Raw genomic sequence first — 72,089 nt, 5'->3', positions numbered from 1 at the left:
CTATTTATAATACGTTTCTTATTTTATATTTGAGAAAGTGGCTTGGAGAAAGTCATTTAGTTCCCCCTCACAGAAGTACGAATTGATAAGATAAAAGATTGATTGAAGAGCCTGACTGATACATGGACCGAGAGATGTTTGATGTGGTTCATATCAAATGGAAGTATACTATAAAACCAATCTCACTTGGGAGCTAGAAGAAGAGATTATGAAACGATACCATCATCCATGTGTAGCGCCAGTCATTCCAAGGATGAAATCATCCTAGCGAGGAGATAAATGTAAAACCCATATTTTGGGGATAAATTAATTTTTTAATTAAAATAAAAAATTTAATTAATTATAAAAAATTATTTGGAAGGTTAATATTGAACATTTAGAGTTTTATGTTAGAAGTTATCTTTTCACAAATTAGAGTTGAGGTATGTAACTTTGATTAATCTTATTAACTTGTCTAGGACCTTGAATGTAAAACTAATTAATACTTTGGTTCAAATAGAAGTATGGAACTTGAATGGTTAAGAAAATCCTATATATGGTATATTTTGTAAAAATATAAGATTTAGGAACTATGTAACACCTGTGTTCCAGATTGGTTAAGTTTACTTTTATCGGGGAACAAATATGAAGTTTTGGAGGAAATTATGTGCCATATTGGCACAATGATGCCCACGACATGGCAATTGTTTAGAGGATCACGTGTGCTTTGGGGTCGCCACGGCATGGCCAAAGATAGCCATGACATGGCAGTTGTTTTGGCTCAAGTCCATGATTCTTTTAGGGTTCCCTTTGTATTTAAACCCTTCTAATTCATTTTTAGGGTTCCTTATCAGTCTCCATCACCCTCAAGTTTCAGAAACCCTAACCCTAATTTCTCCTTGTGAGTTGTGAGTCCATTTTGGTGACTTTGGTTGCTTGTGAAGAAATAACAGTCATTCGAAAGGATTGTGGTGCTTCTTGGCTGAAGTGAATATCTCTTTAGGTCTCTATTGAACTTTGTAAGTGTCCAAGTTCCTTGCTTTATGGCTTAAAGTTGTTAAATCTAGAATGTTGGATCATTTTCATTGTTACTTGAAACAAAATAGATAAAGGAATGTGTATATATAACATGGCTTTCAAAATTCACTTGATATTTACTCACTTGAAGATCTGCAAACACTTCAAATGGAATGTTGGATCATTTTCATTGTTACATAAATTATGCTTTGTAGAATTACTTGTGCACATGACAAGTTAGCACATGAAATTTGTAAATTTCCGGGCTAGTTTGCACTCTTGTACTAAGCTAAACTTTTGTGCTTGGAATTAAGTTAAGCCCTTGGTAAGGATGAAAATAGACTTCCATACCTGATTATAGGCTTTTACCTCATGGCATTTGGAGCCTTTATGAATTTATTATGAATTTTCGAAGTTGATTGATGCAAACAGTGGGCTGCATGGACCAGTTTGCAAAGATTGGTACTTATACCCTTAAAGAAATTGGAATTAGGAAAAGTGGTCCAAAGTTAAGTGAAACTAGATACACTAACCTTTCCAGAAAACTATACTTCATGATTTTTGGACAATCTGATGGCCTTGTATGATTTTTATAAGATAAGGACAGATTGCAGCAACGTGCTGAAACATTTCATGACAGCATCAAACAAAATGGGATAAACAACTCACATAAACTTAGAATCAGGATAGGAAAACAAAGAAAAAATGTAGTAGACATTCATACCTTTCCACAATGAAAACCCCATTAAAATTCTCAACCTAACACCATTGCCCTTTCTATGGCATGAATTACCATTCTGCCCTTCTCTTCTTCCTCATTTTCAGCTGCATTTTCAGAAAGAAAAAAAAATGTGTGGTAATGATGGTGAAAATCATGGTACTTAAGTGCTTCAGAAAATGATGCAAGAAAAATCACTCTAACAGAATACCAATTGAGAGTCATTCCATTCCATCAAAATCCTTTAAAAATAATGTTTGTTGGGATTTCTGCAATATTTCTGTAACTGCTTCATTCAAATATTCCCTAAAAATCATGTAGCTAATATCAAGACATCCTCTGGAAACAAGTCATCTTGTTCAAAGCTGTGAACTTCTTCAATCTCTAACTTTCCTATAGAGGAAAATAAGATGATAAAAACATTTGGTGGATATAATCAGCAAAAATGGACATGTGAAAGATAGATGATGGTTTATGGTTTTGAAACCTTTATTGCTTATTACTTCAAACAAGTGAGGTTCATGGATGATTTCCTGTGTTACTTTGCTACTTGAGTAGCTTTGTTTTCCACCAAGTGCAAGCCAAAAAGCCAAGCTCTCTTTTCCTTCTCTAGAGAATTTTACAGGTACTCCAGACTAAAGATATAAGAAAAAAGAGTTGAATAAATTATCAAGGATTGGAAAGGGGTATAAAAGTAAATAAAGATGTAAGATCAATAATATTTCAAAACTAAATTTATATATAATCAGCAGTGCAACAAGTAAAAAAAGCTATTATATTTATGGTACCTGAACAGGTTTGCATTTCATAGAGTTGAACATTGAAGTAGTTTGTTGAACAGCTGTTTTTTGGTCCTCCTGTGATCAGACAACATAACAAGTCTTCATCCCAAATACACAATTAAAGATTTTTTTTTCTTAAAAAAAAAAAAGAAAAGAAATAATATGGTTTTAGTTTACCTGGATGCTATCCTTCCCAATCCAACAGCACAGGTAGTGATCTTCTTTCTTTTCATCAGAATGGTAGGAGTAAAGACAAATATAGCAATCTCCACTGTAAAATTTTCCAATATCCTCCTTGGGTAATTCCGTCTTTTCTTCACCATCAATACGCCATACCTAAAGCGCCCACAATTATTTTATCTTTCTACATTAAATCTAAATGTAGCAACAAGTTTATGATCTGAAACCTCAATTTTTCCATTTTCTCCAAGCAAAGGTGGAACTTCCTCCTCTACAGGAGCCGTTTTTGTCTGACCTTTGACAAAAGCACCTTGTTGCTTCAGCAGAGCTAGTCATTAGAACAAGAGTAGAACTTAGGGTAAGTTTTAGAAAAAGTCAAAAATAGCCCTAGAAAACTCAAACACCCATGTCCCATGTAACAAAAATATATATAAGATATAGAATGAATCTACCTGCTACTTTTCCTCTAGTTTCCTCAGGAGGTCAACTTAGGGTTCAAGAATGAATCTAAGCCCATAGAGTAAATAATCCAACTGACTTGTAGAAAATATTTGTAAACTTGAAGCCTCAAAAACCTGATAGTAATAAGATAAATATTAGCTTAAAAAAATTATTTTGTATATTTTCTAATTCCATAAACAATTTAGCAAATTAGAATGTTGGAAAAAGATGATGACCTGATTAAAGCCAGCTCTAAATGCTTCCAATTGCCTTGTGATACAGAGAATCAAACTTACTTCTTGTTTCTCCTCCCACGTTTAGGTCCCCATCCTTCAAGCTTTGCAACAGGGCAACCCACATATGAAGTTCATATGTGGTGGAACTTGTCAAATAAAAGAAAAAGAGAGAACTGAATGCGTTCATCTTAATCGGTCACTTCAATCAAGAATTAGTGCCCTAAATCTTCAACTACATATGTCTTAACAATTTCACATAAATAATTATAAAGGATTGTTACAATTATCTGAAATTTCAGATCTAGGGATGACGTACCTGGAGCCCTTGGTCGCTCAAAGATGATTTCCTCGGTAGAAACCATGGTGAGTTTGGCGCCGACGTCCTCTTGAACGGCATCACCGAACTTAGGCCAAGAACGCCTCTCCATGGCGCGATTGCTCAGCCGAGCATTAGCGATTTTATGGATGCGTGTGGTGGTGGTAATCTTAACCCGATTACCTTCGTCGTTGAATTTGTACTTTCAACCCGTGTTCATCGGGTCCAATAACCTGTTTCGGCGGCAACAAATAGTCATAGTCACTGCCATCAGCTTCTTCCTCCAATTCGCCCCATCTGGGTTTTTGATCCATGTCTGCGAAGCTGCTAGAATTGTTGCTGAGGGAAAATTAGGGTAGGAGATTCGAAGTGGTAATGTGAATAAGATGAAGATGTAATGAAGTCGGTTGTTGTGATTCTTTAGGCTTCAAAATTCATAGATTTTTTTTCGATTCTTTCAAGTTTGAATAAGAAAATGAGAAAGAGTTAGGGAAATCAAGAGTGCAATGCTCGTCCTTGTTAGGTTGAAGATGAAAGATAGATAGAAGATAGAAAAAAAAAGGCGGGTTTTCAAAATTTTGGGGATTTCATTTTCCCCCCTTGTCTACTAAAAGCGCGTTTCATTAAAATTATAAAGCGACAGGTACAGACGACGCGCGTTTAAGATAAAGCGCCCTCCGTGTTTTTAATTTTTTTTCTTGAGACACTAAATTAAGGGCACGCAATAAAGCGTGACGTAAATCCTTAAATTTTTTGGAGAGATGACACTATTTTAAGGGCACGTCCTTTTACGTATCGTTAATTATCGCGTGTCGTAAAAAGCGCGTCATTAAAGGTCTTTTTTCTAGTAGTGTGAAGAAAGAAGAGTCATTGGAAAGGATTGTGGTGCTTCTTAGGTGAAGTGAAGATCTCTTTGGGCCTCTCTAGATCTTTGTAAGTATCCAAGTTCCTTCCTTTATGTCTTAAAGTTGTTAGATCTAGAATATTGTCCCATGTTATTCATGTTTGAGCAAGTTGGAAGAAAGGAACTCATAAAGTTGTCAGCTTTAGAGCTCTTCAAATCGAGGGAAGCGGCTTAATCTAGTAAGCTACTGAAACCCAGTGCCCATGGCGTGACCATAGATCGCCACAATGTGGTGACTTGGAAATTACCGTATGTTTGGATGTATGAGGTCCACAACGTGGCCAAGTAAGGCTACAAAATGGCGGTTTACTAAGTCAACTTGGGTCATTGACTTTTTACATAGGTTGACTTTTGGTTAAATTTCTATTTTTAGAAGGTAGACTTAGGACTTTCCTTGTGTGGATTGATAGAAGGTGTTTAACACCCATCTTTTAGCGGTGAGATCTATTTATTGTGGTCGGTGCGACATTTAGCTGGGTTTTAGTTGGATTTGTGATTCAAGTGAGTCTCTTCACTATACTCGTGGGTCGAAGGCACCAATACCGGCTCACTGGATTATGTTTGTAGGATTCTAGGGTTCTATGTGATACTTGCATGTTTGGTATGTTGGTTGGGGCCCATTATACACGTTAGGCGAGACTCGTTATACTCATTAGACGGGGCTCGTCATACGAGTTAGGGCGAGGCTTGTTATACTCATTGGGCAGGGCTCGTTATGCGAGTTAGGGTGAGGCCTGTTATACTCATTGAGTGGGGCCCGTTACTTTTATGTTATGTGGTATTTTGAGGAACTCACTAAGCTTTGTGCTTACAATTTTATGGTTATGATTTTAGGTACTTCTGGTTCTAAAGAGAAAAGCCTGACGTGACTGCACTGCATCCCCCAACATTTTCCGCATTGGCTATTGATGATTATTACTCTGATATTTAAATAATATTATTTCTTTGATTGGTTTTGGAACAACTCATTTGTATGGTTTAAGTGGTATTAAAATGAAAATTTTACAATGAATTTCTGGGACGTTACAAACTAATTTTGTTAAATGAGGAAACTTTAGAATACTTAGCCTAAGTTTGTGTTTTCCCTTCCATTCAAGTTCTAACATTAATTTCAAGTATTGGAGCATTTTAGGTATCTCTTGCATCTATTTACATGCTTTGTTTTAGAGCTTTAAGTTCCTGGCAATTGTGGATCATCTCATGTATATATAATTGTTGATGAAATTCATAAATCTAATGTGTTTAGAGACAGATTCTAGTGTTCTATGTGTATTTAATTCAAGTTAATCCATTTACATGGTCCAATTTGAATTATAGAGCTTAGATGGGTGTTTTGAGCATGGAATTCCTCTTGATTTATCTTAGTCCAAATTTGACCATGGAAATAGTGATCTCATATGTTTTGGATATTGATTCAAGTGTTCTATATTCAATTCATCGAATGAAATCCAATATAATGTTCATTCATAGTGTTTTGAAGCTTGAATTGGTGAAGTGGCTGTTGATTTATCTAGTTGATGTAAAAATGTCGATTAATGATAATTATGATGTAGTTACTAGTTTATGTAAATTTATATATCATTTATAATCACCATAAGTCAATGGAATCTAAATCGGAAGTGTTATAGTTAAATTGAATTAGTTTTTGAATCAATTTTCAAAGTTTTTGCTTGTAATGGATTGAGTTGGGCAAACACATGACAATGTAAATTTTATTTGTTAATTAGCATTAGTCATGCAACAAGATGTCAAGTTTCACACAATTTTCATATCTTGAGCTTAAGGCATTGTGCGGTGATTTGTTGCTTCCATTGCTTTCTTATTCGTATATATTAAGTATCTAAGAGTTAAAATAAGTCAATTAAGCTTAGGAAAAACTAATTAGAAAGTTTGGAGGCTAATTACTACTTGGATTAATTATGGTTATATGTGTATGTGTAACTCTTTGTCTAAATGAACTTGTTGGTGAATGTCCTACATGTTTGAGGTGAGTAAATACCATATGAGCACATGTCCCATATGATGAAAATGTATGTATATATATATATATATATATATATATATATATATATATATATATATATATATATATATATAAGGCTTAGGGAATATGTGGCTGTCATGTACCTAAGATTATATATAGAACCCTGCAAACAATGTAGTTTTGATCCATTTATATCCAAACTAATAATGATATCTCTTTTACTATTCTTCCTTAATCATGTGACTTGCTAAATCGATCAAATTTATGTTCTTTTTCTTTATTGTGTCTCAGAACTTAAAGCATTAAAAATCGTGACCATTTAACTAACCATACTAAATTCTAAATGAAAACTAATAGGATAAAAGATAAAAGAATAACATGTGCTAACTCAATCCAACTTTTCACAAAATCATTGGATATAGTTTTTCAATTGAAAGACAAAATGCTTGAGTTATATTCGTTAAAAAATATTTGTTTTTTATTTTCTTTATAAACTTCAATAATTATTTGCAATAAAAATATATGTAATCGATCTTTTTAATTCCATGATTGACCTTAATTCAATGGTATTTTATTAAAACAAAACTAAGAGAAAATGAAATTGGATTTGTTTTGTTTAAACTATGTCGTTTAAAAGGTTCTATTCCTAAGCTTAAGTACATAAAAACCACATATTCACTTTTCCCATATATATATATATATATATATATATATATATATATATATATATATATATATATATATATATATATATATAGGGTTAGGTTATTTTGTTTTTAGTAACTATTGTGTGCCAGAATGCACAGATCTAGAGCATTGGATGGAATATAATCAAAAGTCATGATCTGAGGGTCTATGATAGTAGAATAGGATAACATATACCATATAATCACACAAATTTGAGCATAAGGGCATTCTAGTCAATTAACCTATATTAAAAAAGGAAATTTTTGGGTTTTTAGGGATAATTAATTCCTTTATTTTTAAAAATCTAAATATTTTAAATTAATTTAAAATTAAAAATCCGATTTTTATTCTGTCAGAATGATAGAATTTTAACTATAAAGTAGTAAACATATTTTTCGATTTTATTCTGTCAGAATGACAGAATGCCAACCATAAACTAGTAAATATATTCTGAAAGAATACACAAAATCGATTATTGAACTAATAATATACCAAATAATTATATTGTACGATTGTGATTCATTGAATTATAACAAACATTCTGAAAGAATAACAAATATATTTTTTTAAAAATAACAACATTCTGTCAGAATTGTATTGCATGAGAATGATTTTATACTAGGAGCTTTTCCCATCAGGTCTTCAAGTCAAGCCATTTCTATCACAAATTTATTGTCAAATACTTTGTAGTGATACACTTGTAACAACTGCACATTAAACATATAATTAATTAACTACAAATTCTATCAGAATAAAGCAATAATATTCTTATATAATAAACTATTCTTTCAGAATGGAAATAATATAAAAAGGTAAAGAAGGTCAAAGCTATGATCAGCCCATATGTCTGTTTGCTTCAACATCATAAACAGAATGATCGACATTAAGATGCATTAAAAAACCTAACAATCTAAATAAAAAAAACTATGAAATTGAAATAGCAGGATACATAGAATGATCAACATATATACTTATTTGTTGGTTAAAAAACTAATGTTTGTGTTCCAAAATCAAAATCAAAAAGCAATTTGATTAAAATTTCATAGATGAGGGTTCATTTTAATTAATAAAGTTTGCAAAGTAAATGAGTTACAAATTAGGGTATACCTCCTGTGTTTGGTTTCTAAGAGAATAAAAACTATAAAAAATATTCATATTCCATTCCAAAAGAATAGGAATTCGTGATTCCATTCTGATAGAATTGGAATTCAAGATTCAGTTACCGTATGCATTCTATTGGAAAAATATTCAAGTAAAAAATGCATAAATTAATAGAACAATGGAATCAAGCATCAGTTATAACTTCAAACCTAGAGTTCTACTTAATTCAATATTGACATATTTACCCTAATAGAAATGGCATCAAGCATCAGTTATAACTTCAAACTCCTGTGGCAATATTATGTTAAACAAAAGTTAGCAAACAAATCGTGTTACAGTAAATTATATACTTATTCATGCAACAATATGAAAAAGGAGATCGGGAAGTTGATCTTGACATAAGATACATGTAAGATATGCGATAAAAAATAAAAAAATTAGTAAATCTTGCAAAATTTCATTTAGTAACTACTTGTAATCTATTTGGTTAACAACTAAAGAACATTAACTTACACCTAGTACTTAAAACCCTTATCAGACATTTGTAAGCAAATACCATTTTATATGAAAATTTCCAAAGGAAAACTATTAGGCACAATCCTATGACAAACAGAAATTTAAACGACAAAAAAGCTAAGACACACTAACAGGACCATCATCCACAAGCATCCAAAACGAACAACAACAAACATCACAGAAAAATTTCTAGAAAAAGACTAAAATACCCCTCGATCATATTAACGCGACTTAAAGTTGTTCTTCCATATGCAAATATGGATTTCAATCAGATAAAAATGATGAAAGGGGATTTAAAAAAATCATTTTAACCAACAATAACAAAACATATTTCTAGAAAATCACAGCGTACCTTGGTGGGCTGGTCTTTCCCTCTCTCCTAATCGATCTATCATCCACAAACGGTGATGTGGTGACCATTAAATCGACATCACCTTCAAATCGTCTAGTATTGCAGGAATCAGAGAGAGGGTAGACACAACCATTGACTGAGTGGACACGCTCTAATTACCTGTTGCTTGAAGGAGGCATCTTCGTTGTTGCTGCTTCTCTTTTCCGTCTCTGGTCGAAATCAGCGACGTGGGGCGAGAGGGATAGAGAAAGGTGAAGATCGACAGGTAAATCAAAGGCAAATCGAACCTGCCCAAAAGGAACAATCGTGAAAAAATGAGAGGTGATAGGGGGAAACTACAAAAATCGATGGAAAAATGTGTGTGAATGGCAGCAATGGGATGGCCGGCAATTTGGTTAGGGTTATGAAGATGCAAAGGTAGAATTAGAGAAAGAGAGGGAGAAAAGATAATAAAGGGAAAAAATTGATGTCCACGTTTGTAAAAGAAATATACTAGGTATTTGTTTTGTTCCCTTAATTGTAGGGATTTATTTAAATGATCTCATTAATTGCTAGTGCAAAAAACCAGAAATACCCTTTTTTATTTAATTAATTATTTAATTATTTGCAATTTTCTGATTGGTGCATTTAGGCACACAATAGTTGTTAAAATGTTTGAATCTCTCTCTCTCTCTCTCTCTCTCTCTCTATCTATCTATATATATATATATATATATATATATATATATATATATATATATATATATATATATATATATATATATATATATATATATATATATATATATATATATATTCTTTGCCTACTATATATTTACATTGTGTTTTATTTATGAGATAAATTGTTTTGTTAATAATTCTGCAAGTTGGGGACATTATTTAAATGAACACTATTTTTTTTAAGATAGGCGTGAGTCCATACTTTTGGTGGGATTTGAGACTAGTGTGGTTTTGACACTTCAGATATTTTGATATCCAACATTTTGCAAGCTTAATTTGTGATTGCTCACATGTTCCCTAAATTATGATAATTGTGTCCTTTAAACATATTTTGTTCTTTATATTATTCTCAAGTTTATGTTTCGTGTAACCATCTTTTCCCTCGGGCTCACCTTTATAACTCCCTTAGAGACGAGGGACTTGGTTTATTGGTCATTTGTTACATATCATGCATTCTTCTTATTATATTGTTTCTTTTTAATGAGTTTAAAAAGTACGAGTTTATGGTGATATCTATAGGATACCTTTCATGATTTCAATGATTTGTCCAAAGTTGCGTTCTAATACGTTTTTATGAGTTTTTTAGGAGGCTGTGACATTTTATATGAAATTGTGTGCTATTTTATAATATTCTTATTTTATAACTCTCATTTTACTCAATAAGCTCCCCAATCCAAACATATTATTTTAACGTGTGCTTTGGGCCTAAAGATTATTCTACAAAATAATTAATTTAATAGAAGTGAAAATGAAATTTGATGATGTTGACGAGCTGTCCAAATATTGTCAAGTGTTAACCTGAAAATTTCCATTTACACACCTTGGATTACCGATTGTCAACAATATGTCAAGGATAGAAGGATTGAACCCAATTATTAGGACTCTTCATTATTTGGATAAAACTGAGTTGTCCAATTGGACAATTTTGATTGAACTATTTGGTTCGGATATTCGGATTTTTGGATTGGTTTTCAACAAAACCCAATTATTATTTTGGATTTCGGATTGGTTTTGGTTTATAAAATAAAAACCGAATAGTCCAAAAAAACCGAATAAACATTTATTATTTATTTATTTATAACATATATATCTATATTATTTATTAATTTTGTAATTTATTTTTTGAAATAGGTTCAAAACGTTTCATCTGATAAAAAACATTAATATGCATTTTCTCTCAAAAAAATTTTATTTATAAAATATTTAACTATAATATATCATCGTAGTAATTCTTTATAAATTTCAAATCACAAGTAAATAATTTGTTTTTGTTTCTTGTGTAAAGTTGATAATATTATAATTATTTGTCGTTTTAAAATGTTTCGGTTTTTCAAAACCGAATTATAAAAACTGATCCAACCAAATTGTAATTGGATTGGATCAGATCGGATTTGAATTTAGTTTGAACTATTCGGATCCATGTTTTGAAAACCGAAATCAATTTGGATTCACTTGATTGGATCGGATCAAACCGATCCATCCAAACGAACACCCCTACCAATTATCGATCGTTTTTAGTAAAATAAATAAATAAATAAAAACTTTCAAACTAGAAATTTAATAATTAACACTCTATTTGTTGGAGGAAAGGTAATTTGATTAAATCAGTTTTGGTGAGTCTAAATAAATAAATAAAAACTTTCAAGGATAGAAGGATTGAACCCGATTATCGATTGTTTTGGAGGATGTCCAAAATTTATTGGTATCCTTGAGATATGAATTCTTTTGGGGTGATTGAGCAGGGGAAAACAAGTCATGTTGGGAAGTTGAAGATCTTAACTCCAAAAATAAAAGGTAGTTTATGTATTTTTAGTCTTTATTATTTTAACCAAGCTCTCCTTTAAAAACGATGGTGAAGACTAATTTCAAAGAAATAATCCTGATAGGCCTCGATTATTCAAATTATTCATGGCTCTAGTATTGATTTCATTGTAGGTCATCAAGGAGTGAAAATTCAAGGGGTGTGGAGTAACATCTTTGTTTATATAACCATTTAAGAGCAAAATATGTTGATTGAATGTATATTTACAAAGAAGTGTCGGAAATGGTTTGTCTCATCAATTGTGGGAGGATATTTGGCTTTGAAATGTCAATTTTTATCAAAAAATATGCTACGGAATTCTTTTTTTTTTCTTGGAAAACAAAAGGGATTGCTTTTGTGGGAGATCAATTTTAAGAAGTTATTTGGGTTTTTTCTTTGTGTTTGAAGCCAGATGGTGGTTTAGAGGTAATTGTAATGGCTTGATCTTAAGACGGTTTGAGTATGTATATGCAACCCATCTTGTATGTAGCCCACATAGTTTGTATATAGTCCATTTATTGGCCTTATTGTAATCTGTATATATACGTTGTAACTCTCGTTGATATGGACAGAATAGTATTTAATTGTGATCTTCCTTTATATGGTATCACAACCTACCTTCTCTAATCCCATTCTAAATGTACCCAGTCATCACATAACTACTCGATCTCGCAATAGTTTACTCAAACCCATTGACCCCTTTAATCTCCACACATCGTCTATCACCCCTGTCCCACGGTCACACTTACAGATGTTTGGACTTCTCCTATTTCTAGTGTGGGTGCAGTCATATTTCTTGATCATTTTTCTCATTACCTTTGGGTTTACCCTTTAAAACGAAAATCGGATGTATTCTCCAAATTTGTTGAATTTGTCACCTTAATCAAAAATCAGTTTGGGATTACCATTAAATCCCTTCAATGTGATAATGGGGTGAATATAATAACACATAAAGTCATGAATATTTTTCTACACACGGTATTCAATTTCGCTTTTCATGTCCTCACATTTCACCTCAAATGGTAAATCAAAACAAATGATTTCGTATAATAAATAATATCATTCATACCCTTCTCTTTCAAGACCATATTTCACCCATTTTTTTTGGGTAGAAGCCCTTCATACGGCTACCCATTTACTTAACATACTTCCATAAACCTCCATCAAAAACAAAACTCCACACTTCCTTCTTCTCAAACAACACCCAACCTACACTCACCTTTGTGTTTTTGGAGGCCTATGCTTCCCTCACATTCAATACCCACATAAACCCCACTCCTCACATTGCAACCTCCTTGGTTACCCCTCACATTATTGTGGGTACTGTTGCCTTGATATGTCTTCCCGCAAAATTATCATTTCTCGTCATGTCATATTTGATAAGAACACATTCCTTTTCCGATCGGTCGCCCCAACCGAATCTTATACTTATACTTTTCTTGATGATGATTGTGATCTACCTCCCTCATCTCAATTTCATTCCCACATCGAAGTTATTATATTTCCATCAACTCCATCTTGATACCCTACTCCCACCACATCGATCTCTCCTGAAACCTTTCCCACCTCCAACTCTACCACAGACTCCTCATCTATTCCATACTATAACATCCTTCATAGCTTACTCCGATGCGGACTATGGGATGTCCTACTTCCCGACGTTCCACTTCAGGATACTTTGTATTTCTTGGAGACAACCTCATTTCATGGTCCTCCAAGCGTCAAGGTGTTGTTTCTCATTCCAGTGGAGGCGAAGTATCGTGGCGTGGCTAATGTTGTAGCCGAAACAGCTTGGCTTCGTAATCTTCTGCTAGAGCTCAGATGTCCCACCAGCAAATCAACCTTAATCTATTGTGACAATGTTAGTGTGGTATACATGTCATTTAACCTGGTTCAACACCAACGGACCAAGCATATAGAGATCGATATTCATTTTGTTAAAGACAATGTTGCTTACGTACACATACGGGTCCTACATGTCCCTTCCACAGCTCCGAATGTAGATATTTTTACCAAGAGGCTCCCATCTACTCTATTTATTAACTTTCATTCCAGTTTAAACGTTAACTCTACACCTCTCGATAAAACTAAGGGGTTAGTGTATGTATATGCAACCCATCTTGTATGCAGTCCATATAGTTTGTATATAGTATATGCAACCCATCTTGTATGCGGTCCATATAGTTTGTATATAGTATATGCAACCCATCTTGTATGTAGTCCATATAGTTTGTATATATTCCATTTATTAGCCTTGTTGTAATTTGTATATATACCTTGTAACTCTCGTTGATATAGACGAAATAATATTCAATTGTGATCTTCCTTTATAAAGACATTCCTTCGATATTGCATACAATATATTGAGAGCCAACAATATAGATGGAAATAGGAGTCAGACTCATCGGATTTTCTTCACAGTTGCCTCAGCTATAAAGTCCATTGATGTTCGACTTTGATGGTTGGGGAATGAGTTACTAAATGGAACAAATTAGTCATCAAGCTCAATATTTTGGCTTGATAGATACTCTTTTATGTCCTATTTGTGATTCTTATCTCGAGCCCAATACACATCCCTTATTCTTTTGCCATGGTGCTTCCTCCATTGAGAGTAGTATTGGTCGATGGTGTGTTTAATGAGTGTTTTAGTGGTGGTGTTCGTGATTGTTCTTTGTTGGATGGATCATTCGGTCTTAAACTTTTAAGTTTTAATGCCGATCAACCAAACATTTTTATGAGGACATTGTAATCATGTTTGGACTATTTGGAGTTAACGAAAAATATTTAAAGTAAACAAGCCAAGCAAATATACTCTCTTTGACACGATTGTTAATTGGATTAGTTGGTTACAAAATACAATCGATCCTTGCTATTTCTTTAAAGTTGTAATTTACCAACTACTTGCTAGTTTATAATCAAATTTGTGCCGTTAAAAAAGTATATTTAAGAGGTCTTTCAATCCGTTTCACTTGTGTTATAACAAGCACTGATGTGAAAGTTTATTGAGACCCTGGACATCCGAGTCCTCTTTTCATTCTCACCTGAAGGGAAGAAATTACACGAAACCTCTAGAAAATCCTTTAACGAAATTTATAGCATCACAAATCCAAAATACTGCGAATTCTATTTTATTATATACAATCAACTTATTTGCAAAAAGAAAAGAAAATACAATATCAAACAAAGGAACATGTATAAAGCGACTCACTTTTGTGCGATGCAATCAACATTATATTATAATATATGTTATGTCATAATGATGACCCTTTGAAATTTAGAAAGGATCGGCAGTTGGTCAAATTGGAGTTTACATGAAGGTAAATGTAACTAATTGTTGCGTTTGTTTTCATTTGGTCCATTTTTTTTACTCAACATACCATTGAACTTGTAATTTGTGTTCGTCATAACCCGTTTGACCGGATTTTGACCTGTGATAGCCGGTTAGAGGGTTATAGTGAACACAAACAACAATTTCGATAGTATATTGAGTACAATAAAAAGGAAAGTGACCAAATGAGAACAAATGCAACAGTTTGTTACCCTTCTGATATACTTTCCCTTAATCATTTACAACAAATCACACGTCATCTCCTGTTGATACTAATGACTTTATGAGATTCATTCTTGCTTCTCTTCAAAACATAACCCACGAAAGAACATTATTCATACATGTACAATTTTGTAATGCACTTGAATATTTTAGAGGAATCTTGACTAAGCAGGTGCATTTTATGACTACATTTACATTTCCAATCAAATGATTTACCGTATCATGGATTTTAGACAAGTCTACAAACGAGTGGAATCACAAGTGCTATGATTTTTTTAGTTTACTTAGCTTTAAGATCGAATTCATGGGATAAGATACAACATCAATATGTACAATATCATGCAGCTTTTGCAGACACATCACCATAATATACCTTGAGGTAAACGTTTATGCTGATAAATATACCTCGCATACATAGTCATATTCTTTTGCAGAGAGGTGTTGACAGCTAACCAAAGTAAGCATAACATAGACCATGTTTTAACGAAGTTACTCATCCGAAACGCTCTCCATATACGTTATGTCCAAAGAAGGTTGCAGTCTTTGATAATTTTGTAACTTTAATTTCATTTAACTTTTCGGGAAAAATGACTCAAGAGGGTAACCAACTGTTGAGTTTGTTCTCAGTTGGTCTCTTTTCTTTTTTGTACTCAATATACCACCGAACTTGTTGTTTGTGTTCACCATAACCCTTTGACCGGCTATCACAGGTCAAAAGGTTATGGTGAACACAAACAACAAGTTCGATGATATATTGAGTACAAAAAAAAGAAAATGACCAAATAAAAAAAAACGCAACAATTACTTACCCTCAAGAGTCATTTTCCATTTAAGATCACCAATTATACATATATGTATTGCTGTAATACAATAAAATCTACTTCTGAAGTGAGAATGTAGCATCCTCTGAAATCCCATATGATCTGGGAAAGAGAAAAAAACTGTGGAAAGTACGATTTTATAACAATTTTACGGTAAATGAAGGATTGAGTTAACTTCACCCTAAATACTTGTCGTTCAATTTGTTTATAAATAATTAGTATGTTAAATACTATTAAAAAAATATAGTATTCCCTATAATTTAATAAACCAAGAAAACCAATCATTTCATCCACCCTAAACTAAATATATAGTATACAACACATGTCATACACATACACCCCCACGTTCACCATAACTATTATGTCACAAATGAATGAAATAATGTATACCCAAATATACAACAACATAAAGTTTAATCAAATCATACAACAATATATATAATGTACAATCATACATCCATGGACACGTACATATCATGCAAATATCTGTTGGATAACCGTCTCCGTCTCCACATTTCCATTGTACTATGCTAACAAATATATGGCATCCAAAGCAAGAAACTCCTGCACCAATACAACAACAAAAAAAAAAAAAAAAAAAAAAAATTATCCAAGTGACACCGGTAACTGGTAACAGGTAAATGCTAACGGATAACCGATATCTAAGAACGGATAAATGTAGACAATAGATATTGGATAGAATTGTAGAAAATTTTGATAAATGGTAACTGTAGACGAAACTTGAGCGGGACTGTTGCTATCTTCGTGCGGATTAGAAATAGTGTCGGTCAACAGTGAGGAGTTGACTTCTTTCAAAACATCGATTCAGAAGACTGTTGAAGCGATCTTTACACATTTGAAGCAATGTTTTAAAAACCGGTTTGAACCGGTCGGTCGAACGGTTGGACCGGAAACCGGGAGAGGAAGCGGTTCAACTATCACCGGTTTTATATTGATTTCTAAACCGGATTGAACCGGCCGATTTTTAGAAAAACCCGGTTGAACCAGTTAAACCGAATAAAAAAACATGAAAAAGAACCGTTTACATAATAAACATTGGTGATTTTTTTCATATCTATTTAGTTTTCTTAAAATAAAAACATATGGTAAATGTGATAAATTTTTTTGATGTGTTTTTATTCATCCAAAACCATATTTAGTTTCAGTATTATACTTTATTTTCTTTTTGACGTATATGGATTGATGTAAACATTAAAACTTATGATTATGTGTTATTTTAATATATTTGGATTTATCTACAACTTATTTTTATATGTATTTTTAATGTTTGAACTTGTAAACATCAAATTTATGATTTATATATGTATGTATGTGTAGAAAAATAAGAAAAAACATAAAAAAAAAAATATAGAAACCGGTTCATTTAGCAGTCGAACCGGTTAAACCGGTTGAACCGGAAACCGGTCACCATACCGATTCAACTAAAAAACTGGTTTTTAAAACATTGATTTGAAGCTTAAACCATTCGTTATGTGTGTGATGGGTGGCTCTCATTAATTTCGTAAGTTGTGGTTCTTCAATTTTGAACCTCTTTCCTATTTCAACCAATTTACAATAAAAAAAATTCCATTATATTACAACACAAATCAAATAATTAAAAGAAGTGGTAAGATCATGAAAGGGAAAGCTTTCTGGAACAAACTTCTCGTTGGTGTAAGCAATGCAAATAATATGCCTTTTAAGGGCTTTAAGATAGTTGGATCTTTAGTTGCTAATGGTCCTAAATGGGAACAAGCAACTTTTAGTGCACGAGCATGGTCACTTGAGTTGAACAACTTCAAAAACTCAATCCGGAACATACAAAGGGTCAAAGGTAGTTTTGTCTTTTCACATCAAGGAAAAAATAAATAAATATATCACCTGCCCTTTTTAGTTGGAACGGAAGAATATGATTTTGTGTGAAAAAAGCAGCGTCCATGGCGTTTATTTCTTCTACAACCTCTGCGGCCATTCCTTTTGTTGTCAACTGCTTCATTGCCAACATAATCTCGTATTTGTCCTCGTTATTGACATTAACATCTATTGTAGATGATATTTCAGAAACCTCAAAGTCAAAGTCAATTTCAGTAACAATTAAGGAGTCTATTACTAAATTAGAGACTCGGTTACTAATGATGGATCGGGAGTTGTTACAGTATCAGGTTGAAGCTGAACACCTGGTACCTTTGTTTCTGATAATGACAATGGTTAACTACTTGAGGGAAAGAATCGTGGAGTTCTTGTCCTCCCATCCACTTCTTATGTTTATTTCTCTCTAAAATGCCACGTCTTGTTAGAAATAGGGTAGAAAATAGAATATGATCATTGGATTCTTCAAAGATCGTGTAGTTCACTTTCCGAATTGATATTTTTCTCCTATGTCTAGGTTAAGAGAAATTCAACCTAGGATAACCCTTACAGGAACAATCTATGTTCTAGGCATAGAAGATCGATCAAAAACTAGAGAGAATTTGGTATGTATGAATTCCGTATGTTTCAATCACCATAGAGAATGTTCAGAATATCTCTTAGAATTCAAAATTCAACCGAATTTGGATAAGGATGTTATCAGTTGATAACCACATGAAACATGTATATGAAAGATCTAGTATGCTCAAGAATCATGTTAAAGTGATAATGCTAATTAACATATGATACTAAAGGGTCACACTAACAATAACTTGATATAATTGATTATTTATTAGAATCTTATTTTAATAAATATTCAATAAACTCTTATAATCAAATTGGAAATTATTTATTTCTAGGAAATAATAATTTTTCATAGCAAGTAACATCATCTAATTCATATGGTATAAATTAATAAGTCATGCATAATATTTTGGACTAGATAACTTTTTTTATCTTTTACCAAAAGTTAAAGTTTATATTTTATAAACTTGGTTTATAAAATATAAAAGGATTTTGTCTTCTTTTGCCTTTATACGTTCAAAATATGGCTAGACAAAAGAGAGTATAGGCTCTTCATTTGTTTAATGAAAAGAACACTTCTCTAAAAAGACAAGCATGGACAATATGATTAAAATAAGGAGTGATGGTCTTTTGATTAATTTATTCAAAAGAAATATATGGCTTGAAGCATGGGGAACACATACATTTTATGGGCATGGGTTCTTAAAGTGTTAAGAACTTATGGACCAAAGATTTTCTATATAAAGTGAGGCTTTCATTCTCTTGTCTCAACCCATAAAAAAATTCGAAATTTGTTCTCTTCATCTCATTCTCTCTGGTTTTGTTAAGAACACATGAAGATTACTTGCTTCTTGATGCTCACTTTATGTTCTTATTTTGATAAGAACATAAAGCTTAAGAGTCTTAAGAGTTTTATATAAAAGAACTAGCATTCTACATCAAGTTGATATATTGTTGGTGTCTCTAAAGTTAATCATTCTCCATCAACTTCAAAGCCTCCCAAGAGGATCCAAAGAACTACAAATGTTGTAATTTTTTCCATCTTCTTCTATGGTGCTTGTTTTTCTTTCCAAACTTTGCAAGAAGATCCTTGGTAGGTTTAAACTTGTTTATGTTATTCAAAAATGATTAAGTCTTCCGTTGCCCAAATTTTTTGTTTTTTAAAACTAGTTTTTGAATAAAACCCCAACAGTATAAAATCTCATTACGTAAAATAAACCTATAACACTTTGCAGCGGGGAATTAGTCGGTGCGCGTAAGCTGGCCCGGAAACCCTCGTTTGGGAAGTTCCCTTTCCAAAAAAAATAAACCTATAACACTAAAATCACCAACATCTCTGTAACATCCACATATTTGGGCTAGTCAATTGGACTATTATAAACGTTAAAATTGACTTTTTGATAGAAGGTTATTTAGGATAAATAATCTCAATCAAAGTTATAGCATATATGACAAGGATTTAGTGCATATAAAGAACGTCTAAATCTGACTCCGCGAGAGGAAGTTATGATTTTTCTAATATTTCAGCGTAGCAGTATACGACTCAGAAACCGAAATTAAAATTGTTCGATTGTTAGGAAAAACAATCTAAACGGGAGTTGAAGATCTCGTCATTACCTATTCGTCGATATAAAGACATTTGAGAACGAGTACCATATGAGAGAGTTATGAATTTTAATGGACTTTAACAGTCTACACTTGTTAAGAATATAACTTTAAAAATAAAGACAAAATTAGCCGACAAAGTCTAAATGAAAGTTGTAGATCTCGCCGATAGCTACGCGTGGATATAATACTTGTTGAAACGGGGCTCATATAAAAAAGATATGAATTTTCTAAGAAACGAAAATTCCTCGTGTGCACCCGCACGTACAAACAGCTTGCGCGGCGTGAATTGTTACTTCACCCGGAATGCGACACGTGAATGAACGCCACATCATCATGTCCGACCCGAGGAACAGTGTGGATGAGGAATGGTGCGCGGTGCGCACCTTTTCAAACCTATATAAACCCTTGAAAATCAGCTCATTTCTCACACTTCTCACCAGAATCTCTCTGGAACTCTTTCTAGCTTTTAGCCCTTTTACTCTCGAGTTTCCAGCCACTTCTGTGAAGCTCTGCAATGTTAGATAGTCGGTGAATAAAATCTCCTAGATCAGACTTTTGCATGTATAATATTCGGTTTTCATCAGAAAGCTTTATAAGTTAAGATAAACTTATTTTATTCAAGTGTAACTTTTAATTATAGTTGTAATCGTTATTTTGAACTTATAATTAAGATTTACTAGTGATTCCAAGTCATTATTATGATTGATCTACTTATGTCTAGGCTGGATTTAGTGATGTGATTAAAGTGGGATTTCCAAATAATATACTCTGTATAGCAAATGGACCCTACCTCTGATATGATCCTCCATGGTTGTTGCTTACTTGATAGATCTTGATGTAGATATTGGGATTAGTAAGGAATCTAGACTATTATTAGTCGTCGGGAATGTAACACTAAGACTTAATGACATTCGTATCTAGGTCACGTCAGCAGAAAATTCAAGGAGTTTGGCGGAGCACTACCGATTTCTCTAGTCACCCACCTAAGTCAGGTGAGTGCATAGTTACTTTCATCTTACATATAAATAAATAAAAGTATTTAGATAATTAAGTGTTATATGTGTCTATTATCTGTAATTAGAACCTTCTGTGTTAGAAGAAATTATATGAGCCAGTTACATTTAACCATATATGTATTTTATATACTTATAATATATGGGGTAGTAAAGGGTAAAGAGAAATGAAAATAATGAAGAGAGGTCGAGACTTTTATAGTACTACCGAACTAGTAATGTAGTTACCTAGTAAGGTATTTATGATGACCACAAACTATTCTAGACAATTCAGGTCAAAAGATAGGCAGGCACACAACCTGTAGATGTTTATAAGCAATACACGAGTAGGTTTACCACCTGTAGGTGTTAGTATATCATACACAGGCAGGTTTACAACATGTAGGTGTTAATAAATCATTATGCGGGTAGGTCTACGACCTGTATGCATTGATGAATCGTATTCAAACTGGTCTACGACCAGTAGATGTTACTAAACTATACATAAGCATGTCCTCGACCTATAGATGTTAAGGAATTTCATACGGACATGATTTACGAACTTTAGGTACGAATGAATTATTCATGTGAGTATTTTGTTCACTCCATGATCATTTTATTAGCACATCTCACTAAGGAATCCCCAAGGTAGTATTATTCACTTAAATATCCTTTAGGATAGATCTTTTGAGATTATCAGTTAGGATTAGGGAGTGAAAATAACAGGAATAGGTAGTCGGGTTAATTGTTTGATACGAAGCATATGATTATAACAAAGTAAATATTATGGGTTGAAAACGTATATGTACTCCTTAGGTTTGCCAACCTGACCCACTCATTTTATTTGAATCACATGTAATTAAATAAAGATACATGGATAATGATGTACGTATCTGCTGAGATATTTGAGAAGATGTGTATCATTAGTATGTTGAGACTTTGTAAGTCTCCATATATGCTTATGTTTCTTGTATCAGTTATGGCATCCCCAACCTTAATATATCAGTGGAAACATTTCTTCGGAAATACTTTTATAGGACCAAATTCCGCATTAATGAATAAACTTTGTATTAAATAAGCATAAATAAAAAGTTCTAAATAACCTTGAAAATGGGGATGTCACAATGTGTATTTTTTTCTTTGAAGGACTTTAGAAGCTTTATGTTTATAGATTCCACTTATACTACAGCCTTCATGGTGGCTCAGTATCCCACATGAGTATCGTTCTTCAGTTCGAAGTGAATCCTTGTCAGCATCAACAAGCTTACTTCCGACTTCAAGAGAAAAGTTTGTAGATAAAGTGGATTTTGATGGTTCTTGTACTATCTTTATTTCTTGAGTTGAATCAAAAATAATGATTGAAAGTAAGCAATACAAGAAAAAGAGAGACAAAATGAGACAAAAAGGAACGGAATGTCATTCCAACAGGGTGAGGTGTTTTTTATCATTTGTTGAAGGTATCTATAACTCTTTGTTTGAATGATATTGTTGGAGAATTTCCTACACATTTGAGGGGATTAAATAGCATATGAGTGTATGTCCCATGTGATGACAATGTACTTTGAAGTTTTCCTTGTGTGAAGTGTTATATGTATATCTTTATTTTCTAGTATATTTACTTTGTGTTTCATTCATGCAATAAATTGTTTTCACAATAAGTTTTCAAGATATGAACGTCATTTAAATGTTCAACAATGTATTTTTAAGATATTTTTGCTTTACATCATTATCATTTGTTGTTGAAATTCGGAGTTGATATTTAAACAATCTGATAATTATTATTATGAACTAATAACGAATTATTTAACAATGCCAAAAGAACGAATGGATAGATAATATATGACTAAATATCCAAAACGTTTTGAGCAAACAGCCAATGATTAATATTAAGAATTAAATGTTGAGAATTTGCTAATAATAAATTCAATTCTTATTGCTAATATTGTTACCGAGTTTCATCCAGAAATCAGAATGATCTTTCACGATCAGATCTGAATATAATAAATGAGTAGAAACAGACTGTCTTATCATTGGAAGAATTTAAATGTGAAACAATGAAGTAAAACTAACTTGTTTGTAGTTGATCTCAATTGTAGAAACTTGCAAGGATCTTACTCTTACCCTTAAAGGTTTTTACTTCGCTTCTATCGAATGTAACCAATAGAGTAAAACCCCAGGCTTTAATGCACCATTATCATTTTTCCAACAACTATGGAAACGATAAACGCACAGTGAATACTCATAAATCGGAAGAAAGCTGCAATTACTTGAGAGATGCGAGATTTTCATGTGTTTTAAATGCACCTGGGGTGTCCTATTTATAGTGGACGAAAAACCATACAGGGCCCCAAAAAATTAGACTTGGTGACTAAGTCTGACCTCTCACAGGCAGACATGTGGCAGTTTGAATTTCGAATCTGATATCGATATCCGCTCTTGTCTAAATTCAAACATAAAGTCTATATGATCTTTCCAGATGATTCTAAAAGGTTTTGTGTCCTCGTCCACGAAGTCGTCAACTCTTTGACGGGTTCGATCATACCAACTTGACCTGAACTCATCAAAAATAAAAGTTCATCAGCTCCTAGCAACTGATGTGTCATGCCAAGTGTGTCTGTCGCACGTCATCGGCTAGGCTAGGCGCACACGTATGTGGGTTGTTGGTGATTTGTTTCACTAATGTGATTTAAGTGTAATGGGATTACTTTTGTTGACCAAAAGTGATCTTGATAAATATTAAACAAGTAAGGAAGGTGTGGGAGTGCACACTTGTTTAAGTTTATTCAATATTAAAAGTAGACTGTCATTTAGGGGCGAAGCCCCTGAATGAACGGGGGTCCGGGGGCAGCGCCCCTGGAAGCGGGGTCCAAGGGGCGGCAGCCCCTGGCGGGGTCCAAGGGGCAAAGCCCCTGGCTGGGATCGCGAAAATTTTTTATTTGGGTTATATTGCTGTATTGAAAATGCATCAGAAATCCAAATTTAGAATATTTGACCCGTTTTTGACTTGGTATTAATTCTTATAGAAAACCCAGATTTATGACAGTTTGTTAACTGTTGCCAAACTGTTTTATGACAGTTTTGACAGTTTTCAGACAAAGAAGGTATTTAACCGATTTTGGTCAGTTTTTTCTGGTACTTACGAAAATTCATATACTCATTCTCTGTTCTTTTCTCTTCTGATTCTTATCCAATCAAAGATTAGGGAGTACCACCCAATACTTTGATTTGATAGTGAAATCACAATTCTCAGAATTTCCAAGGCTATTTTTGTTGGATTAATGTCTAAGTCCATAACTATATTTGGTAAGACTTGACCCGACCCGGCATGGTCCATTTGGGTTGCATACCATCATGCACTTGGATAGACTATAATGAGAGAAATAAGACACTTATGGTTATTAATATATTATAAGTTCTAGTATATTAATAATAAGAATAATAAGATTATTTAATTAGTATTGATCAAGAATTAATCTAGGATTAATTAAGTGATCAAAAGAAGACTAATTAAATATATGGGTTGATTGTGTAAATCATCCATACTTGTATAGTGGGCTAATGCTCCATGGATAATCAAGTTGGGCAAAAACCCATAGGATGGTCCATGGATGCTCCATGGTGTATTTGTACCCATGGATCATGGAAATGAAAGGCCATGTCAATTAGGGTTTACATGGTGTAACCCTAACTATATAAGCATCTTATTCTTGACCAAAATCGGCCATTAGTGTGTGAAGTGAAAGGGCTAGCCGATTTCATGAGTTGTAGAATTCTCTCAAGTTATTCTAAGTGTTTTGGTGATTGTGATTCCATTTGAGGCTACCACACTATTGGGGCTAGGCACTCAAGCTTCATGAAGACTTTCTACATCAAAGAGGTATGTATTCTATCTTGTTACACTCATTGTTTTTGTATGCTAGATTAGGATAATACCTTGGATGTTCTTATTTGCATGTATAATAGAGAAAACATAGATCCAAGGTATTTATGGTTGCATGTACACTTAGGAGTGTTAGAATGCTCAAAACCCAACAATTTTATCCTTATTATCTTACAAAAATCAAAGTATTATGTGATCATGGCAAGTGGTGATTCTGTGAAGGAAATGACAAGTATGTTTGAAAAACTGAACAAGTTTGAAGGGTAAGATTTTCGTAGATGGCAGAAGAAGATGAAGTTTCTCCTTACCACTCTGAAAGTGGTGTATGTTCTGAGTACACCCATGCCAGTCTTACCAGAATCTGTTGAAGATGAACCTTTGGAGGCAACAAGAAGAAGATCAAAGTGGGAAAATGATGACTATATATGTCGTGGTCATATTCTCAATGGTATGTCTGACTCTCTTTTTGATATTTATCAAAATTTCGAATCTGCAAAAGAACTGTGGGATTCTCTTGAATCCAAGTACATGGCTGAAGATGCTTCTAGTAAGAAGTTTCTTGTTAGTAACTTTATGGGTTACAAGATGATTGACTCTAGGCCTGTTATGGAACAATTCCATGAAATGTTGAGGATTCTGGGACAGTTTGCTCAACACAATTTAAAAATGGATGAAGCCATTGTTGTAGCTGTGATAATTGACAAACTGCCCCCTTCCTGGAAGGACTTTAAACACAATCTGAAACATAACAAATAGGAATTGACTTTGACTCAACTTGGAAGCCATTTAAGGATTGAAGAGTCCATAAGGACTCAAGAACTTGATAACAATCCTAAAGGCAAAAACCAAGTTGGTTCCTCTTCTATGAACATGGTGGAAGGAGAAGTTCAAAGAATCCCAAGAAGTCTAAGGGAAAAAGAAAGTTTAAAGGAAAGGATGACCAGTCTTCCAACAAGAAGGCTAAGTTGGTTTGTTGGAATTGTAACAAACCTGGTCACTTCAAGAAAGATTGTCGTCTTCGCAAAGTGAACAAGGATGGTGATGGACCAAGTGGATCCAATGATCCAGAAAAGCAACAAGGTCAGATTTATGTGATTTCTGAAGCATTTTATGTGCTGGATGATAAAGTTGCATGGTGGGTTGATTCGGGAGCAACAAGTCATGTTTGCAAAGATCTATATTGGTTCAAGAACTTTCAACCAATTGAAGATGGATTTGTTGTGAAGATGGGAAATGTTGCAACTGAACCAATCAAGGGCATAGGATCTGTTTTACTTACTTTTACTTCTGAGAAATGTTTGTGTTTGAACAATGTTTTATATGTTCCAGGGATTCGTAAGAATCTCGTGTCTGAAATTGTATTAAATAATTGTGGTTACAAACAAGTGTTAGAAAGTGACAAGTATATCTTGTCAAGACATGGTTCTTTTATGGGATTTGGATATATATGTAATGGAATGATTAGGCTTAATATTAATTATCCTTCTAGTGATAATTCTATTTGCATGGCTTCTAGTAGTAGTAACAATAATTTTCATAAATCTGAATTATGGCATGCTAGATTAGGACACATTCATTACAAGAGATTAAAAGACATGTCTAAAATGAGTTTAATTCCTGCTTTTGATATACAAAATAATGAAAAATGTAAAACATGCATGCTAACTAAAATCACTAGACAACCTTTCAAAGATGTTGTTAGGGAAAGCAAGGTGTTGGATCTTATACATAGTGATTTATGTGATTTCCATGCAACACCTTCCCTTGGAAACAAGAAGTATGTTGTTACTTTTATTGATGATGCATCTAGATATTGTTATATCTATTTGCTACATTCTAAGGATGAAGCACTTGATAAATTTAAAATTTATAAACAACAAGTTGAGCTTCATAAAAATGAATTAATAAAAGTATTGCGTACTGATAGAGGTGGTGAGTATTATGATCCAAATTATTTTGAATCAACTGGAATAATACATCAAACCACAGCTCCATATACACCACAACAAAATGATGTAGCTGAAAGGAAGAATAGGACTTTGAAAGAAATGGTTAATTCCATGTTTTCATATTCTGGTTTAAGTGAAGGGTTTTGGGGTGAGGCAATGTTAACTGCATGTTACATCTTGAATAGAACTCCAAATAAAAGGAGTAAGAATACTCCTTATGAACTTTGGTGTAAAAAGGTACCAAATTTGAGTTATCTCAAAGTTTGGGGTTGTAGAGCAGTTGTAAGGCTCACTGAACCCAAAAGGAAAACATTAGGTGAGAGAGGTATAGATTGTATCTTTATTGGATATATTGAGCATTCCAAAGCATATAGATTCTATGTTTTAGAATCTAATGACTATGTGTCTGTAAACACAGTGATAGAGTCAAGAGATGCTATCTTTGATGAAGAAAGATTTACATCTATACCTAGACCAAGGGATATGATTCATCAATCTTCCAGCAAGAGTACTACTCAAGCTGAAGATGTTTCTGGTGGTGCAAGTTCTATACCTGAACCTAGGAAAAGCACCAGAGCTAGAAAAGCTAAGTATTTTGGATCTGATTTTCAACTATATTTAGTTGAAGGAACAAGGAATGAGACTATTTCTCAACATCAATATTGTTTTAATATTGAAGAGGATTCAAAGACTTTCAGTGAAGCTATGGCTTCTAGGGATGTTTATTTCTGGAAAGAGGCAATTCATGATGAGATTGATTCTATCATGCATAACAATACTTGGGTTTTGGCTGATTTACCTCCTGGTTGCAAGGCATTAGGATGTAAATGGATCCTCAAAAGAAAAATGAAGGTGGACGGCACAATTGATAAGTACAAAGCCAGATTAGTTATCCAAGGCTTTAGACAAAAGGAAGGCATTGATTTCTTTGATACTTATGCTCCTGTTGCCAGGATTTCTACTATTAGATTATTATTAGCTCTTGCAGCTATACATAATCTTGTGATTCACCAAATGAATGTGAAAACTGCATTCTTGAATGGTGACTTGGATGAGGAAATATACATGAAACAACCTGAAGGGTTTGTGATGCCTGGAAATGAACACAAAGTGTGCAAGTTGAAGAAATCATTATATGGTTTGAAACAAGCACCAAAACAATGGCATCAAAAGTTTGATGATGTTGTCTTGTCTAATGGTTTTGCATTAAACCAAGCTGACAAGTGTGTATATATCAAATTTGATACTTCTGGTAAAGGAGTCATGATTTGTTTATATGTAGATGATATGTTGATTTTTGGTACTGATTTAGAAGAAGTTGATAAAACCAAGAAATTCTTATCATCTAGTTTTGATATGAAAGACATGGGGGAGGCTGAGGTAATTCTTGGTATAAGAATTAGAAAAGGAAACAATGGGATTTCAATTTCTCAATCACATTATATTGAGAAGATATTGAAAAAGTTTAACTTTGAGAATTGTTCTCCTGTTAGCACTCCTATAGATCCTAGTCTTAAGCTTCTACCTAATAAAGGATCTCCAGTGTCTCAACTTGAATACTCAAGGGCTATTGGTTGTCTAATGTATGCCATGATTAGTACTAGGCCTGATATAGCGTATGCTGTGGGAAGGCTTAGTAGATATACTAGTAATCCTAGTTCACATCATTGGCAAGCTGTGAGTAGAGTGTTCAAGTACTTGAAAGGGACCATGAATTATGGTTTAACTTATAGTGGATATCCTTCTATTTTGGAAGGTTATTCAGATGCCAGGTGGATTAACAACTTAGAGGATCACTCCTCTACAAGTGGTTGGGTGTTTCTTCTTGGAGGAGGTGCCATTTCTTGGGCATCTAAGAAACAGACTTGTATTACTAACTTAACCATGGAGTCTGAGTTTGTTGCATTGTCTGCTGCTGGTATAGAAGCTGAGTGGCTAAGGAATTTGATTTATGAAATTCCATTATGTCCCAAACCAATATCTACAATTTCTATCAGATGTGATAGTGCTGCAACCTTGGCTAAGGCTTATAGTCAAATGTATAATGGAAAGTCTAGACATTTAGGTGTTAGACATAGCATGATTCGTGATCTCATCATGACTGGTTTGATATCTGTGGAGTTTGTAAGAACTCAATTGAATTTAGGCGATCATCTAACCAAAGGGTTAGCAAGAGATCTTGTGCACAAGGCGGCTGTAGGAATGGGTTTGAAGTCCACTTAAATCTTTTATATTGAGATACCCAATTCCCATCTAATGCAATATTAGATGTTGAATTCAATGTGGAAAGCTTGATATTTGAAGATTGGAACACATTTTATTATCGTCCCAAGGTATGTGTTCAGTACTGCAAGTTAAGGAGGTTGAAGTTTTATTTCTTAATAGTTCTTTGAAAAATTACATTTGCAGGTGCAAGAACAAAAGAACTACCTATATAAGCATGAAGTTTAGCTGCTTCAAGAAGTTGGGACTTGACTTTGATATGCTTATTGAAGGATGGGACACAAGCTAGTAAAATATAGTGTCAAGCTAGAACTTAGAGAATGTAAACTGTTGTGTATATTATCTTCATGTATTCACTTTGAATAGAAAGGGTTCAATCCTTAGTGACACCCTGATATTCAAATATTTGGAATGTATAATATATTAATGTGAAATTCAATCGTCACGATATTTCATTTATGCATCAGTTTGTTGTTATGTTTTTTGTTTTAAATTAATCAAGATTACACTTAAATGGGGGGGGGGGGGGGGGGGGGGGGAGGTTTGTTGGTGATTTGTTTCACTAATGTGATTTAAGTGTAATGGGATTACTTTTGTTGACCAAAAGTGATCTTGATAAATATTAAACAAGTAAGGAAGGTGCGGAGTGCACACTTGTTTAAGTTTATTCAAGATTAAAAGTAGACTGTCATTTAGGGGCGAAGCCCCTGAAAGAACGGGGGTCCGGGGGCAGCGCCCCTGGAAGCGGGGTCCAAGGGGCAGAGCCCCTGGCTGGGATCGCGAAATTTTTTTATTTGGGTTATATTGTTGTATTGAAAATGCATCAGAAATCCAAATTTAGAATATTTGACCCGTTTTTGACTTGGTATTAATTCTTATAGAAAACCCGGATTTATGACAGTTTGTTGACTGTTGCCAAACTGTTTTATGACAGTTTTGACAGTTTTCAGACAAAGAAGGTATTTAACCGATTTTGGTCAGTTTTTTCTGGTACTTACGAAAATTCATATACCCATTCTCTGTTCTTTTCTCTTCTGAGTCTTATCCAATCAAAGATTAGGGAGTACCACCCAATACTTTGATTTGATAGTGAAATCACAATTCTCAGAATTTCCAAGATTATTTTATCCTTATTATCTTACATGGGCTTGACTCATCTCTTGATCCACTTAAAGCCTTTAGAGGCCTATCAAAAAAAAAAAAAAAAAAAAAAAAAAAAAAAAAAAAAAAAAAAAACTAACTAACAAATTTTCTTCCCCCACCAATATGGGGTAAAGAAAAATAGTCACATGCTATTATGCCACAATAATTTCCAACATATGCATCCTTGATGGGATTTGAGACCAGTGTAGTTTTGACACTTCTAGATATTTTGATATCTATCATTTTACAAGCTTAATTTGTGATTGTGTCCTTTAAACATATGTTGTTCTTTGTACTATTCTCATGTTTATTATCTTTTCGCTCGGGCTTACCCTTATAACCCCCTTAGAGACAAGTGAGATGGTTTTTTTATCATTTGATCCATATCATGCATTCTTCTTATTGTAACGTTTCTTTTTAATGATTATGGGTTTATTGTGAAATCAATAGGATACTTTTCATGATTTCAATGATTTTCCCAAAGATGCTTTTATGAGATTTTTTAGGAGGTTATGACATTCTATATGAATTGTGTCTTTTTATAATATTTCTATTTTACAACTCTCAATAGGCTCCCCAAAGCTAACATATTATTTTAACATGCGCTTCAGGCCTAAAGATTAATCTACAAAATAATTAACTTAATGGGAGCGAGGAGGAAGTTTGATGATGTTACGAGCCACCCAATATTGTAGGTCTTACCCTCAAAATTTCCATTTACACACCTTGGATTACTGATAGGCAATAATATGTTGAGGATGGAAGAATGGAATCCAATTATCGATCTTTTTTACAGAAAAAAAAAAATCAAACTAGAAGGTTAATACTCTTTTTGTTCGAGGAAAGGTGCTTTGATTAAATCATTTTTGGTGAGTCTTGTCATTTACTATATATCAATGTCTGGAGATTTGGAAGGTGTTCTTAATTTGTTGGGATCCTTGATATCTCGATTCTTTTCGGGTGGTCGAGTAGGGAAAAGAAGTTATGGTGGGTGAAGTTGAAGATCTTAACTCCAAAAACAGACAGGTAGGTTAGCTATTGATACTCTATATTATTTTAACTAGGCTCTTCTTTACAAATGGTGGTGAACACTAATTTCAAAGCCTCAATCCTTCTAGGCATCCGTTATTCAAATTATTGATGGCTCTAGTATTGATTTCATATAGGTCATCAACGAGTAAAAATTCAAGGGGTGTGGAGTAACATCTTCGAATCTATAATCATTTAAGAGCGAAAGGTGTTCATTTGAATTTGTATTTACAAAGAAGTGTGAGAAATTTAGCTTAGAGATGCCATTTTTATCAAATATTCTAAGGGATGTTTTTTCTTTTGAAAACGAAAGGGATTTATTTTGTGGTAGATCGATTTCAAGAAGGTTATTGGGTTTTTCTTTGTGTTGGCAGCCCATTGGTGGTTATTGTTATTTACTAGCTACTTAATTACTAGTTTATAACAAAATTTATGTTGTTGAAAAAGTATATTCAGGATGTCTTTCAAACACTTTTACTTTTTATTTTACAAATTTTGTTAGTTTACTTATATCTTTACTATATGATTAAATATATTGTCTTTTTCTTAAAAATTAAAAGATACAATAGGTATTACCTCATCTACAACAATAAAACAATATTAAGATTAATCACATCATATATGTATTACACGGTATATCTTATCTCCGATGTTACCCTAATCTCATCTACAGACAACAGCCACCATCAAACCACTACTCACTGCCACCACATGGCCACAACCTCCTAAAGACGTCACCTCCATTTCTTCATGTTCTTGACTAGGGATGCTCCATATTCGAATTGACGAGGCCTGTTGTTTCTCTGGGTTTACGATTTCCAAGATTTCTGTACAATTTACCCAAATTTTGTTAATCTCTCCTCCGATCGAGCCCCACCGTATATAATATACACCGACTGAAAGTCGGCCATGGGCCCGGGTATAACGAGCAGTAACCGCGTCGCCGATGGAGATGCGGGTGGAGGAAGTATTTGCACTGAGAAAATGGCATCGGTGAGTTTGTTCCAAAACCCTTGAACCGATTTCCTTCCAAAACCCTTCAAATTAGTGATTTTAAACTTTATTATTGAAGTTTTGAAGCACAAGAGTTCGATTCAGGCCTTGTCGAGACGATTCTTTCTTCAAAGCTTTTGTATACTGTATAGATTTATTATCTCATGATGTAAGTAAAAAAAACCGTAAATTTTTTTATTTGAAAGGGTTGGTGTTTTTGCGTCTTGTTACAATGTAAAGTTTTGTTATGAAAATGTTCGTTTGACTATCGTGGTCGGTCATAGCATTTGTTGAATTTATTGGTAATGTGTGTTTTACAAATTAAACACTTACATGCTACAAATTTATTCAAGTTCCAAAAAGTTGCAATAAATCCATGTATATTTTCACAAAGAAATTATACTTTGGTCTAAAACGTCAAACCGTGTTACAACAATCAATCATTATTTAACAGTCGTATCGACTACCAAGAAACCCTCATTTAGTCTCACTACAAGATGCTCACTAGCCTCGCTATAAACCAACCCATGGCTCGTGCTAGGGGGCTCGCTACCATGAACTTGCTACCTGCTTAGCGAGAAGTGAGAGAGATGAAGGCTCTTACTTGATTGGTTGTTGGAATTTTTGACCACCATTAACCTTTTGATTTATGCTAGAGGTGCTACCACTCCTATCAAATGCTAAGGAAAATGTGCTAGTTAGGTGGCAGGCAAAAAAATGACATAGCAGTCAAAAAAACGATGTGGCAATGTGTTACGAGTGCTACCATTCCCTCCAATCTAAGCAAAAGTCGTTGAAGTTTATCATGAAATTACTAAACAATTAAATAATTGGTCAACCACAAAATGGAAACCAACTTTTCTAAATCATTATGAAAGTTATCGTTATTTGATTTTCAATGACCACTAACTAACTTAATATATTATAATCGACAAATCTTATCAATTAAATTTAATGCTCTAACAGATACCAAGTAATCAAATGTTTAATAAATATCAAACATAAGATTTCTATCGATGAAAATAGTTTGTTAAAACTAAACATATTACAAACCGAAATGTTTTTGAAGAGCTTGGTTAGTCAAAAATATCAACACTAATTTTACAATAAAAGAAATGTTAGAGGTTATGCCATAAAAAAAATTCAATGTTATTCTTGCATTTTGGTTTACTAAGAGGGTGTTTGGATAAGCTTAAAAAAGACTTTTATTTAACTTATTATTGGTTCCACACTTGTATAATTTAAATGAGTGTTTGGATAGACTGTTTTTTTAAAACAACTTATAGCGGTGTGGAATCGGGGATAAGTCATTTTTGATAAGATACTAACCCGAACTTATAAAAACTCCTTATAACTGATAACTGTCCAACATCTCAAAGAATCATTTTTTTGGTCATTTTGCCAAACATTAAAATAGCTTATCAACTTATAGCATTTTGACATTGGATAAAGCTAATCCAAACACTTTTTTAATAACTTTGTTTTGACAATAAACTATAAGTTAAAAAATGTTTATCATTTTAAATAATCTCAGCAAAACACCCTCTAAATATAACTAGAAACATAATTCCAATGGTGTATCATGTGACAATATAAATATATTAGTGAATCTTGAAAAAAAAAGTTTCAACAATCACAAAGTTTATACCTCAAATATGATGTATAAATAAGTGTTGCACGATTAATTATGGACAGTTAACCATTAGTAATAGCATGTACGTTATGATAATTAGACGATTAAAATCACACAAAGTTGTTATTGAAAATCTTAATAAGTTTTCGTCTTCGATATCAAGTTGCGGTTAATTATAAGTATGAGAGCATTAACTGATCCATGGTTCTTAGACTTTCTATTACGTGTCGTTGTTGGAGTTGAAGAAGCGGTGCACATAAACTTTATTCGCATCCCCGATGATATGGTAATTCCCTTCACTGAAAAAGAAAAGTCATTGCATCCCGGAAATAGTTGTTGGTCAAAATACTTGAAAGAGGGTATTTTTTCCAAGGATTCCTCTAAATCCGTCTGAAGATGACATGTTCCCGTTCAAGCTGAAGAGAAAACAATTTTCAATTCGATTATGTTTTACAATGACAATTAATAAAGTTCAGGGACAAACAATTCCAAATGTAAGAATTTATCTTCCAGAATCGGTTTTTTCGCATGACCAATTTTATGTGGCATTATCCATAGAGATATCACGTGCCACTACAAAAGTATTGGTGAATCTATGATGAACAATTCAACGGCAGTAAAGTTTTATACGTCAAATGTCGTGTATAAAGAAGTGTTGCACGATCAATAACGATCAGCCAACCATTTGTTCTTATGCATTTATAAAGAATCCCAACTTTTCATTTTTAATTATTTCTGATTTCGTTTTTGTTAGCATGACTCTTATTGATAATTGTTTATGTATAGTAGACTATTTGCGCAAAAACACTAATCCTATATACGAACTAATTTCTGAAAAAGAAAATCGCACCCGACGCTTGGCGCGGGTAGACGACTAGTATATAAATTAATTATATTATTATGATAACTCGATTTGGTTATTGAGATCTGGACATCCGAGTCCTCTTTTCACTCTCACTCGAAGTGCGGAAATTACACAAGCCTCCACAAAATCCTACAGAAATCTAAAATACTACGTATTCTGCTTTATTATATACAATCAAATTATTTGCAAAATAAATAAATAAATAATACAATATCAAACAAAGGAACATGTACTTTTGTTCAATGCAATCAACATACAAATACGTATTTCTACAAGACAATAAACTATACGTGTGGAGAGTGTAGCATCCTCTAAAATCCCATAGGATTTGGGAATGAAAAACAACTATGGACAACACCAAATACACAATATCAAATGAAGTGAGAGTGTAAGTTAACCCGAAGCACTTGTCGTGTATTTATTGAAGTAGCAATCATTTCATCCACCCTAAACTAAACATGTTTTATACAACAATACATGTCATGTATATGCATTGAAGACTTAAAGTACACATACATATTAGGTCACAAATGAATGAAATAATGTATACCAAATATACGACAACATAAAGTTTAATCAAATCATACAACAATATATATAATGTACAATCATACATACATATCACGCAAATATCTGTTGGATTACCGTCTCCGCGTTTCCATTGTACTGCGCTAGCAAATGTATTGCGTCCGCCCTCGGCAATGCAAGAAACTCCTGCACCAATCAACAAAAAAAAAATCATTGTTTATCCCACTAGCAACTGGTAAATATAGACAATACACAGTAGAAAAAACTGATAATTGATAACGGGTAAATGTCAGTAGACAAGGGAAAGCAAGTGGAAAGCAAACAGAAGACAGTGAACAGTAAACAGTAAACAGAACTGATCATTGATAATTAATAATCGGTAAATGTCAGTAGACAGTACAATAGACAGTAGACAAGACGGTAGACAGTGGACAGTAGACAGTACAATAAACAGTAGACAATAGATGGTGGATAGTGGATAATGGAGAAATTACGGTAGACAGTGAATAGTGGACAATAGACGGTAGACAATAGACCGTACAATAGACAAGTCCAATAGATGGTGGACAGTGGATAATAGACAATACACAGTGGACATACAATAGACGGTAGACAGTGAACATAACTGATAACTGATCACTGGTAAATGTTGACAATAGACGGTAGATAGTAGATAATAGATGGTAAACAGTAGACAGTTGACAATAGACGGTAGATAGTAGATAATAGATGGTAAACAGTAGACAGTTGACAATAGACGGTAGATAGTAGATAATAGATGGTGGACAGTGGATAATAGAGAAATTACGATAGACGGTGAATAGTGGACAATAGACAGTACAATAGACAAGTACAATAGATGGTGGACAGTGGACAATAGACGGTAGACAGTGAACATAACTGATAACTGATAATTGGTAAATGTCAGTACATAGTACATAGTAGTACACAGTACAATAGGCAGTAGATAATAGACGGTAAACAGTAGACAGTTGACAATAGACGGTAGATAGTAGACAGTAGATAATAGATGGTGGACAGTGAATAGTGGACAATTGACGATAGACAGTGGACAATAAACGGTAGACAGTGGCCATAATTGATAATCGGTAAATGTCAGTAGACAATACAATAGACAGTAGACAATAGACGGTAGACAACAATAGACGGTAGACAGGACAATAGACAGTAGACAATAGACGATAGACGGTGGATAGTGGACAATAGACAGTAGACAATAGATGGCAGACAGTGGATAGTGGACAATAAACAGTAGGCAGTGGACAGAACTGATAACCAGTAAATATCAGTATAGTAGTAGACAGTAGATAATAGACAATAGAGAGTGGACAGTGAACAGTAGACAGTTGATAAAACTGACCATGACTTTGAGAATTGCAGTTTCATCATTAGCGACGTCGCCAGTGGACGAAACTTGAGCAGGACTGCTTCCATCTTCGTGCATTCTACTACTGGAAGTTGCGGTTCCTTGAGAAGAGCTATTATTACAAATATCGGTACTGGATTTAGATATAGTATCGGTCAACAGAGGGGAGTTGACTTCTTTCAAAACATCGATTTTCAGAAGACCCTCAAAGCGATCTTTACACATTTGAAGCTTAAACCACTCAGTATGTGTGTGAAGTGTAGCTCTCATTATTTTCATAAGTTGTGGTTCTTCAATCCCAAGCCTCCTTCCTATTTCAACCTATTTAGTATTTACAATTAAAAAAAAAACATTTTCCATTATATTACTACAACACAAATTAAATAATTAAAAGAAAAATGAAAAAAATAATGACCTGTAGTGAAGTTGAAAGGGCATGAAAGGGCAAGCTTTGTGGAACAAACTTCTCATTGGGTGTAAGCAATGTCAATAATGTCTCTTTTAAGGGCTTTAAGAGAGCTGGATCTTTAGTTGCTAAAGGCCCCAAATGAGAACAAGCAACTTTTAGTGCACGAGAATGGTCTCCCGAGTTGACCAGCTTCAAAAACTCAATCTGGAACATACAAAGGGTCAAGGTTAGTTTTGTCTTTTCACAACATGGAATAAAAAAAATACATAAATAAATAAATGAAATCACTCACCCTTTTTAGCTGGAACAAAAGAATATGATTTTGTGTGAAAAAAGCAGAGTCCATGTCGTTTATTTCTTCTACAACTTCTGCAGCCATTCCTTTTGTTGTCAACTCCTTTATTGCCAACATAATCTCGTAGTTTTCCTCTTTATTCACATTAACATCTACTGTAGATGACATTCCAGAACCCTAAAAGTCAAAGTCAAAGTCAAAGTCAAAGTCAATTCCAGTAACAATTGAGAAGTATGTCATTCAGTTAATTCAAACGGAATGACAAACTCAGTTACTAATGATTGAACCAGGAGTTCAATGTCAACTTCAGGTTGAAACTGAACTCCTTGTCCCTATGTCGGTACTGATTGCACTGGTAACAATTGAGGAGTATGTTATTCAAATTGAATGACAGACTCGGTTACTAATGATGGACCAGGAGTTCAGTTTCAACCTGAAACTGAACTCCTGGTCAGTACTGATTGTGGTACAATCAGTACTGGCAATGGTGATAATACCTGTTGGTTGAGGACTTGAGGGAAAGAATCTTGGAGATCTTGTCTTCCCTTCCACCTCTTACGTTTATTTCTCTCCAGAATGCCACGTGTCTTGTTTCTTTGAAGGACTTTAGAAGCTTTATGTTTATAAATTCCACTTGTACTACAATCTTCATGGTTGTTGCTCATGGTCCCACATGGGTATCGTTCTTCAGTGCCAGGTGAATCCATGTCAGCATCAGCAAGCTTATTGGATCCACTTCTGGCTTCAACAGATAAAGTGGATTCCGATTCCGATGGTTCATGTCCTATCTTCATTCCTTCACCTAAGCAAAAAAAAAAAAAAGAGATTAATTGATCCAATTCCATTCCATTTAATTGTGATTCCATTCCATGATTTCCATCATACCAAACAGACATTTATACTTACATGAAGGGTTTGGGGCACCAGAGCTGACAATGCCCCTATAGACACAATACTCATGAATAAGTTCATCAAGCATGGTGATGTCTAATCTCATCCGACACACTTCATTCTGTTAACAACCAGGGTTAAAAACGTCATTTCACAGAATGAGTAGCAATTCTAATTGACCATAATAATGTAAGCTTACCTGAAATGCTTGGAATAGATCACCCTTTGCAAATTTTAAGCTATCAACTGCCCCTTGTCTTGTAAGCTCAACAGCATGTGCAAGTGCTTGTATATCCACCTGATATCAGATATAATAAAAAAAGCTATTATATAAATAACTTATTGTGTCTGCTATTATATAAATAACCTTAAATAAATATGGTACTACCTCATCAAATGGAGGTGCTTCTAAAAAAGCCTCTTGTGGAGTAGCTGGAAGATCACGTTCCTCAAGCAGCAACCTTTCAGTAAGATCTGTTATTGGTGAAGAAATCCCTTGGCGAAAGCAGAATCCCTTGTGTATGCTGCAAAATTGGTAGAACATGAATCATGGAAACTTGAGAGAGAGAGAGAGAGAGAGAGAGAGAGAGAGAGAAAGAATTATAAAATATGAACAATGAAAAGACCTGATTAGATATCTTATTGCCATTGAGAACAAGGGATCATATGCATGTAAGTGAGCTCTCAATACAGAAGTCATCAATCCAGCAAGTTCAAACAGCCTCCTTTCGGACCACTGAGAAATCATCAAAGATACTTTGTTACACACTCAGATGCAAGAAATGTGATAATGATGAATGTGAATATGATGTAATACAGTGTTGTTTGTAGAGAAGTAGAGAACTCCTACCTCATTCACCACAGGGGAAGTTTGATCATCTTTATCGTATATAAATGCAAGCAGAACATGCTTGAATTCTTCATATGCTTCCTTAGAATCAAGAACAGAGTCATGTCACAACCAAAACAAGGAGAATATATATAGATAAAGAAAAAGACATGGTTATGGGATTAGTTCAGATATTAAAATCAGGAGAGTTATTAGTTACAATGATAGCAAAAAGACAAATGCTAATGCAGAAGACAATCACAAATTAACAGGAAAGAAAAAACACAAAGACCTCAATCTTTACACTTATCAAGTTGAAAAATATTGACTTTCTTTAACCAAAAATAGAATGGAATCCAGTGTTCGTTTTTGGATTTGTGGTTTATAAGTAATAGATCATGTACTACTTCTAACTACCTGAAGTCGCTCAACCAAAATAGCACAAAACTAACTTTCCAAACGGAGGTTTGACTTTAAAAAATCCAACAATGCAAAATGAATGGCAAGAATATTCAGGATCAATTGATGTTTTACAGAAAACAACAAGAATATCGGAACATACAGGATAGGCGTCGAGAGCGCTAGGAGCAAGTGCAGTCCGCAAGCAATTGATTGCAGAATTACGATCCTCTTCAGTTCCTTTCCTCAAAAGCTCAATAAATTTCTTCACAATCAAAATACAACCAAATTCTTAGCATTTCACCCCCAAATTATAATTCAATCTTTTTGAATCAACATTCAAATCGAAAAAGCACATCCTTTACCTGCTTCTGTAGACGGAAAAGAAGGCGGTGATCATCGAGAACGGAAGGAGCGTGGAGATGCAAGAGATCAATGGCGGAATCGATATCACCGAATTGCAATAAACGTCTGATTTGGAGAATCAGCACACGATACTGATAAGAAGAAGAAGAACATGAAGATGGAGATGACGAAGAAGGAGAAGCAGGAGGAGATGAATCTTCGATTAAGTTCTCCGATTTGGCGAATTCGATGACCAGAGAATCTAGGGCTTCCCAATTTACCGGTGACGGTGACGGTGATGATGGCGACGTATCCATCGATATATAAAAAGGGAAATTTTGTATGGAGATTTGTTTGTATATTGAGTGAGATGAATTTCGGAAGTAACGACGATAAACTGAGGATGAGGCTGCGTTGATCGGAAAGTTATGTTTATGAGTGGCGGCCACCGATGATGGTCTGATCAAAAATATCCTTCCTCCGTCCCAATTTTCCAATTCTTTCCTAATATGTAAATTTATAAAATATATAAAAAGTAAAATGCTTTTTATAAATTTCAGAGACAATAATATAAATATGTTTTCAAAGTCCATCTACAAAATGAGCTTTTTGGAAAGAAAAAATTAAATTAAATTATAATTGATGTAGCTTTTTTAAATTGGTTAACCAATTGTACGGTAATAAATTTTATTTTATGTATATATTTATTTATTTATAGTTTTATTAACATATAACTAATATACTTGTTTAACATATTTATAAAATACAACTATTTTGACTAACCCACTTGAATATGGGAGTCTCCAAGCATCTTCGGGTAAACTTCTCATCCACAGCCCATTTCCAAGCATCTTCGGGCAAACTTTTCGTCCATAGTCCATTTTTCAGGATTGGTCTTGAGGAATTAAATATAATTAAAAGCCCAGGATGAGCCCAAGAAAATGGGTCTTATCATTATTATAAATTTTTATTTTTAAAAAAATATATAATAAAAAAATTGGGCTCTGTGCAGTTACGCACTTTGCCCCCCCCCCCCCCCTCCCCTCAACGCCCCCATGTCGTTTTTTATGGAGCCTCCAAACATTTCCGAACAAACTTCTCATCCATCATCCATATACCCGATGCTCACCTGTTTTTCATGGAGTATCAGTAAACTTATACAAAAACTTTATCTTTACAAAAACATTATATCTCTTATACCCCAATCTTATCTTTAAGCGATTAGGAATCATGATCGACAAAAAGTTATGCATGTTGAACATGTTGCTCTTATTAAGATCGAACTTTGGACTCTTGTTCTCTTATACTAGGGAGCCAATGTGGCCCATTGCATGTGGCTCTTTTCAAACATAAATTCCATGCATATGGTTCTTTTAGTTGCTATAAAGCGTAACTTGTAGCTATCAAGAAAAGCCAACAACAGGTACGAAGAAACTTTTGTCAAACCGACAACTATTTATATAGTTCTTGGTCTTGCGTTTTCACAACATTAGTTGTCAAAATCAGTTAGATGTGAAGAACAAGTTCCTCTGGGGCACACTTTTTGAGACGGTCTACAAGCACTAATTTGAAACACCCAAACAACATGTGTCTATCTCGAAAAATCATTATACGGGTAGCAATAGGTCCCTCAATCCTTGGTTCCACGATTTTGCTGATTATGCCACCTATGTTGGTTTTCAATACAGAAAAACGACACCTTACTATTCATCGGTTGTGGCTTTAAGACGGTCAAAGTTATCATTTACGTGGATATCATCATAATTGTCGCATCATACGCAGACCTTCTAGCTCCTTCATCATCGCCTCCCTACTATAAAGTGAGCTATAAATGACAAATTTTTGCCAAGGAACTACTTCCATACGATCTTGGTCACCTGCTCATCTATGAGGGTATTTGTTTCACAAACAAAAAACGCCATCGAATTCTTGAGCGGGAAAACATGCTCTTTTACAACCCTTCCAAGACATTGGTTTATACAAATTTCAAAGTCGACAAAATTGGTGCACCCATCGTGGATCCCACCCACTACCGTTTTGGTTTAACTACTTTAACAAATGACTCAACGATTCCACACACCGAGTAGTAATGCAAATTTAAAAAAAAAAAAAAACAAAGAACATAATATTTAACGTGGTTTACACGATCATAATGATCGGCTACATTTAGAGGCGAACACGAGAAAGAGATTTTATTGATATTGTCGAATTACAATTCTACTATGTTAGGTTAGACGAAATCAAGAAATCTATTTATAGCACAATGACCTAAAATCTGCCAATAAGGTCACATGGTGAATTAGGCTCTACAACTAAACAATCGTCTTACAGGTCATTACAATATTTAACTTTCACCCTCCTGAACATTACATACTCGATTCAACAATCATCTCTAATAAATGAAGGTTTTTTTTGTCACTTGTCACACTCTCATGCATTATGCCACATGTCATTTTGTCATAATTTTGAGATATTTATTTTCCACTTGTCATTTACTTCATTTACTATTATTGAATATATACCATTAATTTAGTTTCTATAAATTAAACATACCATAATAACTATATTAATTTCAAATTTTAAATTTTAAATTTCAAACATCAATTTCAATTTTAAATAAATTTACAATTGAAACCTTCGTATTTAAAATTTTGTTATAATTAACACATTTAATATACGGGTCTGACAACTAAACACATAATTTTAATTTAATTTTTTTATTTTTTTTAATTTATACTTATTTCAAATTTCAAATTTAAATAAAACTTCTTGTTTAATCATTTGTATTTACCATTTTGTTTTAATCAACCTGTATATTATACGGGTATCACAACTAGTGTGTTTATATATGCATGATCATCAAGAATAACACCTTAATGCACTAAAACGAATCATGTGATAATAGTCGGTCCTAGGGAATCAAATGTCATCAAAGGCCCAGGACGAGTCAGAAAAAATGGGCCCTTATCATTATTATAAGTTTTTATTTTTAAATAAAAACATATAATTAAAAAAATTGGACCCCGTGCGGCTGCCCACTTTGCCCCCCCCCCCCCCCCCCCCACCCCCACCCCAACCCCAACCCCGGTGCGGCTGCCCATTTGTAGTACTTTTGATCACCAACTCCAACTTTATGCCTCTTCATCTTCTCATGTTATTGCATATACTCTGACCGGTTAGGACAGATGGCCAATGATATGTCACTCGAGCTTGGATTATTGTGTGTTATTCGACATCAATTTGGTCTCATCATCCTCCAAGCGCAAACACAATATGTGTACCCGGTGCAAACGAGTCGAGCATGGTCAAGCTTTGGCTTGTGCTCATTTAAGTTATACTTTGGCTCGTGCTTGTTCGGCTCAATTCGAGCTTCATTGTACCGAGTTCGGCTCGACCTCATAAAGAATTATACAAACTCGGCTCAGGCTCGGGCTCAACTTATTTTTTGTCTAACGTGCCTAAATAAGCTTAAGCCCGGTTCAAACTCGTTAATAAGCTCATTTACTAATACCTTAAATCCCTAATTCTTCAAATATGTTTTTATTTTATTATATAAAAATAATAATAAATTATGTTATATATAGGCCCTGTTCAGCGCACCTAATCAAGTTTTGTGACAGACTCTATTTCCCAATCTGGTGTCCAAAGCGAAATATTCCATATTGCATGGTTCCAAATGACTTAGTCGAAACATCGTGGATCTATAACTTCCTACATGAGCTTCACATTGGCGTCTTTACAAAAGATTTATCATAAGCAAGTTGATTTTGCGGCAATCACCTAGTCTTTGTTGAACATTAGGCGCAATATCCTTGGTATGCTTATATTTAGGGGGTGTTTGGCTTAGATCTTTGAGAGGAAAAGTTCTTTTTGGAAAAGTTGCAAAAAGTCACGATTAGTTAACTTTTCCAAAAAGTTGATTTTCCTTATATGAAAAAGTGGCTTTTGCAAGATCTTTATGTATTTACCAAATAATTTTTAACTTTTATCTTCTTCAAAAAACTAAAAGATGGTTTTAAAAGATAAAACAAACACCCCAGCATGTGTTGTAGGGTAAAACCCATGTATTGTACTCTTGTCTATAATCAACTTACTTAATGTGGAATGAGGATAACCATCCTTGATCAGAAAATAGCCTGATTTCAAAACGATGTAAATTCTACTAATATTGTTGGATTAAAAACTACTTAAATTTTTTTTTAAGACGTTACTAGTCAGTAAAAGATTTAATGCAATCATATGATTTAGGCATAAATTCTAAATTTTCAATTTTATCAGTTTGTGTCATAAAAAATACAACAAGTATCTGTTTATGTCATTACACTAATCCAATTTATAAACCCAAAAGCTAACATTAACATTGGGTTAATATCTCAACACCATTTTCCGTTATCAAAAGTGTGTGCTCAAATTGCGCCGACAAACTTCCATCTTCAGTCACCACCGTCCAATCATCATCCCATATTATCGGGTGTATACTTCCCATTGTCAACATCGGTTCTGTCAAAAACAACATTAATCTCCACAAACTTAAAACATTTTATTTTTTTATTTTTTTTTTTCAAAAAGTGCTTATTACTTTTAACTTACCGATGGTAAACGTCTGGTTCAATATCATGTGTCCCCTTTCATTGTTCCCTAAACATTTTTTTTACCAAATTTAACATGTATAAAAAAATAAAAAATAAATAATTAAAGAAATTGAAAGCATATAAAAGAATTACTGTAGTGTAGAATAACTGGATCACTGTGAAAAAGACGCCCCACACCATGCCCAACAAAAGATTGCACCACACCATACCGATGTTTATCAGCATGTGCACTGAATTTAAATTAAAAAAAAAAAACAAATATTAGTTTTGTTTCTTGATTATATAACATAAAAAATAGTTTGATAATTAAATGATAATAATAAAAAAAAAAAAAACAGCATCTTACTTTATAACTTTGCCAATTTTGTTATACTCAACTCCTGGTGCACATAGTGATATTGCCTTGTCTAAGCTTTCTTTAGTTACCTAAAACATACAAAAATTATTAAATATGATTAAATATACTCCTTTATAAAAATATATATATATATATATATATATATATATATATATATATATATATATATATATATATATATATATATATACCAAAATCTTTATTGATTTACCTTTACAAGATTTTTAGCCTTGTCATCCACTTCTCCACAAAAATAAGTTGCTGATGTGTCACCATGGTAACCCTGTCCAAGTAATCAACATGACATTCATGCATCAACCCAATACCTTGGCCTATTTTCAATGATAAAGACAAGGGTATTTTCGTCTTTTGTACAAATGAGAGGTTGAGAGCAAAAGTCCATGTCCCACCTTTTTGGGTGACAAAAAAATTGCAATTTTTGTCCCAATTACATTAGAAAACACTCTACAAGCTCTGTTATTGTTATTGTTATTGTTATTGTTATTGTTATTGTGAATGTAGAATGAGAAAATAACTTACATTGAGATAAACGGTAACATCTATGTTGATAATATCACCATCCTATAGAGAGTGAAAAGTAAGATATATGAAAAAAAAAAAAAGGATGAAATGCTAAAAAATGTAATTAAGGGTTTTTAATGAGGCAAACCTCAAGTTGACGTGAATCAGGGATTCCATGACAAATGCATTCGTTTACAGAAGTACACACACTTTTTGGAAATCCACCATAGCCAAGAGGTGAAGGATAAGCTCCATTGTCAATGATCATCTGATGAACTTGTTGATCAATTTCATCCGTTGTAACACCTGGCTGTCAAATCATTTGCAAGTTTAGGCTACAGCTAGCTTATTTTTCGAGTTTTTTTAAGTTGTTACTAATTATAAAAGGAAAAAAAATCAAATCTTCTACATGCCCTTTTATATTATTTTACATATTTCAGCTAGTTTTACCAAACATCACTTTTATCAGCTATGTTTGGCACGCCACAACTATTTGATAAATTGGCTTATTTTTTGAGTTTTTTTAAGTTGTCATATTTGGCAAGCCAAAAAGTAGCTTATAAGCTAGCTTTTTGAAAAACTACTTAGACTATACCCCTTAACTATTTTTTGAGTTTTCGGTAGCTTTTTAAAAAATTTCCAACTATACCCCTTAACTAATTATAAAAAACTCAATATCCTAAATTTAGGATATTGAGTTTTCTATAATTAATTAAGGTTATATTTGGAATATTTTCAAAAAGCTCCCAAAAAGCTAGTCTAGGCTATGTTTAGCATACTAGTTAAAAAGCTAGCTGATAAAATCTGACATTTGGTAAAACTAGTTGAAAGATATTAATTGACATAAAGGACATTTAAAAGAATATGTTTTCTATAATTAATTAAGGCGTATATTTGGAAAACTTTTAAAAAGCTTTTGAAAAGCTAGTCTAAGTAACTTTTTACCAAACGCCATTTTTCATCAGCTAGCTTATAAGCTTGCAGCTAGCTTTTCAGTTACCAGCTAGCTTTTCAGCTAACAATTAACAGCTAGTACGCCAAACATAACCTTAGATAAAAGGTTAATTAATAAGGTTAAATTTTGTTTTTTATATATTTTTGGAAATATCAATCACCTTAACTAATGTTCCGGCATATTGAAGAACTTGTGCTGCAAGTCTTCCGGAAGCTCTCATGTACTCTATACCCTTTTCATCATGGAGTTCGGGCCCACTTGCAATGCCAGGTGGCTTCTTGGAACCAACATAAGGAGGTTTTAGTATGTGATCAGGGACAAGGCGACGTGGCGATAATTTACCAGGCTTCAAACGCTTACGTGTCCCATTTTGTAGTTCTTCTATATTTCTACTAGTTTCATTAAAATTAGACAAAATGAAGAAAATAAAATATTGTTTTTTGGATCTAACTTTTTCAGTTTTCTTACCTTTTGTTAAATAGAAGACTTGTTGTGTATGATCTTGATGGTTGCAATGAAAAAGGTTTTCGACCTGCATAGCAATATAGCATAATCTCACTATAACAATACTTAAATAACTTTAAAACCAAATTGACATTAAATTTGCATAATCTTTGAGGCAAAATAGATCCAAGAATGTGAAGCAACTAACTTGTTTACAGGCTTTTAAAATTTCTCTTTAGCGATTTCAAAATTGTGCCCCTTTTATAGCCTAATCGCTTTAGCAATTTCTATTTTAAAATTAGGGATTTAGCAATGCACATATATGAGTAGTAATTCGATTATTTTGTATGAATATTTGTCTAACGAATGGGGAAAAACAATATATATAGATTCATGAAAAGGTAGCAAAAAAATCACATGCAAGTTGAATTGCACATCAACAAGAAGGAAAACAAAGGAATAAAACCTAAAAACTAATTTGCACAATAAATTAGGGATTCATTTCAGCCTAACCTATAGAGTACATATATACATGGGCAACTACTAATAAAATGATCACGAAATTAGATCCTCTACCCATCTGAAATACGCAACACCGAAAACAGACGAAGCTTGTAGAAAGTGAACGAACCTGGGTTATAGCGAAAGAAGCGATGAAGGGGTAATGTTGACTGGATATAGCAGCAGTTTCCGGAAATCGATGACAGGATATGAGGTCGGAGTGTAACACTCGCCGTCGCCATCGCCATCGTCGACGCGCTAACCAGTTTCTCGGTTTTATCCGGCCACTTCTCTCCCGCCAATGCCTCTTATCGGCAGAGACCCAATATTTGCTCAAAGTTTGAAAAATTACCATTTTGAAGCCCTCGACAATAATAAAGTGTACAATTCGATCTTTTTTTTTTTTTTTTTTTTTTTTTTTTTAACTACAAAAGTAGCTTTAAACTCTATATAGTTCAAATCATTATCATTATATACTTATAAAGCTAGCATTTTTTCTTGAACCATATTCATTTGAAACTCTCGTGCATTTTTCCTTTCACCACATTCATTTGAAACTCCCATGACTTTTCAATTTTTTTTTAATAACTATTATAAGTTGGTTAATAAGGTTAAATAAATATCAAACCTAAAGTGTAATCATATATAAACTAAATTTCAATATTAAAAAAATATATTTTCTTCTACTTATAAAGTTTGTTTTTAACTTTTAACATATTATATTTAATTTATTAGCTCTAATATGTTGTATGTAAACCATTATCAATTTAAAGCTACAACTTTTGATCAGTTTGTATAAAATACTTAAATTGTTAATTTAAATATAATCTTATATGTTCAACTTAAATATAAAATTTAGTTCGACTTAAACAACCTAAAGAATATTTTATAAATAGTTAAAAGTGATAAATTATAGTGTCTTTCTAATAATGATATTATAAATTGGTTAATAAGGATAAATAAGTATCAAACCTAAAGCTAACATTTTCTCTTGAACCACATTCATTTGAAACTCCCATGCATTTTTCCTTTCACCACATTCATTTGAAACTCTCATGACTTTTCAATTTCTTTCTAATAATTATTATATGTTGGTTAATAAGGTTAAATAAATATCAAATCTAAAGTGTAATCATATATAAACTAAATTTCAATATTAAAAAATATATTTTTTCTTCTACTTATAAAGTTTGTTTTTAACTTTTAACATATTATACTTAATTTATTAGGTCTAATATGTTGTATGTAAACCATTATCAATTTACAGCTACAACTTTTGATCAGTTTGTATACAATAATTAAATTGTTAATTTAAATATAACCTTACATGATCAACTTAAATATAAAATTTAGTTCAACTTAAACAACCCATAGAATATTTTATTAATAGTTAAAAATGATAAATTGTAGTGTCTTTCTAATAATAATATTATAAATTGGTTAATAAGGATAAATAAGTATCAAACCTAAAGTGTAATAAAAAATAAACTTAATTTTAATATTAAAATAATATTTTTACTTCTACTTATAAAGTTATGTCTTTAACTTTTAACATATTATACTTAATTTATTAGATTTATGTTGTTGTATGTAAACCATTATCAGTTTAAAGGTACAACTTTTGAACTGTATGGACAAAATACTTAAATTGTTAATTTAAATATAACATTACAGGGTCAACTTTAATATAAATTTCAGTTCCACTTAAAAAAACCCAAAGAATATTTTGTGAATAGTGAAAATTGATAAATTGTAGTGCTAAATGCAAAATCTAAATTGTAATATCAATTCACTAAAATATTTCCTAAATATATTTTTATAATCGATAAAAGATTTAAAATAAGTAGTTTAAAATAACTTACAATAACAGTAGATAAAAATAACTCTATATAAATGATTATATTGCTACCTTTAAATTAAAAAAAATGTTTGATGTTTTAAATAATTACACTGATAGAAATTAAAACGTTAAGCAAATAAATTTTAAAAATGAATTAACAATAACAACAACTATAAATAATATTAAACCATATATTATATTTAATTTTATTCATGAGTAACCCGCAGGTAGAGGTCATTCAAAAGATTGAGATTATGCAATTTTAATAGATGTGTATATTATCATCTAATTCAAAATAATCAATATTATATCAACTTAATATATGAATTATCATATCAAATTTAACAACAATATTATTGTTATATTTAAAAAAAATATATATTTGTAAAGATTTCAGCTATATAGATGCTTCTGCGCAACGCGCAGACATTCGCCTAGTGTCATTATAAACCCAACAAGGTTTTACCAAAAAAATTTAAAATATACTGCCTTTTGTGTGTTGTAAGGGTACGAACTTAATAATGAGTCTTTAAGGGAGGAAGGTTCTTGAACCTCTTATTCAACTATTGAACAGTTATAGTTAGACTTTTGTACTTTTAATTAATTCAATTAATCCCAAATTAATTTTTATTAACTTTTGATTAATTATTAATTAAATAATATTATTTCTAATTAATGTATTATTTTCATAACATATTAATAAATTTATTTATTGATATTTATTAATTATATAATAAATCAATAAATCAGTCTTTCTTTCTCTAAAAGTCGTCATATTCAATTAGTAGATATGAGGGTAACACAAAAGGACTTTGCTAATAATTCAAGTATATACTAATTCAGTTATTAGCTTAGACACATAACCCAACATTCTCCCACTTGGATAGGTCTATAACTTAAATTACCAATATAACTGCTAAATTAAACAAAAAAGAGTGTTTCCATAACAACTGCCGAGCTCTGAACTGACCAAACATTGGCCCTAAGATAAGTGATCCAATATTCCTCCGTTCTTCAACATATTGTACGGACATGAGACATGGACTAGAATCAATCTCATTGTCCAAGTTTTGTTTCCTGATTTATGATTTATGATGACATCATAAGACTTCTAATTGAACATATCAATTTAGTCTTGGCAGGGCCCAACACTATAAGTCAACACCAAATCATCGAGAGACCCAAAGATATCGCTTTTCTTGATAGGACAAAAGGAAAAAGTAAACTTGACTTATATGTTTTTATCCTTTACTCACCAAAGCATACATTACACTGCGTTTTATAACATCATGTTACTAATGCATTTTCGCAACACCAATGCATAACTGACCTGTAAATTACAACTCACATATCTCCATTTTAAGAATATAAGATATTATCGTCTCATAATTACTCGTCTATAATCCATAAGTAATTCTTTGAGCGTGGGTTTATCCAATACTTAAATCTTTATTTCTAAGTAGTCATGAATGTTATAGCAATATAATTGCTATGTCTAACTCCCTTAGACAATCTACAATCCAATTCATGAAAGTCTTAAGTCACTACTTACTTCCAAAAGCATGAGTGACTGTGGAATTTGAATAATTAAATTATTCGGGAAGTAAAACATGCAAAACGAAACACAAGAATAAGCAATTTACAAAGGCAGTAAGCAAACTCATAAATAATCTCTATTATTTAATCACCAAAATTCAATTACATTTATTTTGTTACAAGTTTCAAACTTATCATCTAACTACTAAAACTAATATCATCTCTCAAACTAATGCTTCTAGCATGTTGATTATGCTTAACCCTACTTAGATTCTTCGTCAAAGGATCTGCAAGATTCTCTTCTGATGACACCCTCTTTACAAAGAGGTGACCTTCTACTTTATGTCTGATGTAATGATACTTCTTGTCGATATGTCTTGACTTGTCATGGTCTCTCGGTTCTTTATTCATAGCAACCACAATTTCATTATCGCAGAAAAGTTTCATTGGCTCTTAAATGGTTGTAACTACTCCAAGATCTTCGATAAAGTTCTTAAGCCGAGTCGCTTCCTTTGATGCTTCACTTGTCGCTATGTACTCTGATTAGCATGTAGAATCAACCATTGTGTCTTGTTTGGAACTTTTCCAAGTAACTGCTCCACCATTTAATAGAAACACCAAACCCAAATGAGAATGAAAGTTGTCACTATCTGTCTGGAAGTTGGCGTCACTATACCCATTTACTCCCAATGTATCACTGCCACCAAAGACTAGAATCATATCCTTTGTCCTTCGTAAATACTTGAGAATGTTTTTTACTAATATCTAATGAGCCCTGCCAGGATTTCCCTGATAGCGACTGACCATGTTTAAAGCAAAGGACACATTAGGGCGAGTACATGTCTCAGTGTACATGATCGATCCTACAGTCGAAGCATAAGGGACTCAACTCATATGTCACACCCCAAAACCGGAACGGCGGAAACGTTCTGGGGTGGATGACGTCATGTCAAGTATCACAACATATGCAGTATAGTAATCAAAGTACAACAACCATTGCATTAATAGTAATAGTTTTACATAAGTTACATTTCATAGCAATATCAAAGTAATACAAGTAATAATATAGGTGCAGCTTGGTATGTCTTCAACAAAAGCTCCTGGGATGTACCTGTTTATTGCTGACCTGAGAATACAAGTTATCTTGAAAGCGAGTATCAGCATTTTTATAAATGCTGGTGAGTTCATAAGCATTTAGTGTCATTTGTGTAAGCAAGCATTTTATCCAAAATAACTTTATAAAAAGTAGTAGTTTAGAGTCTACGGTGTATTAGAGTCCTTTCCAGAAAATCCTATATTTCCTAAATAAAAGAAGTCTTCTACCAAGACTCGACAGAGTTATGTTTTAAAGAGTAATTTTCCCTGAAATACTATCATTACCAAAATACGGTATTTGATTTTAAAGGAAGTAGGAGAATATCACTAGTAAAAACATTAGGGAAAATAACATATGCCTCAGCAGAAAATACTACTGACTAAGGCAAAAGAAATCATAGAATCCAGGAGAGTATCGAATGAATGATACGCCTGGCTCAGTCTAACATAAGGGAACACAGACCCCAGACGGTATCAAATGTACGATACGGCTAGCAAGGTCTAAAACAAAGAAACACAGACCCCAGACAGTATCAAATGAAAGATACAGTTAGCAAGGTCTAAAATAAAGAAACATAGACCCCAGACAGTATCAAATGAAAGATACAGCTAGCAAAGTCTAAAATAAAGAAACACATACCCCGGACAGTATCAAATGAAAGATACAGCTAGCAAGGTCTAAGACTAAGGAACACAGACCCCAGACAGTATCAAATGAAAGATACAGCTAGCAAGGTCTAAAACAAAGAGTAATCCTAAGAGTGTTGTTTCCATAATACAATGTTAATTCTCGTTACCTTAAGGCCATGAATTATAAGGTAAACATGGAGATACTCGTAACCATACTGATTGACACTAGAGTACTTGACGCCCTGCATGCGTCGGAATAAATATGACATTTGTCACCACTTGGCTTGGTAGGCTGTGGACTGTAGCTAGCAGTCAGGGTGCGGGAGTGTCAGTCCCGTATAGATCTATACACACAATGCCCGCTCTCCCTACAGGAGACTCTAGTTACCAACTCGACGACGGGGAGATCCGTGTCTTGAAGATGCATCTCGAAATATGAATTCTATTATAGGCGCTGGAGAAATGATATAGACTCGCGTATGAACTGACTCCTGTGGAATTCTCGTACTAGAAAGAGTGAATAGAGCTTCCTAACTATTCCTATAATAGTTACTAGTGTCCCTGATCTATGAGTGACGAGTGGGAGGATGCTCTTGCTACCCAAGGAACATGAATTGGCCGATGTAAACCTTTATGTCTATACATATATACATGATATATAATTAATGATTAAACGACCTTTGGACGGATATCCGATACCCACCAAACCACATCCAAACGAGGAAAAGGAAATAGGGCAAACTAGCCTTCCTAAGTCCTTTAAACATTATTTATATAACTATACAAGTACAGGCATGCATTTAATGACGAAGTAGAAGCATAACGAAGTAGAAGCACTTAACGAAGTAGTAGCATCTAACGAAGTAGAAGCATTTAACGAAGTAGAAGTATAGAAGCATAGAAGAAAACTTTGACGAAAACTTTGGAAAAACCTTTACACTTAAGAAAATTGTGACTTGTTATCCTTTTGTAAAATAAGCTTGAAAACCTTTGGAAATCCTTTGAAAACCTTTCATAAACACGTTTGAATGTAGTTTTGATAAAACAATATAAGTAAAGAAAAACCTTTGTTTAAAATACTGTTGTAACTGGTTTTGAAGTAAAACATACAGCGCGAGAGACAATTTGAGAAAAGATTTAAACAAGTAAAGACGTTTTGGAAACCATTTATAGTATCATCCTTGGTAAAACAGCTGAAAGTGTAATAAATCCTTGTGCATGCAGGTTATCAATCACATATGATTGATTTGATAACTGGCATGTTTTAACTTGTATTCCCCCCCCCCCATAAAAGCATGTAAAAACATATAAAAGGTTAATTCAGGGGTATGAACTCACCTGACGTTGGCGTTTCAGATGAATAGACGGTATAGGATGCTAAGTGTTAAGTGAGGACTTGACCACACACGCGAATCCTATTTAACATGTAATGATACATTTAAGTATCTAATTAGTCATTTAATAACTAATTAAGCAAGTAATGATGTCTTATTATATAAAAACACTTTACTACAATATGACATCCCCAAAATCTCGGCCAGAAAAGACCGATTTTCATTTATGCTTTTAAATATTTTCAGAGTAAATCCTTTTGATTTGAAAGAGTTGCGGAATTTGTTCCCAAAACAAAACATGATAAAATAAATATTTATCAAAGCATTTCATCAAGAGATGCATTTCATTATATAATCAAAACTCGGGATGTCATGTTCCGATACAGACCATAAAGCATAAACGATAAACATTACAAGTCATTCAACAAATATATACATATACAGACTTGTAAACAAAACAACAAGATGATCCATCCATCTTACGCCCTTGTGCCACTTCCTGTAATACAAATAAAACTGAGTGGGTCAGGCTTGGGAGCCTGGTGAGCATATAGGGTTTTCAACCCACAATAAATAAGTTATATTTAATTTCACCAACCAGTCACTATCCCGATTACCCATTCCCGTTATCCTCACTTTACGTCCCTAAAACAACTATCTCAAGGGACCTAATCTAGGATTTTCATCGGGACGGACATCACTGCGAAGGGGTTTCCTCAACAATAGATATCCTAAAGGCAACCATGAGGGGGATAGAGTACACCGGTGAACACATCGTTCACAACACCTACAGGTTATGAACCTGCTAGCGTTCCACTGGACTGTCTAGAAAGAGTCCGTGGTCGTTATCCATACTCCGCTGAATAACTAGATCAACAACAACAACAACATCGAGGCCTCTCATCTGTTTATTACACACCAACTATCTACCCATGTTCTACCCAACATATTAGTAGATAAAAATATACATTTGTATACATAGTTTAAAGAAAACCTGTATAGCATGCTTGAATCAACACATATATCACATAACAGACGAGGCACACACACACATAACACATATCTCATAAAGAAATAAGCAGATCTATAAGATAGAAGAGAGTGAATACTCATTCACACATAACACAACCATATATATACACATAGCACGTATTTTTATATAAAATACTTCGTATTATTGTATTAGAAGAAATAACTACACACTCACTTGATCAGAAGACGATCCGACAGCACTACGGCTTATAGAAGTAGTATTCCTCAGCAGATCTGGAATATCTCCTCGAAAATCGAACTTCTCGCGGGCAGAGCTTCGACTCGGGAACCGCGCTTCTCGGGATCTTCGGGGTCTCGGGACTTGCCTCGGGGCTAGAGTATGATACCGGGACTTCGGGATAGCTTCGGCACGAAAAACGATGCAAAAGACTAGAGAGAAGAGAAGAAAATGAACAACAAAGAAGGCTGTCTTCGGATCCTTTATATAGAGGCTGGAAGCCTCAATTACGCGAGGCGTACGCCTGTACGCAGCGCGTACTGCTCCAATGTTCGTAAGCGCATGCGTCATCCGAAGCCATTTGCTGCGATGTCGACACCCTCGGAGTACGCGGGGCGTACTCGAGTACGCGGCGCGTACCTCGGATCAGATCAATGACTCGTTCGGATAATGCTTCCGAATTTTGAATTAAAAATAAATACAAAATGATTAATAAACTTCGGAAATTCATAACTTCTTCATACGAACTCCGTTTTCGACGTTCTTTATATCCACGGAAAGGTGAGACCACGCTCTACGACTTTCGTTTAGACTCCGTCGGCTAATTTTGACTTTATTTTTATTAATTATTTTTAATAGGCCGCGACAGAAACTTTCGTTATAAATTCATAACTTCTTCGTTTGACGTCCGTTCTCGCCTAACTTTTTATCGCTTCGATACCAACAATGAGATCTTCGATTCTCATTTAGATTGCTTCGGCTAACAACCGCTCGATCTCAATTCGAGTATTTCAGGTTGTATACCGCTAAGCCGGAACTTTGATAAATTATAACTTCCTCATACGAAGTCAGATTTGGGCGTTCTATATATATATTCTGAAACCTCGTTTCGACTACTACAACATTAACCAAAGATATTAAGTTTATTTTACACTTAAATTTTGACGCTTATTTTTATTCTTAATTAATCAGACCACGTAATTAAGCAATTAAGCACAAAACACATAATACTCAAATAATACATTCTTATTATTTCAAAACGGGTTACAAAGGTTGACCTAGACTATTATATTGCTAAATATGGCAAGCCCGGAAACACAGGCGTTACATACAAGTTCTAGAAGTATCAAGGGTTGCATAGAAGGTGTGTATGGACTCACATTGAAGTTTACTCTTCAAATGAAGGCCCTTATGGGTGTTTACGGTTTCAAGACCACTTCCCCCATGAGTTTACGGCCGTAAACTCATGGTAATGGTGTCATGGGATGTTTAAAGGTCTTATCTCACTCATAGAATCATGCTAGAGTCGAATCAAGGGCTATGGAAGTGATTGGGGCTCAAAATGGACACAATAGGGAGTTTACGGTCCATTGACCACTCCTTGAGGATTTTACGACCATAAACACATGAGTTTATGGTATTAAACTCATGTTAGTCCATTTCTTTTGTTGTTTGGTGGTTCTAACTCATGCACGCAAGGTTCTAGTCACTTATATGAGCATAGGAAGGTGTTAAAGGCACTTAAACACCTTGGAAAGGTGTTTACGGTCTATGAAGATGTTATTGGGGAGTTTACTACCTTAAACACATGATTTTATGGCAGTAAACTCATGTTATTCCATGAATCATGTGTTTTGGTGGTTGTAGGTTAAGCATACGAAGTTCTAGGTCCAACTCCAAGCCATATAAAGTGTTAAGGGCACTTTAACACCCATTGGGGGTGTTTATGGTCTAAGAAAGGGTGTTTATGGTCCAAGAACATTCTTGGGTCATAAACTCAAGTGTGACATATTTGTGTATGCTTTGGTGCATATCAAGAAGGAATATAAGGTTCTATGCACTCAAGGAAGTTCATAGAAGCTCTTGGAGGTGTTTAAGGGGTAGTTTAACACCTTAAAAGGTGTTTATGGTCCTTGAAGATGGGTTTATGGTCTAAGAATTTTCTTAGACCATAAAATCATGTTTACTCCCCATTTTTTACGATTTTGGTGTTCTAAGTCCTTTCATGTAAGCCTCTAAGTCATTGCTAAGCATTAGAAGTGGTTTGGAAGGGTTTTTGGGCATCAAAACCCTCTTCCAAGGGGTTTACGGTTTTGGGATGCTCCCAAGACCGTAAACTCTTGTTCTTGGGGGGTTTTGGATGATTAAGCCACGAATTTGCAAGCTAGGTAAGATAAACAACAAGCTAGGAAGGTTAACTTACCGATTTGAAGCTCGAAGGGGCGATTTTTTACCAAAACCCGTTTTGTAGAGAGAGAAAGTAGAGAGAGAGAGTGTGTCTAAGGTGGGAATGAAACCCACTCAACCCTTATATAGGGTGGAGTTTATGGCCTGTTGGGGTTCTCCTGACACCAACCGCGAACGGTGTTTTTCACGACTATCTTAATCACGACAAATTTTAAAATTATACCGCCTTAATTTTGGTTCGCTTGACGAATATTATTTAAAATATTCCAACAGGTTTAAATCCGGTCAAAAATATTTTCGGGATAAATTTGGCTAATTTTTGACGTAATTAATTTCGACGTTAAAACTAACAGAAATTTTTGGGTTGCCACATCATATCACTATCTCTTTATCCGGACTTGGGATTTGAGTCTTACTCAACTTTGAATTGCTTTGAATAGGTAGTTCTCTTTTCTTTGAACTTTCCGAACTAAACAATTTTAGTACCTTGTCCAATTATATACTTTAACTAAGTCTGGTTAGTCTTTTCTTTCTATCTCTCAAAATTCTTATCCCGAAAATATAGGCTACCTCTCCTAGACCCTTCATAGCGAAACACTTTTAGTCAAGATTTCACTTCATGAAATGTTGGAACGTCATTTCCTATAAGTATTATGTCATCAACTTACAATACTAGAAAAGTTACTATACTCCTATTAGCCTTGACATACACACATGACTCATCCTCACTTCTATAAAAACCAAACTCTTTGACTTTCTCATGGAAACAAAGATACCAACTGCGAGATGCTTGTTTCAATCCATAAATGGAATTTTCAAGCTTACACACTCTATTGAGGAACTTTATATCTACAAAACCCTCTAGTTGACTTATATAAACATCTTCAGCCCACTTCCCATTAACGAAAGCGGTTTTGAAATCCATCTGCCAAATATCATAATAATGAGAGGCAGCTATGGGGAGCATTATCCTAATAGACTTTATATTGGCTACTGGTAAGAAGGCTTCATCATAGTCAATCCATGGGGTTTGAGTAAAGCCCTACGCAACCATTCATGCCTTGAATGTGTACACATTTCCATTCATGTCAATCTTTGTCACACCCCAAAACCAAGAACGGCGGAAACGTTCTGGGGCGGAGGGCGTCATGTAATGTATCACAACAATGTAAAGTAGTAAACAAGCAACAACATCATCCATTGCATTAATAGTATAATTTTAATTATAAGTGTGTTCTTTCATAGAATAAAACAATATAACGAATATTCAAAATAAAAGACGAGTCTTGACTGCTCCGTCTTCACAAAACCTGGTCACCGTACTTGTCTATTGGTGACCTGAGAATACAAGTTATTTTGAAAGCGAGTATCAACATAAAGCTGGTGAATTCATAAGTATTTAATGTCATTATTTGTAAATAAAACTTGTAATAAAAGACTTGTAATTGTTTTGAGGAAAAGTTTGTATAAGTATGAAAACCCTAGAAAATCTCATATTTCCTACTAGTATAAAAAGTAGTCCTCTACCAAGACCCAAATGAAAGTAAGTAAATAGTCTTCTAATGAGACTCACTGAAAGTAAGTAAGTAGTCTTCTCACGAGACTCGTTGTAAGTAAGTAAGTAGTCTTCTCACGAGACCCACTATAAGTAAGTAGTCTTCTCACGAGATGCGCTGTAAGTAAGTAGTCTTCTCACGAGACCCGCTGAAAGTAATTAATAATGTGATTGATAGTCCCCATACTAAAAGTTCTCCTTAGAAGAGATTCTGGGAAACTAAAGGTGACTTCCGCAACGAATCGCTAGGTCGAAATCCACATTTATGTTATGTAATCATATATATATATATATATATATATATATATATATATATATATATATATATATATATATATATATATATATATATATATATATATATACCCAAAACTATACCTATAATAGTTTACTAGAAGTATATGAACGTATACCTTTGCTACCCAAAGGTACTAAACTGACTGATTACAACTTTTATATCTACATATGTATACATAATATATAAGTAAGATTTAGACGACATTCAGACAACTAACTGATAACTTAAGTACACATCCCAATGAGGAAAAGGAAACAAGGCGAGTTAGCAGTTCTAAGTCCTTCAAACATTATTTATATAACTATACATATATAGACATGCTTTTAACAATTGTACTAGGAATAGTAAATAGTATCTCCTAACTATACTTATTATAGTTACTAGTAATGTATGTAAATAACCGCAAGTATGCCTTTGCTACCCAAAGGTACTGAATTGACTGATAGAACTTTTATGTCCCTATATGTATAAATAATATATAACTAATATTTAGACGACATTCGAACAACTAACCGATACCTTAAGTACACATCCCAACGAGGAAAAGGAAACAAGGCGAGTTAGCAGTTCTAAGTCCTTCAAACATTATTTATATAACTATACATATATAGACATGCAATTGACAATATAAAAGTATAAAAGAAGTTTTGGTAAAACCTTTGAAAAGCTTAATAAATAAGAGTTCATGATTTGATGTCAGTTTATAAAACGATTTGAAAGTAGTTTGTTTGATAAGACAGTTTTAAGTATAAGGAAAACCTTTGTTTGAAACACAATTATAATAGAGTTTGAAAGGAAACATACAGTATGTAAGACAGTTTGATAAAGAGTTTTATCATGTAAAAATGTTTGAGAAAGTCATTTGAAGTAATATGTTTGGTAAAACAGCTAAAAGTGTAGTAAATCCATTTGTATGCTAGTTATTAATCACATGTGATTAATATAATAACTAGCATGATTCAACTTGTATTCCCCCATAAAAGCATTTATAAACATTTAAAAACATTTAAAAGGTTAACTAAGGGGTATGAACTCACCTGTTGTGAGTGGATTGAACGGAAGTGTTGGACAAGGTGCTAGGTGTCAAGTGGAGACTTGAACATACACAATGGTCCTAGTTAACATATAATGAAACATATATGTATCCAATTAGTCATTTAACAACTAATTAACCAATTTAAGACACCCTAAGACATGCAAACACTTTGACTCAAGTGCTATAGGTACCGAAGGGTTGCATCTAAGGATTGTATGGCATAACATTGGAGTTTATGGCCCAAGGACCACTCCTTATGGAGTTTATGGTCCATGGTCATTTCCCCATGAGTTTATGGCCGTAAACTCATGGTACTAAGTGTCATTTGGTGTTTTGAGGTCTTATAAGTCATGATTGAGCATCCGATGATCAAGTCCAAGCCTTAGCAAAGCATTAGGGACACAATAAGACTAATTTGTAGAGTTTACGGCCTAAGGACCATATCCTTATGTGTTTACGGCCGTAAAATCTGATGGGGACTTGTTTTGATTGTTGTTTAAGGTCTTAAACACTTCTAGGAAGTATCAAGGTTAGTATTCAAGGCTTAGGAAGGGACTAGGGTCCATTTAACCACCTTAAGAAGGGTTTACGGCCCAAGAACATCCTTGCCGTAAAATCCTTTGTTCTTATGATTCTTGATGATTTTCAAGTGTAAAAAAGTTCATATTAAGCACACAAGAAGCTAGGGCAAGTGTACTTACAAGATAGAAGCTTGATTTGGTGTTTAAGGTCCAAGAACACTAGTGTGTGTTCTTGGTGTTCTTGGTGTTTTGAAAAACACTTGAAGATCTAATTGAAAAGCAATAATTAATGGATGAAATGATGTATAACAACTAGATGTTAGGTTATAACAACAAATCAAGTCGAGAAATACTTACGTTTTCGGAAGATCGGGTGAAGAACGGGATGCTAGTTGAGAGAGAAAGGGGAGTGTTCTTGAGGGTGGAAGTGAGAAATGAAGAGAATGGGGAGTAAACTCATGCCTAAGGCATGAGTTCACGGACACATGGGAGTTTACAGCCCAAACTCTAAAAGTTTGGCCGTGAACTCGTTATTAGGGTGTTAATGGTGGGTTTGTTACTCCAAGACCCGAGAAGGTACTTACTTTCATTCGTTCGTTTGAAGAATAAATGCTAAAAACACTCAAACGGACTTTAAACTGGCTAACAATTATCAGAAAGGTAATTGACTTTTAATTGAAGTGCTTGACTTTAGGGTTTGTACGAATGAAAATTCCAGGTTGTCACAATCTTCTTCTTGAAGATCTATTTGTACCCAAATGTCTTTCGACCAGGTACATGATCAACCAAATTCCAAACTTGGTTATCATACATGGACATGATCTCGCTATCCATCGCCTCTTTCCACTTCGAGGCATTAGGGCCCGCCATTAATTCCTTGCAGTTAGCTAGTTCTTTCAAATTTACCAACATATGAACACTAATAAACGTATTATAACATTTGCATTTCAGGTATTTTTTCCCTTTTTTCTTTAACATAAAAATTCTTGCACTTTGGTCCCTAGGCGTTACGCTAGGTGTACACTAGGAGTACGTTGTGTGTACTGGGTCGATAGCTTAGTACCGGAAGGTATCCATGTATGTTGGGCGTACATGGAGTATGCAGGGTGTATGGCCTCCTGGGACAAACCCTGATTTTTAGAGTTTGAGCCCCATTTAAACACCTTAAGTTGCTCTTGGACCTTCTTATGACCAGTGTTGTAAAACTTGCCGAGTTAACCGATTACTCCTCCGAGTACTTGCTACTTAGCCCCTTACCGAGGCGAGTTACAGAATCCCGAGTACTCCTTGATCGGCCCTTTACTGAACTGAGCAGTGTTGTAAAATTCGGTCAACTCGGTGATTAATATGTATAGTATACTTAATGATTTATTATTTAACACACACATGTGATTATTACTACATATATCTTAAATTTTCAGTAATTATTCACGAAATGAGACCATTATGTGTTTTTTTAGTTATTGTGTATTCACATGTATCTAATTTTGTTATATATTTCAATCAATTTATGATTTTAACTTATGATGTTGACATATATAATTTCCCTAAAAATATTTATACATGAATTATCAAATCCGTGTACTCCCCGAGTACTCCTGAGTACTCACTACTCGGTAGTCGGCCGAACAAGTACCGAGTAACGAGTTCTACAACCTTGCTTTGACCAGCCTCTACCTCTCCTAACCCTGAGAGCAAAACCCTAATTGTCATTTGAGTGTTTTAAGCTTGAAAGTGATATGTGAGAGTGTTTTTGGTGATGTTGAAGGAAGAAAAGCTCTTGGAAGTTGCATTGGTGTGGTTGGAGATTGTAGACCCAAAATCATCATCAACTTGGGAAGCTTTTGTAGGTATAAAGCTATTAAATTGATGGTTCATTATGTTAGATCTAGTCAGGGCTTGTTTTTGTGCATTTTATGGTCCCTTAAGTCATGATTGATAGTATGAGCTACTCCAGAAGCTATGGATGGTAGATCTTAGCATTTTTTAGGTTCCTTGTGCATAAAAATGCAATCATGATGTGTTTTATTGGACCATTCATGAGTTAGGGATCTTATTATTGGTTTTATTGGTAAAAAAAACAAGTATTGGGTCCCACTAAGACATGCAAAGGAGTAAAGTTTCCAACTTTACATGTTAAGACATCATTTAGGATCAGATCTGAGAAGTGGACTTAGTGGCTTAACCAATTAAGCACTTAATGGTGAGTTTGTATTGATGTGGAGTACGATGTGCATACCCAGCTCGTATGCAGCGTGTACTGGCCAAAGGTGGCATACGTCGGGCTAAGGCTGAGTACATCCACTGTTGATTTTCATTGAATTTTGTGATTTAGGCCATATTTGGACTATTAGGGTTTTGGGGCTTGTTGAGTCACTAGTCTTTCTGACTTTGGGCTATTGTTAGACTTTGGACCTTCTTAGATTTGGGCCTATAATTGGATTTGGGTATCATTTATGAATTTGGACCATATTGGGCTTTAGGTGCCATTGGGTTAGGCCTCGGTTATTGGGCCAAGTGAGGAAAGGGTAAAATGGTCTTTTATCCTAGGTTTTGGACAAATTAACTAGACTCGCAGTTATGGTTTATGGACCAATTATTATTTGCGGTTTTATTTGATTGATTAGTGTAGGGAGTTTCTGGTTCAGCAACCCGATCATTTGTTTGACTGACAGCAAATTGAGGTTAGTTTGCTCACTATACTGTAGGAAACTAGGATATGTTATGTGCTTGTAGTCTTTATGACTCATGCTATATGGGTTATATGCCTATGTGCCTATTTTCTATATGTATGTAGGGTGAAATAGACTCGGTACAGCCTTGTGCTAACACTTGAGTTGAAATAGACTCGGGGGTAAAATAGACCCTGGGGTAAAATAGACTCCTTACGACCATGGGCTGACACATGAGTTGAAATAGACTTAGGAGTGAAATAGACCCGGGGGTGAAATACCCAACACAACCTTGAGCAAGAAGATATTTATGGTATGTAGTATTTTGGGGAACTCACTAAGCTTCGTGCTTACAATTATCAATTTATGTTTCAGGTACTTATGGATTGAAGGGGAAGAGCTCGTGATGATCACATCACACACACCACGATTTCCATTTTATTTGACTTTGATGTATTGAGATGATTGATTGACATGCTCTGATTTTCAATTTATGTTTCAGGTACTTCCGAATTGAATGGGAAGAGCTTGGGATGATCACGTCACACACACCATAATTTTTATTTTATTTCAACTCTGATGTATTGAGATGATTGATTGACCTAATCTGATTTTCCTTTATGGATTTATGAACATGTTTTGGTTGATGGTTTTATTATTATGAAAACAAAACTTTTGGTTTAAAATTTTGGGACATTATTTAGAGTGTAAGGTCCAAATAACGGATCTTACCAGAGATCAAAAGCAAAGACAATCACACAAAGCAATAATAAACACAGAAGAAGAACAAACCAAGCTTGCACACGTTTTATAGCAATAAACGTCTGGTACAACTTGATGGAAGCCGTAAACTCTAAAGGCATCAACAACCATAAAACGTCTGACTAACCCACTATTTATACACCACATGACCGAGAAGAGTTTACAGCCGTAAGGTGTTTACGACCGTAAACTCATTACAACCGTAAACAATTACAAAACAAGCTACCAAAACACCCCCTACTATTACATTTTAAAGCTTAGACCAAACCACTAAATTGAGCCCTTTAATCTCCCCCTTGGTTTGGACTAGCTCGAAGTTAACCTTTGGTAACCACCATGACATCCGCTTGCCCCATCGCCCCATTCCACATTCGTTTGTTGAGAATCTCTGCAACCATCATTGTGTACACCTTCGCACCATCCTCAAAAATATCTTCTGCAACCAAGATCTGAAAATTGCTAAGATGATGAATGTCCCACTTTCGAAACTGCAACAAATCTCTTCGATCGTAGAGTCGAATGCATCCATTCTTGAGCTTGATGACCGCACCAGAAGTGATCTCATCAAATACCCAACACTCCATTGATCTGAGAGATCCGTCTTGATAGGTCTGAAGCACTGGGAATTATTTGACCTGCTTGGTTGCAGGCCACATCACCACCTGCAAAGGCTTATCAGTTGTGTGATTGACAACATATGGATGCTCAAATATCACGGAATCAACTGTTTGCATTGTAGGAAACCCCCTTCCAACTTGATCTTCAAGAAAAAGCTTGAACTAGGTCACTTGTGGATTGTTTGTAAGATTTGAAAAGGGAGCTCGGGACAATTCCGTCAAATCAACCCTAGTCAATGAACTGAAATCGTGAATATCTCTGTAGAGTTCAGAGTTACCACTTTTCCGCAGCACTATCCACATCTTGAGGGGATCATGAAATCCCCAAGAAACAATTCCTGACCGATCACCAAAAGTATCCCTGAAACGAACGACTTCAAGGTCAGTCATTGTAATTGAGGGTTCATCCCAAGAGGCATTTTGATTAGTGTTCCTTTTAAACAATAATTGTCCTTTCTTAACCACTTCCTCCTGAGCATTACGAATGGTTGCTGACACATGAGGGGCTTGAGGAGGCTCATTATCAACATGACTAACAGCTCCAGATGATTGACCAGTAGGCACAACAACTGGAAAGGCTTGGACATGAAGATTGATCTTGTACTCTTCAGCAGTTGTTTGGTATTTATCTCCAAGGTCTTCCTCAAGCTTCTTTTTCAATTCAAAATAACTTGAAGTCAGCAAATTAAAATGATCTTGAAGATCAGAAATCTGTTTGGACTTTAGCTCTTTATCCTTTGTAAGATCAGCTACTTGCACACCAAGGCTCGACTTGTCAGACTGAAGTTCAGACACTTGAATACTAAGCTTTGCATTTTCAGCTCGAAGTTCTGACACTTGGATATCTAGCTCAATATTTTTCTGACTCAGTACCGATATTTCCTTCTGGAGTCCGGAAATAGTTAGGTTATCTCCTCTAGAGCCACCGCCTCCTATAGAAACACCTTTACCATGAGAGGCAGGCGTCAAAAGTTGCTCTTCAGCCATATGTAGGGCTAATCTTTCAGAAGCATCATCACGATTAAACCGAGGAGTAGAAAAACCTGGTGGAACAGAGGGACTACCAACATCAAAAGCAGTACCCGAACCCGTAGCAAACATCTTTGTTGTGGTGAGATTGGTAGTAGTGGTAGTAGTAGGTGGTACTGGGAAGCTGCTAACAAGTCTTGCAATTACTTTACCATGCCTCGGATCCATTCTTTGCCTTTTTGATGGGGTTGATCAGATTGTGTCGTAGCAAAATCACTTACAAACGGCTCTGTGGTAGGAGAAGCAGAAACAGGAGGGGAACATCCCATAGCCGTCTCCATAGGAATGGAAAGACTTGCCATTTGACCTGACGTAGGGATTGTATCTCAAAAACTTCATTTGTCTCCCTTGTCTCAGTTGTCGGAATAACAACATCATCGACATTGTTGAAAATTGTGTCAAGATTCTCATTTGACACCAAGTTAGCACTACTGGCTAAAGAAGCAGCAATATCATCGTGATCAAATCCGGTGAGGTCAAGATCACTAAAAGAATCATTCTTATCTCCCCTAATATTCTCCCCAATCTCTACATTCATTCCTAGATCATCATCTTGAGCACGATCAAACATTTTATCATGTTTTGCAGCCACATGAGCATCAGGAGTAGGGGTATCTTCATTTTCAGTACTTTCATCTTCAGAAACATCAATGACAATGTTATTTGGAGATGACTTCTCAGTAGATGCTGGCTCAGAAGAAGCTTGATCAGATGAACCATAAGATTCTGTAGGTTCATCCAGCTCAGTGAACTTTCCAAATTTTTCAAGAGGGTACAATCCTCGAAAAACAACTTTTCCTCTTCGATTTTGCTTGATGAGTCCTACTGTGTGAGGACCCAAAGACTTCATATCTAGAGTTTCACCATCCTTTCTCACTTCTGGAAATTGAGTGTTGATAAACAACTGAATAAATCTAGGATATAGAAGGAAAGTATCTTTAGTTGAAGCCCTGATGTTTATGACAAACTCATCCAGGATGAATCTTGAGAAATTGAATCTCACCCCTGTAGCAAGAGAAACAAGTGCACTAGTAGTTCGCTGAGAAATTTCGTCTGCTCCTGATCTTCTACCTGAAACACAGCTTACGAACATATGCGCTAAAAACCTCCAATATGGATGCAAAAGCTTCTTTAAGGTCGGAGGTGAAGTGCCTTCGTAGCTCATCCTTCTGAGAATTCTTTGTGTGTCTTTAATCCCAATCTCCGTAGGGAAAATAGGTTGATCGTCAATTAGCAGCGTGTTTCTGATGGAGCTTTCATTGATCATAATTTCACGACCCTGAACCATAGCTTTTACCGTGAAATGACCGTCATTATCCATACTCGCGTTGCCAGTTGCCCAAAATTCTCTGATTAAATTTTGATACACAATAGGGTTTACCGTGATAGTGGACGCCAGACAGCACTCCCGTAGCCTGTGAATCATTGATCATAAGTCTGAATGAACAACTGGAGGATCTGCAAGCACAATAGCAAGATTGTGCATATCCGCGAATTTCAAGTTTGCCATTTTCCTGCACTCAACCATAATGAGTAAGAAAAAAATATGCCAAATGAACATCCAAAATATTAATTATTTATTTTGATCCCGAAAATAAAATTTTTTTGTTTAGAAAATTTGATCAAAACAAAAATTATTTAAGTAAAAATCAGTGTTCACGGTCAAATACCAAACCCAAATAGTTCACTGCCCAAGAACAAGATCTGTGGCCGTGAACTTCGAGTTTACGGCCGAAGAACACCAGTTTACGGCCGATGAACACCAAACTTGAAAAACACGCATTTAATTAAGAGAATATAGTCACAAAACAACACAATAATCAATAAATGCTTGCGGTCGTAATTCATTCACGGTCAAAATATGTTTACGGCCGAAGAACAGAGTTTACGGCCCAAGCTTGCGGTCGTAAGCTCCGTCGGACCATTTTCTTCGATTTCTGCTCAAACGACACGGTGAAGCACGCAATAAAACATATATTCATGATCTAGAACTCATTACCTACGAGATTGTTGAATCAGATTTGCGAAATTTGACGAAATTTATTTTGAAGGGAGAAAGAGTGACAGAAGCTGTTTGCGGCCGGAATCTCGTGAATGAGGAGATTCCGGCAGTAAACCCCTATATTTACCTTTTTTTACCATTTACCTGATAACTACACAGTATTGAGCAAATTCCAACACAGTTAAATTTAAAAAAAAAACTTTCTGAGGATTATTTTTACAAAAGAAAAAATAAAAATAAAAATAAAAATAAAAATAAATAAAATAAAAACTTAATTGTGTACAATGAAAGTAAAAATAAAAATTAAAGTTTAAGAAAAAACTTAAAAAATTTTAATTGCTAAAAATAATAATAATAAATAAAAATAAAAATAAAAATAAAATAATTTAACTTCAACTAAAACATAATCACAAAAATTTAACTACTGTGACTAAGTTTGTGACGCTGGGATCAAAGTTGTTGGACAATCTTATTCCACTTGTCGGTACCCTTATCTTCACATCTACGTCTGACCGATCACCAGTATTGTGGTCCACTTAAACACGAAAAATTTGTGACAGATTTGGACAGTTTACCAATGACATGACATATGCTTATATCTAATTGTAACTTTATTATCATGATTGGCCCTAATTCTTAAATAAATTTTTCTTAAGACCATTTAACTGACTACAACCAGGGATATTGTTGTCCACCTAAATCGAGCAGCGAGATCTACAAACAATCTGTATGTGTTCAATTTTAAGTGTACTAGAACATGTTTCCCGCTTCCTGATATGCCCCAACCATCAAGAACTTCCAGAGAGATTCAGAATTCTATTACTTATTGTTTCAGAGGGGTTGAGAAGTAGAAGGTTGCATATGTTGTGTACCAGGTCGGATTAGAAGTCACGCAAAGGAGACATCATATGGCTAACAGATAAGAGGAATTTCATATATATATATATATATATATATATATATATATATATATATATATATATATATATATATATATATATAACATGCAGAGAAATAGAGTTGCATGTGTTGTGTACCAGGTCGGATGGGAAGTCACGCAAAGGAGACAACATATGACTAACAGACGAAAAGAAAGAAAATGATATTCTACAGACCTAATTTATCGGAATTTACCAGTCGCCCCATCCAACCGGAATTAAGGACAGAATCCACACATTGAGGAAAAGTCACAGTTCTAGATACGGGTTATTTAATGTGACCGGTAGATTCCCATGTATATCTCCCTGCTCAACCTATCCGAGCGTCGTGACATCAGGTTAAACGGATCTAACTAGGTCAAAGTTTGTCAAGTCCTTAAATTCATTAGGTTCAACTTTCCGTAGTTAAGTCCATTTAAAATCTTTCGTGCCTACCAGCGCATCGAACACATAGCATAGACGATTCAACTTAGGTACGTTATGCCGATTCAGATTGCCCGTTATCACTTCATTTCCCATCACAACACCTACAAACGAAACTGTCAGCAATATTTTTTTAAAATTTCTGTTTTTTTTATTGTTTTTGGATTTTTGATTTTTTTGATTATTTCTCCCCCTAAATTTGTGCATTGGTGAGAATAAAAAGAGAATAAAACAAAATGCGCAAATTTAATCTACCCTAATGAAACAAGAAACAAAAAATTAAAAATGAAATGGAGTTAAAAATAAAAAAAATTAAAAACAAGAAAAATAAAATTGAAAATTGAGTTGAAGAAAAAAAAAAAAATTAATCCTCAAAACGTATCATTTTCAGAAATCCTACAAGCACATCGAAGCGAGCTTTGTTAAATGGCTTTGTGAATAAGTCCGCCACATTATTATCAGTGTGGACTTGTTCCAGCCGGATTAGCGAACGTTCATATCAGTCTTTGATGAAATGAATTTTAATGTCGATGTGCTTGGTTTTAGAGTGGTGGACTGGGTTTTTGGCAATTTGAATGACAGCTTCATTATCACAATAAATGGGGGTTTCAAAATAATTCAAACCGTAGTCCAATAGTTGATGTTGGATCCAGATAACTTGAGAGCAGCAAGCCGATGCAACAACGTATTCCGTCTCCGCTGTGGAAGTTGAGACAGTGTGTTGCTTCTTGCATTGCCAAAAACTAGTCTGTCACCTAGGTACTGACATCCTCTTGAGGTTGATTTCCTGTCAAGCTCACAGCCTCCATAATTACTGTCAGTAAAAGCATAAAGATCAAATTCAGAATTCTTCGGATAACAAAGACCCAAGTTTGGGCTCCCTTTGATATACCGAAAAATTCTTTTGACAACAATAAGATGTGATAGTTTAGGATTAGCCTGATAACGTGCGCATCGACAAACTGCAAACATGATGTCAGGTCGGCTTGCAATAAGATACATCAACGATCCGATCATCGATCGATAGTGAGTCTGATATACGGATTCGCCTTTAGGATCTGGAGTCAATAGAGGTTTTTCAGCCATTGGTGTTGCGGCAGACTTAGCATCGCGAAACTCAAACTTCTCAAGAATATCCTCCACATACTTGGCTTGATGTAGTAGGATTCCGGTTGAATTCTGTTTAACCTGAAGCCCCAAAACATGGTCATTTCTCCCAACGAACTCATTTCGAACCGTTTCTTCATTACACCTTCGAATTCTTTGCAGAGCTGCGGACTGGTTGATCCAAAGATGATATCGTCAACATAGATTTGCACAAGAATTTGATCATCTCCAACATGCTTGATAAACAAAGTCTGATCAATGGTGCCACGTGAATAACCATGCTCGAGCAAATGCTTTGTTAGAGTTGCGTACCACACTCGAGGAGCCTGATGTAACCCATACAATGCATTGTCCAACTTGTAGACATGATTAGGAAATTTTGAAACGAACCCAGGAGGTTGATCAACGTAGATTTCTTCCTTCACCTTGCCATACAAGAAGGAAGTCTTGACTTCCATTTGATAAACGGTAAAGTTCATGTAGGAAGCATATGCAAGGAAGATACGAATAGCCTCCAGGCGAGCTACTGGAGCATAAACTTTAGTGTAATCAAGACCCTCGACCTGTCGAAACCCACGAACCACTAATCGAGCTTTATTTATACAATAACCCCTGAATCATCCTGCTTGTTGCGATAAACCCATCGTGTGTCAAGAGACTTCTTGCCCTTTGGCAGCTCATCTAACTTCCAAACACCGAGTTTTTCAAATTGGTGCAATTCCTCATGCATTGCATCTACCCAGCCAGTTTCATTCAGAGCCATTTCAACATTATTGGGTTCTATTTGAGAAATGAAGCAAGAGTAAGGACAAGCATTAACGTCTCCACTCTGACTTCTGGTTTTAACACCATCACATAGCTAACCAATGACGTTGTCGATCAGATGATCGCGTTGAATCTGTGAAGGTATTTCTTGGCTGATGCCATTGAGAGAGACAGGAAGAGTGTGAATATTGATACCTCCTTCATTTGCTGATTGAGCCGCTCCAGACGGCTCTGCTACAAACTCATTTGAGATAAGTTCAGGAAAGAGTAGATCCATAAAAGTTGAAGAGACAGCGGAAGCATCATTAGGGAATAACTCTTTCTCTATTGAAATATGAGGTGTAGTTTCAGCATCTGGAGAATCAATTTAGACTGAAGACTTAGGACTATCATGTTGCATAGACGACTCCCCTTGAGGTGTAGCAGCGGACTCCCCCTCAGGTGTAGCAGAAGGCTCCCCCTCAGATGAAACCGGAGACTTCCCTGTGAATGAAGAAGGGGATTCAGATGGAAATCTGTAAACAACCTCTTCGTCTTCGTCTTCAGAAATCTTCTTCAAACCAGAGCCAGATCTAGATGAGCCACTCGAAGACACATTTATTGATTTGAATAGGGATGTGTAATCAAATAGCCAATCCGGACCTACTCTAGCGTCCGTCTCGTTTTCTTCCAACCAACTCACGTGATACGATTCCACAATTTGCTTTGTCTTCTTGTTGTAGACTCTATAGGCCGTGCGAGCAACATACCCTACAAAGTAACAATCATCGGCTTTTGCATTGAACTTCGGGTTGGCATCTAAGTGAAGAAGGGTGCAAGGATAGCCAAATACACGGAAGTGACTGATTGATGGCTTGTGACCATAAAAAATTTCATACGGGGTTTTCATCTGAGCTCTGTTGATTAACACTCGATTCTGAACGTAACAGGCAGTGTTTATCGCCTCAGCCCAAAAGAAAACTAGTAGTTTTGAATCACACAACATCATTCTTGCGGCATCTTTTAACGTTCTGTTTCTTCTTTCAGCAACACCATTTTGTTGGGGTGTGTGAGCAGAATTGAATTGATGCAATATACCCTTTTCTGTGCAAAAATGATCAAGAACAGAATTCTTAAACTCTGTTCCATTGTCGGTACGAAGCGCATTCACTCGATTGTTAGTTTGGTTCTCAACTAATACAATGAACTTCTTGATCAAATCAGCAACTCCAGCTTTTTTGGATA

General features: G+C 34.3%; 2 protein-coding genes across 2 annotated transcripts; both read right to left on the bottom strand.

The window, feature by feature from the left end:
• Positions 1–35,246: 35,246 nt before the first annotated feature.
• On the bottom strand, positions 35,247–40,454 carry LOC111908964 (uncharacterized). Its single transcript, XM_023904763.3, has 12 exons — positions 39,957–40,454; positions 39,755–39,856; positions 39,214–39,294; positions 38,990–39,099; positions 38,752–38,887; positions 38,563–38,661; positions 38,379–38,484; positions 37,970–38,274; positions 37,470–37,649; positions 37,184–37,381; positions 36,763–37,089; positions 35,247–35,567 (listed from the first exon to the last, which is right to left on the bottom strand). The coding sequence occupies exons 1-12, from the start codon at positions 40,251–40,253 to the stop codon at positions 35,475–35,477; spliced, it is 2,034 nt and encodes a 677-aa protein (XP_023760531.1). The 5' UTR covers positions 40,254–40,454; the 3' UTR covers positions 35,247–35,474.
• Positions 40,455–44,179: 3,725 nt separating this feature from the next.
• On the bottom strand, positions 44,180–47,637 carry LOC111908965 (methionine aminopeptidase 1D, chloroplastic/mitochondrial). The gene is made up of 10 exons (XM_023904764.3): positions 47,439–47,637; positions 46,832–46,895; positions 46,524–46,752; positions 45,557–45,718; positions 45,427–45,468; positions 45,098–45,169; positions 44,875–44,954; positions 44,661–44,758; positions 44,527–44,574; positions 44,180–44,436 (listed from the first exon to the last, which is right to left on the bottom strand). Exons 1-10 carry the CDS (start codon positions 47,554–47,556, stop codon positions 44,291–44,293), a joined length of 1,059 nt encoding a protein of 352 aa, XP_023760532.1. The 5' UTR covers positions 47,557–47,637; the 3' UTR covers positions 44,180–44,290.
• Positions 47,638–72,089: the final 24,452 nt, after the last annotated feature.

Source organism: Lactuca sativa, chromosome 4, assembly GCF_002870075.4.
Source record: "Lactuca sativa cultivar Salinas chromosome 4, Lsat_Salinas_v11, whole genome shotgun sequence".
In the NCBI taxonomy this organism is placed as follows: domain Eukaryota; kingdom Viridiplantae; phylum Streptophyta; class Magnoliopsida; order Asterales; family Asteraceae; genus Lactuca; species Lactuca sativa.
The sequence above is the reverse complement of the archived record's forward strand: the minus strand, read 5'-3'. Positions and strand labels throughout refer to the sequence as shown.

Bases quoted from the DNA above. Each gene is read 5' to 3' on its own strand.
- LOC111908965 (XM_023904764.3), bottom strand. From the start codon at position 47,556: ATGGCGATGGCGACGGCGAGTGTTACACTCCGACCTCATATCCTGTCA. The intron at 46,753-46,831 runs GTAAGAAAACTG...TGAAACTAGTAG, and splicing joins AGTCTTCTATTTAACAAAAG to AAATATAGAAGAACTACAAA. The intron at 45,170-45,426 runs GTAAGTTATTTT...TTACTTGGACAG, and splicing joins ATGTTACCGTTTATCTCAAT to GGTTACCATGGTGACACATC.
- LOC111908964 (XM_023904763.3), bottom strand. From the start codon at position 40,253: ATGGATACGTCGCCATCATCACCGTCACCGTCACCGGTAAATTGGGAA. The intron at 38,888-38,989 runs GTCTTTTCATTG...CCAATTTTGCAG, and splicing joins GCAATAAGATATCTAATCAG to CATACACAAGGGATTCTGCT. The intron at 38,662-38,751 runs GTAGTACCATAT...ATCTGATATCAG, and splicing joins AAGCACCTCCATTTGATGAG to GTGGATATACAAGCACTTGC.